General features: G+C 41.0%; 5 protein-coding genes across 6 annotated transcripts; 4 read left to right on the top strand and 1 right to left on the bottom strand.

Annotated features, from left to right (window-relative positions):
- Positions 1–15657: 15657 nt before the first annotated feature.
- On the top strand, positions 15658–18668 carry LOC124125178. The gene is made up of 2 exons (XM_046488453.2): positions 15658–15700; positions 17781–18668. Exons 1-2 carry the CDS (start codon positions 15685–15687, stop codon positions 18161–18163), a joined length of 399 nt encoding a protein of 132 aa, XP_046344409.2. The 5' UTR covers positions 15658–15684; the 3' UTR covers positions 18164–18668.
- Positions 18669–28748: 10080 nt separating this feature from the next.
- Positions 28749–38965, top strand: LOC124125172. Of its 2 annotated transcripts, XM_048402272.1 has the most exons (5): positions 28749–28854; positions 29024–29398; positions 35267–35300; positions 35846–35941; positions 37709–38965. In XM_048402272.1, the coding sequence occupies exons 2-5, from the start codon at positions 29027–29029 to the stop codon at positions 38095–38097; spliced, it is 891 nt and encodes a 296-aa protein (XP_048258229.1). In that variant the 5' UTR covers positions 28749–28854; positions 29024–29026; the 3' UTR covers positions 38098–38965. The 2 variants fall into 2 exon arrangements, with proteins under 2 accessions (XP_048258229.1, XP_048258230.1); XM_048402273.1 differs by lacking the exon at positions 35846–35941 and having other exon boundaries at positions 28750–28854.
- A 4004-nt stretch (positions 38966–42969) lies between these two features.
- LOC125383639 lies at positions 42970–46673 on the top strand. The gene is made up of 3 exons (XM_048402271.1): positions 42970–43572; positions 45579–45672; positions 46063–46673. Exons 1-3 carry the CDS (start codon positions 43114–43116, stop codon positions 46458–46460), a joined length of 951 nt encoding a protein of 316 aa, XP_048258228.1. The 5' UTR covers positions 42970–43113; the 3' UTR covers positions 46461–46673.
- A 5978-nt stretch (positions 46674–52651) lies between these two features.
- On the top strand, positions 52652–58983 carry LOC124125173 (serpin B6-like). The gene is made up of 3 exons (XM_048402270.1): positions 52652–52921; positions 54985–56286; positions 57106–58983. Exons 1-3 carry the CDS (start codon positions 52870–52872, stop codon positions 57228–57230), a joined length of 1479 nt encoding a protein of 492 aa, XP_048258227.1. The 5' UTR covers positions 52652–52869; the 3' UTR covers positions 57231–58983.
- Positions 58984–62803: 3820 nt separating this feature from the next.
- On the bottom strand, positions 62804–69858 carry LOC125383605. The gene is made up of 7 exons (XM_048402190.1): positions 69735–69858; positions 67278–67397; positions 65609–65692; positions 64593–64706; positions 63677–63898; positions 63020–63247; positions 62804–62873 (listed from the first exon to the last, which is right to left on the bottom strand). The coding sequence occupies exons 1-7, from the start codon at positions 69856–69858 to the stop codon at positions 62869–62871; spliced, it is 897 nt and encodes a 298-aa protein (XP_048258147.1). The 3' UTR covers positions 62804–62868.
- Between the last annotated feature and the right edge of the window lie 2231 nt (positions 69859–72089).

Genomic DNA, 72089 nt, shown 5'->3' with positions numbered 1-72089 from the left:
CACATTTGACAGTGGTAACAACTCATCAGCGCACCTTGGCTTAAGATGGGACTTTATTGCAAAGAACCCTTGGTGCAGAGGATACAGAGGATTTATCACTACGCCCAGTCAGAGCCTTAAGATTATACCTACAAAAGTCTAAACCTAGAAGACAAGGTTTTAAGAGACTATTTATTCCTTTATTAAGGAATACACACACAGAGGTATCCAGAACAACTATCTCATTTTGGATGAGAGCTGTTATTCTCAGAGCATACAGAGCAGCTGGATTGGACCCCCCTTCAGCCTCCAACCCGCACGAAGTAAGAGCCTTAGCCTCAACTTTGGCACTTCACGGCAACTGCTCCATAACAACTATTATGGAAGGCTGTTTCTGGAAATCAGATACAGTTTTCGCCAATCACTACCTCAGAGACCTGGCTACAGAAGACTTAGCTGGTATTCACCAATTCGGACCATTAGTTGTGGCACAACAACTCACGAATCCTACCAGACGACATTAGAAGATCACACTCACCCAATATCACGTAGACTTGTTGACGTCAGGTTACAGTTCCATAACCAACGACTGAGAGTCCATGCCCCCTGTTTTACTATGTAATTCAGCACATGAGTGAGAAATGATTGTGTTAAGATTATTGCTCTTCTCTTAACACCCTAATCGTTTAAGGTGAACAAGATTTATCTTATAAACCTTATAAATCCACAAATCTATATGATTTACTTCCATTTTGCTGCTCACAAAAAAGGAAGGTGGTCCCCAATTAAGAATTTACACAGAAGATTAACAACGTTCCTATGGGGTTTATAGAACAGATCGAAGTTTATCACACATACAGGTGAAACCCACCACCTACTGTGAGATTCAAGCAATAAGTATGAGTCAGGATAAGATAAAATATGTTTTTTTTAGAGTAAAAATATCATTTATACTTATCCTGACTCATACGAATGAGTACCCTCCCGGCCTTCCCCTCTTTCCACTGATGTGTTTCGACCATTAAGTAGGAAATAAGAGAGAGTGATGAGTTACTGGGCTTGGTCACATGGTTACGGTGCGCATGCGCAGAGTGAGGGTGCGTTTGGGTGAGCTGTTTTCTCTGTTCTCTGGGAACAGCACAGGACGTTTCCACTACCTATTCGGAAGAGAGAGAGATAAGCAATAAGTATGAGTCAGGATAAGTATAAATGATATTTTTACTCTAAAAAATACATATTTTTATCCTCCCCGACATATAATGTAGCCATCAGTATGTCTGTCTGGCCGTCTGTAATCATTGTTTGTCCGGAGCATATTTCCTAAACCTAGCTTCAGAAAACTTGGTACACTTACCAATCAGGCTCAGTAGTAGTGCCTTTTTCTATTTAGAGATTTTTAGAATTTTATATTTTTGTCGTTTCCATGGAAATATGATGAACTTAGGAAATTTGAGAGTAGTGCTCTTGTCCGGACCATATCTCCCGAAACATACAACTTAGCTACTCGAAAGTGTTTACACCTATCAAGCAGGTTATGTAGTGGTGCCTTTGCTATTAACAGATTTTTTCTTTTCTTTTTCTTTTACTCTATATGATGTGAGCTACATAACCTAGTACATTCTCTTTATGCCTTTTGTGTCATGAGGCTACTACAGAGCTATTCATGTGCGAATTTGCGAAGTTATTGTTATTACAATTTCATGAGGTCATCAGAAAGTGAGCTACATGAACCAATATTTAATAACCTTCATTATATTTCTGGGCGGTCGGGTAGCCTAGTGGTTGAAGCGTTCGCTCGTCATGCCGAAGACCCGGGTTCGATTCCCGACATGGGTACAATGTGTGAAGCCCATTTCTGGTGTCCCCCGCCGTGATATTGCTGGAATATTGCTAGAAGCGGCGTAAAACCATACTCACTCACTCACTCATTATATTTCTGGTTTGGGCATCAATCTAAATTCATTTGAAGGTACACACAGTTTATCGACATGCCATGTCGGGGGGATATGTCATCTTGGATGACTCTTGTTTATAATACTTATCCTATCCCACACTATGCAATTCTCATCCTTCTTTTGAAAATGTACCAAAACAAAGGTTTCTAGCAGTTGACCTGAACACCTGGAGCATCACAATGGTCATGCATGCCTCTCTTGCTGGGTGACCCACATTGTTGTGGATATCATTGTTTCTGGGCCATGTGCAGTGAACCTGACAACCAATATACTCCAATATGTCCAGATAAAAATGTGTCATGTTATTACTGCAGAAATAACACTAACATTTGTTTAATGCTCACAAATTTCATGGTTTCATTAACTCTAACTGGTTGTCCGGTTCTGGCTATTACTTTTCATTATTTAACCTCTGGTGAGTCGAATCAGATGTGTTGAATTCTGGGTTGTCTCAAGATCAATTTGAGGTCCCAAATGACTATTTCAAGTACATGTTTACTCTGATAAGTCAAAATGTGCAAAAAAAATCATGCCTACCCATGTTTTTGAGCTGATGCAACATATGTACAAACCTTTGCAATAAAAGCACCAGAAATCAGCACAATATCTTTGTAGTACATGTCATACGTTGTATTACTGTTTGTTGTCAGTTAGGGTAACAACATGTCGGAGCAATGTTTTAAGACTTTCTATGCATTGGTAAACCAAATGTGTTAGAATACAGTTTACATTTTTTGTTGTTTTATCTATGATAAATATTACATGAATGTGCATATATGCATCATGAAAAATGTAGTTGCGTAATTAGTTTGAGTAACATCTGTCTTGAACACATCTGAGTGTTGACTGTTGCAGCAAGAATTCGTCGTGATTGATCCGTTTCCTTCCCTGAAGAACTATTCATACCATACATATTTCTGAGAATCCACAACAGGACAATGGAAATAAGTACATGTTTTCTTGAGAAATCGCTGCTTTGCTACGCATCTGAACAAGCTTGTCCAGTGACTTTACCACATCTTCTGTAAGGATGACTAGAACAGTTCTGCCTCGTTTCCCTCTTATTTTCATCAAGTCCAACCTGCAACAAATGCAAGCATTTTCCATCCTGGTTGTTTGATATTAATTATTTCATTTCTGTTGAAGTTCTATGTAGTCAGTTGCCAATATTCTTGCAACTTCACCAGATCTTCTTTTGTTGAAAACCATGATTCTGCACATTGTGACCTTCGCCAGAGATTGGTAAGCTTATGGAAGGTTTTCCTCACTTATGGAATCTAGTTCATCACACTGGACTGAGACTTCTTTCTTCAAGAAGGACTGGAATTTGACAATGTCACTCATTAACGGTAGCCGTTCAGGTTTGCTCTGACGAGAACAGTGTAGTGAATTTAGTGCTATTGAGCTCACTTTCATAGAGTACTCTATGCTGAGAAGTTTCAGAAAATATACTGCTTCTTTTTCACCCGTGTCATCTGATTTTTTGACACAGAGGGCTTGCTTGATGTTTGCACATTTCCTCAGAGTATGCCCAATCATGAGTGCTAGTGATGGAATATTCATGGTAGGAGGACGTCCTGTGTTTTTGCAGCTGAACTTACGCATATTTTGCACCGCTTGTATGACAGTGTCAAACATTTCTGGCCTCAGTACATCGTTCATAGATATATTGTTCAGTTTTTCATCCTGTTTTCGGATTGTTATCAAGAGTCTGCCCATATCCCGCATTCTGTTTCTGATGTATGCTGTTTGAATAGCACCTTTGTATTTGATCATGTCTAATGCCATTTTGGAAACAAGGTCATCATTTCTGGAAACGACTGCAATATCATCCAACTTCATGTTAGCGAACAGGACACCTCTCATTGTGTCCGTGTGCCCTGTTGAGCTGATAGATGCCTGTAGCTGGCGGCTTGATTTGAGACCTGGGGCAAATGTAGGCTTCAAATCATTAGCAGCTTCTTGATCGCCACAAAACTTACATTCTCTGTAGTGTCTCCAAATGTCAACAGCAAGATAGTATCCTTTGCAAAAGATGCAGGGAACAAATTCATGTACTGAGAATGTGCCGACTGGTGGTCTTCTCGCAACCAACAATTCCCCACAACCCACCTCCCAAGATTTTGGCATTATGAGAATAGTCTCCCAAATGTCGTAGTTTTTCTATTTCCTTCAATCTTGATTTTGATATTTTTTTTTTGTCAAAAGCCAGTGCCCACTGTACCTGTAACTAGATTTCCACAGAAGCTACATGAATTCCTTTTATCCCAAACCAGTTTTCCATTTTTCACACATTATATCCCTTACACCATAAATTAAATGTCATGTTTTCCCAAATTATTGGATTTCTTTCAATAAAAAAATAGTTATACCAGGGTTTATTATATTCCAATCTGATAATGCTCAGAGGGTTATTGGGCAATGCATTGTGGGTGATGCACTGAATGAGGGGTAATACATTGCATGCTGGGTAAATTTAATGGTGGTGCAGTGTAAGAATGGGTTTGTGCTGTGCAGCTCAGAAAGATGGAAACAAAAGAAATGATGAACGAATTGATCAGTTCGGAACTGAACTTGCCTTACATGAAAGAGATATAGACAGACTGTTTTCATCTGTTGAATGTCCTCAACATTGCATGTTTGAAGATAGATTACACACAGTTGAAATGGAAATAAGGAGAATGAGAAGAGACTTGCAGAAATGTAAGGAGGCTTATCTGAGCTCCCTTACTGCACAAGACAGTCCTCCATCATACCCAGCACCTCGGCTACCTCACAGAAAAATGAAAACACCTTTAACTCCAGGAAGAGATAAAGTACCACCTTTACTTCCGAGAAAAATGAAAACACCTTTGACTCAACCAAGAGATAAAGTACCACCTTTACTTCCGAGAAAAATGGAAACACCTTTAACTCAACCAAGAGATGAAATGCCACCTCCTTTACCTCTCAGAAGATGTGCTTCTTATTTGGACATGAGACAATTTCATTAACTGTTTGTTTATGCCAATGCAGGGATAATCCTGGTTTGTAAAATGCAGGAGAGAATCTCTCAAACGAAAAAATAAAATATAATGAGATTTTGGCTTGTCCATCAAAGTTCCTAAATGTCTGAATCTGTTTAATTACAGTAATCTACTACATAGATAAATTTTTAATGAGATCTTGCTTATGTAAATGTAATGAGAAATAATTTGAAATAATGGTAGAATATTTCTGTATCACCCCAAGATTATCCCTGCCAGCAATGTATGTTTCAGAGTATTTGAGCAGAATCTTAACTTTTCGGCATGTTGTGGTTTGGAATGATGTACATTAAGAAATAGAGACCGAACTATGTCCAATATGATGTTATTGGATGCTTTGTCAAAACTGGTATTGGATGTGGACGATTAAGATGTTTAACACACAATCTATATGTGACTAGGTTTCACACTATCAAAGTGCCCTTTTGGAAATAATCCATAATCAGTAACTGAGTGTACACAACCAAATGCAGTACAATTTGTTTTTTTGAAAAGCCCTATGTCAGGGTAATGTCAGCATCTGTTCTTTGTTATTTTATTTTTATTTTTTTCAATCATTGAACTCCCAGGACTACTGAGCTGTTTTGGAAGTTTTTAGCTCACCTGGACCAAAGGTCTGGTCAGCTAATGTCATGGGCCACTTGTCTGCCATTGTCATTGTTCGTAAACAACTCCGAAGAAACCATGCACTGGATGAAGCTAAAAGTTGACATTCATATTCCTACCAATGATGACACCCAGATTTGTAAAGTCATTCTGACATTCTGATCTGGCGGGGGGGGGGGGGGGGGGGGGGGGGTGGGGGGGGGGGGGTAGCTATGGTATGTCAGTCTCTTGTCTGTCTGTAATCATTTCATTTCAAAACTCAAAAACCATTCATTATATTTATTCAAGATTTGGCAGAGTTTTTTACTTTTCTCGATTTCCATGGAAACATTTTTGGACTTGGTCTCAAAAGGGGGGAGGGGGGTGGGGGGTGGGGGGTGGGGGATGCATTTTGTGTTCGGAGCACAACTTGAAAACTTTGCTATTTAGGAAGTTTCAAACTTTGCCTTTCACCTCTTTCCATGGAAACAAGTTTGACTAGTTGAAACAGAGGAAGGTGTCGTTTCCACAGCAGATTTTGGAAACTATTCAACATTTTTCATCCAAATTGGTGCATATATTTAATCAGGGCATGGGTTGAAGCGGTGTTTTTGCTAATTTGGAGTTTATAAAATGTTTTTTGCTGTTTCCATTGCAACAAGTTTGACTTTCACTCTGTTCATTGTGGTGTTTTGTCCAGACTTTATAACTAATAGGTATTCTTTCATGACAAAAACCAGGTTGTCAGCTGGTACCTTTCACTCCTAAGGGGTCTTTAGAATTTTTATTTTTTCTGTTTCCATGGCAATAGGTTTAATTTTGACTCATAGCTGAGTGTTTGTTTGGACCATGGCTCTAAAACTAATAGGTACTGGGCGGTGGGGTAGCCCAGTGGTTAAAGCGTTCACTCGTCACATCAAAGAACTGGGTTCGATCCCCCTAATGGGTACAATGTGTGAAGCATATTACTGGTGTCCCCTGCTGTGATATGGCTGCAATATTGCTAAAAGCAGCATAAAACCATACAATGACTAATAGGTACTTTCTTGAAACTGCACACTCAGATTGTCAACTGCTTGATATTTTAACTCTTTCTATGTTGGGTACTCACCAATATGAACTAAGTTTCGAATCCAAATTCCTTTGTATTGATTTGATAGCTCAATAACTACTCTTGTGTACAGACAGATTAGATAGTCATTCTCTCATCAAATTGGACTTAAAGTAACAGTCAGATGATATGTTCTTTCAATTGTGTGGGGACAGGGAGGATTTGTCATCTTCTGATGATTCTTGTAAATTCAATTTGTGGCTATTAAACTGCATTTTTTGCAGATAAATATGGGTTTCATTCTGGAGCACAATTTGAAAAGTGTGAAAGACTTAATCTAAACCATATACATCTATTAGCCAATGGCTGAAGTGGTGTCTTTTGCTTTTTAGGAATTTTTCGAAATTAGACTTTTTGCCGTTTCAATTGAACCAAGTTAGACTTAGCTTAAACGGAGGTCAGTGTAAAAAACTATTTTACATTTTTCGTCCAAACTTGGGACATGTATTAATAAATGGCTGAAGTGGTGCCTTTCGCTATTTAGGAATGTTAATACAAATTATTATTCCTGTTTCCATGGTAACAAGTTTGAATTTGACTCTACACAGTAGTGTGTTTGTACGGGCCGTATATCTAACACTAATAAGTATTCTTTTCATACACTTTGCACACACAAAGAACAGCTTTTTTTAATGGTTCCTTTTTACTACTTAGGGATATTTAGAGTTTATGTATGTTCTGTTTCCATGGCAACAAGTTATATTTTGACTGTTCATAGTGTTATTTACCTGACATAGAAATAAAAAGTTTTGAATCCCAATTCCATGGTATTGTTTTGATAGCTCAACTATAACTACTCTTCTATATGGAGAGACATATAAGATAGACATTTTGTCATCAAGTTGGACTAAAATTTGAGTCAGATGATTTGTTCTTTTGAATTTGTTGGGGCCTGGGATTTTGTCATCCTTCGATGACTCTTGTTTGGTACCTGGATAGTTTGTACTGAAAAGCAACATGTATCAGACGGGGGGCGGTCGGGTAGCCTAGTGGTTAAAGCATTCCTTCGTCACGCAGAAGACCCGGGTTCGATTCCCGACATGGGTACAGTGTGTGAAGCCCATTTCTGGTGTCCCCCGCCCAGATATTGCTGGAATATTGCTAAAAGCGGCGTAAAACCGTATTCACTCACTCACTGTATCAGACGGTGTTTGCTGTATTTTGAATTTTGACCTACATTTGACCTTTGCACATTAGACATGCTCTTAAAATCATCAATATGGCAGTTTGGTTACAATTTGCTAAATTTATGCAACTGAAACCATGCAAAAACATTTGATCTTCGCTGAAGTTTTTGTTACGGTTGGGTAATTTAAAGTGGTTGCCATAGCTACCATATTGAAGAATCTATTTGTGGGATAACACTGCTATTTTGGCAGATAATTATATTCACTAGATTGCTTAGCTTGTAGTGAAAAGCAACATATATCCGATTGTGTTTGTTTTGTGCTGAAAGATCATCATTTGAATTTTTCACTTGGTAATGCCATCAAAATCAGTTAAAAAGCAATATATAGCAATTATATATTTAAGGCAGGTGAGCGAGATACAGTGCTGTGGCACTATTTTTATCCCCGCCGCTAAAAATTAAAAAGTAGAATTTTGTAGTAAGATTCTTGTTCCGTACACCCTAGGTGCATGAAACTTTATACACTTATCAAACAATTTGAGTACGTCTGCCTTTTGCTATTTTTCAACTTCCTGAAGTTCTTACTTTTTGCAATTTCCATGGAAATAAGATAATCATAAAAAAGGTGGGGGTTAGGTTAGTGTCCTGAACATATCTCCAAAACTGCACAAGTTAGCTTTTAGACGTGAGAAGTTTCCTGCAACTGAAAGAATTCCCACTTTTTGCTTTCATTTCAAAACATTCTTGGATTGGTCTGAACACTGCAAATCAGACATCTTTTTGTCACAGAGAGTAGTTAATTTGCCTGTTTCCTCAATTTCTGCTTGAGACCAATCTCATGTCAGAGGTTCATGAAACAGCAGATATGAAGCTGAATCTGTTTGTTACTATCAACAGTGAAACAAAAACATGTTTGGGAAATTGATTAAATGTGAAAGTATGGCTGGCCATTGGTGGACATATTGAAAATGCAAGTTGAGTTTAATTGCCCAGAGTCCAAGCATATGTGGACATCTAGACCTATATGTATTCCAGGTTAGCAATGCCTATGTCACTATTTTTACCTTTTCCATGATGTTAGTTCAAAAGTATCATTTTAGTTCTTTGCTAAACTTTGCAGACAAACTTACCAAGTTGTCAACAGTTGCCCTGTGTTCCTTGTGAAATCATAAATCTTTTCATGGAAGTTAAAAATATGGATGATTAATCATTTCAGGATCAAATGTCAAAAACGGTTTAATATTATTTCATGAAATAATGGCTGCCATCTTATTTATCCCTTTGTGGACTGATGATTTCTGCTATGAGAGATTTCTTGAGGATTTTTTAAGTGATTTGCCTGCAAAGAGAAGGTAATGTTCATTTCATATGCAGAACTGAATATTTAATATTTCTTTTAAAATTAGTCAAGTAACAAAGGTGTACATGCTACTTGAGAAAATTGTTTAGGATGTTGTTATTATCTCGCAAATATCTGATAATTTAATTTTTTTATCTTTTATTTCTAATCAACATTTTAATCGACTTTAAACATGCCAAGCAAATATCTAGCGGAAAGTTAAAAAAGTTGTACTTTTGATGGCAGGAATTCATAGCAACCTATGTCACTGCATGACAAGATGTCCGACATGACAACTGTAAATCATCCTGAAATGGTTAACATGAAACCAAAGCATTTTTATGTAATTTCCACCTGTGAAACTCGCCCCTTTTGGGGGGTTATTTCACAAGTTCAGTTAATAACAGCTTGCTAGTTTTGACCGTACTTTCTTAAAGGTCAGTTTTAAAAAAAATGTTAAACTTTAGTATCAAACATTGACATACAGCCATTGATTTATAACTGAAATGGTGAGAGAAATATTTAGAGTACATTACTTTTCATATGATATGAGGTGGATATACTGCAGATTGTTTTACTTAGGTTCTGTGTTGTCAAACTTGAATATGTTCTGGCCCCTGTTGTCAAAGTGGTATTTATTACCAGGAACTACTGAAAGGGTATATCTTTTTAACTGAAACCTGCAGGAGATAAATCATTCCTGGAGAGCACCATTGTCAGTTGATTGTATTATTGTATGCTGTACTTAAGGGTTACCTCTACTGGCAAATGTTTGCTGTATTGTTGTCATAATTTGTTTGTGTTGCACTAAGGTTCAAATACAGGTATCTTGGCATATTGGATAATTGTTGTTTTGTTCTGTGAAAACAAATTAGTTATTATGCCTCGACTTGTGCCACGCCTTGGGGCGTAGAATATTGGAGTATTGAAGTCTTTCATTTGTCATGGGCAAAGTGATTGACATCTGGAAGTGGAGTGGCATTCTATACATATCAATTTTGGGATGCACCAATCTGAAATTCATCAATAAGGCGACAAAATAGTGATGATAGCAAATGTTCGCAAAAAGTTAAGCGAAACCTGTCCAGCCATTGTCATCCATCGCAAACACATGCAAAGGCAAGCGAAGTGTTCACCTTATAAAACACAGGAACCTATGGCACAAGTCAAAATAAGGTATTGCATCGGAATAGTAAGGCTGCATTATGCTGCCTAAAAAGACATAACTTAATGTACTAATAAAGCAGCAAACCCCTTTCCATAGCCAATGGAAATCCGACTACAAATATCATGAGCATGTGTTTATGAATCACTATAAAATAGTAATGATACCAGATCAGGTGTTGGCGAAAAGGTGAACATATCGTGCTCCATAAGTGGACCCGTCACAAACACACGCAAAGGCTAGTCAGTTGTACACCAGACAAACACATGGTACAAGTCATAATCAGGAATTGCATCCGACATCATTTTTGTCACTGATTAGTCAAATTTGGAAATCGCCTCCACATGTCTACCATTAAACCTTTTCAAAGCCTTACTGAGGCCTTGCATGTTGTAACCTTGATCAAACAACTTGAGCAAGAGTCGTATGACGCTCTTTGAAATCATGGCAGAAAGAGCAGACTTGATTGTATGTCAAAAGTTGCGAAAAAGTGAACACCAAAGGCTGGAGCTGCTGAAATATTGCTCGACAAAATGAAGGGAAAGTTGAAGTCATCCCTCTTGTCATGCATCTTATTGAGAAAGTTGTCACGCTAAATCTTTATGCATAGATCTAAATATGCAACAGACGAGGCGGTCTCACTGGTCTCTTTCATTTCTAGTTCAGGTGGGTAAATCAGTGGAAGGGAATTGGCTATTCGATTGTTATTGAAGATATAAGATTATCAATATAGCTGAAGCTTAAGTTCTTGGCAAAAATTGCCTTGTTTTGACTTTGCCAAATCGAACAAATTCCGATTCATATGCATGACGAAACATCTAGACGAAGGGAAGCACCATTGCTCAAAGGTGAATTTTGTGGGTTTTTTTTTTTCGAAAACACTTTTTTCAATAAAAGTACCAGAATGGAGGAGTGCAAATAACCTGCAACTTATTTTTGGAGGGAAATGTTGACTTATGGAAACGAGTCATCATAAGATAACAATCCCTCCTGACAACAATTCTTGAATACCAAAAGGCACCTCTTCAGCCCTTGTTTAAAACATGTTTGATTAAGTCTTTTACAGTCCAAATTGTTTCCATGGAAATGGAGAAAAATAAAAAAAATGCCAAAAATCCACAAACAGAAAAAGGCACCACCTCAGGTTCTGTTTGCTACAGCTGCCAATAATCGTTGAAACATATACAGTTATCCGACGTTTGGTACGAAATGACGGACAGACATACGACTCGTACACTATCTCCCTCTGCATTATATTATAACAAGAAGAAAGACCGATAAAACGACTAAGGGTGTAACTGTTGTGTAACGAAAGAGTACCACTTGATAACCATCCTCTAAATTTAAGACAAGCGTTTCTCAATACCATACATGTTAATAATCACAGTAAACCCCGCTTCTTGGGATTTCCAGTGATCTAATTCATGTACATGTACTTCAGGATAGGATTTTGTCAGCATACATTAGAGTGAAGTAGTATAGAGACGGTTGTGCTTGTCCATTCTTACAATAAACAGGATTCATGGGCTTTCTTGTATAAAAAGGAGGCATTAGTAATCTATTTGGTGAATTGTATTATCAAAGAAATTGAAGGAATGTCCTCAAGACATGTCTTTCTTCTAACAGTTGTTTGGTCTTAAAAATAGGGGACGACACATAAAAAGAGTCACAGTTGTTATTCTCAGCCATATCAGTTGGAGATGCTGTACATAATTTGCAAGAAGATAGAACTCAGCCTTGTTACATTAAAGGTGTAACAACACAACACTCAAACATGTAATTACAGATGTAAAAGTAAGGACATAGAAAGGATCTCAGAATGTTACACAGACGGACCCCAGAATGTCACACACAAAGGGTGGTTCTCACAACGAAGTAAAATGTCAAGTGACATTATATCTACTGCAGATGGTTTGTGGTGATATTTCAGTGATGACTGTATTCCAAGTTGGCAAGAGAATCTTGTATCCAGTTCCTATACCTCTCATAGCATTCCTTCTGGTGGTTCTCATAACGTAGTCCTGCGTCAAGGAGGCGTGAAGGATTTGACAAGTAGGTATATGTACGTGTGTGTGTGTGTGTGTGTGTGTGTGTTTGTGTGTGTTTGTGTGTGTGTGTGTGTGTACACAATGATGTAGTTAAACATGGATGCACCATTCAGTATACTGTTTCAGTGTACCACCTCTAAACGCCTTTACTAGGACAGACGCTCCATCCGCTAGATCACGTAGGCAGTAAATAACGATTAGTTTTTAAATAAATGTAACTTGCAATATGAGGCAAAGTTCACTCTAAACCTAAAGCGTCAACACCTTGACGAGTAGCCACGAAGCAGTAAATGCAGTCAGCATTTAGTTAACATATACGGAAACAAGGAAATCCTATACTATTCGAACTACACTATGAACAATAATACACATTAGGTCAGGTGACGACGATATGAATAAACACGTGTCACTGTTTGATGACACATTTAAGCCTAAAAGTTAGTAGCCATCTCAAACTCGCTTAATTTTTAATGATGTAACTGCTATTTTTATCTTTGCCGAATGAAGGCAATTGTAGAACATTGTAGCATTTTAATCTGGTTTAATTATTTTTGTCTCACAAAATAAACTGAATGTTTTTTAGATTTATAACACGTATACTAGCCAAATGTCAATGTTAACGTACAGATGTGAGATGTAAATATATGCGGCATGGCATCTCCGTGGACTGTCACAATGAACCCGGAAGTAGTCCTGACTAGTACAAGCACAGTCTCTGTCTCTCTCTCCCTCTCTCTCTCTCTCTCCCTCTCTCTCTCCCTCTCTCTCTCCCTCTCTCTCTCTCTCTCTCTCTCTCTCTCTCTCTCTCTCTCTCTCTCTCCCTCTCTCTCTCCCTCTCTCTCTCTCTCTCTCCCTCTCTCTCTCTCTCTCTCTCTCTCTCTCTCTCTCTCTCTCCCTCTCTCTCTCTCTCTCTTCTTTAGCCGCCTCAGTTTCGACTGAAAGTGTGATCCACAAACAATACGTTTTCTTCCGCATATGGACCTTGACCTTGTGATTGATATATCTTGGCCTTGGGTCGTTTTGACAGGTTTGGGCGTTGTCCTTCACTACGACATTGCGTTGCTCTATATCCTCGTTGCCGTCTCACTGATCTTCAATGTTGTTTTATCTGTCACCTTCGGCATCCACACGCTGAAGCCAAGATTGTCTCACCAAAGGAACACGGACGCATATTCTGTTCAGCCTGACCATGTGGGGTCAAATGCTGATGTGTGTTTTACTTGTGGTCAGCTGGGTCCACTGGTCGAATCTCAGGACACTCCCTATGACGTCATTCGAACCTCTGCGCATCATTTATGCTGTCAAAGAAAGACGTCACAGAAATGTTCAAGAAGGTAATTCTATAAATACTTATACCGTCTTATTACACTCTTTGCTGGTTGTATGTTTATTGATAATATCAGTTAGTGGAGAATAGTCGAGTTGATATATTTAATGTTCCCCTTTGAGGGAAGGCGGGTGGTCATCAGCATCTCTCATCTTATTTAATTTGTACAAAAACATGTTTTCCAATCTTCCATCAACAGTAAATTCATTGATCAATCAATCCTTTCTGATATAACTGGTTCTATTTATCAGCGAAGTGTGCTATTTTTGTAACAAACATACATGTTCTTCCTTCCGTGTTTAAATTGAGAATTTCAAGGAAGCGTAACTGAGGAAATCAATAACTTACTTATCTCGAAAGTATTCCTTGTCTGTCCCACTTTTGTGGTTGTTATTTTGTTTTTTAACGCCGCACTCAACAATACGAGTGTTCCGGTCTGTAAATAATCGAGTCTACACTAGATAACCCAGTGACTGACATCAAGAGCATCGATCTATACAATTGGGATAGGATAACATGCACCAACCGAGTCAGCTAGTCTGACCACCACATTCCCGTTAGTCGCCTGTTACGTTAATCATGGATTTGCTGAAATCTCTCTCTCTCCCTCTCTCTGTCTCTCTCTCTCTCTCTGTCTCTCTGTCTCTCTGTCTCTGTCTGTCTGTCTCTCTCTCATTCTCTGTCTCTGTCTCTCTCCCTCTCCCTCTCTCTCTATCCCCCTCTCTCTCTCTCTCTCTCTCATGGTATCTGCCAATGGAAACTGTTTCGTCGGACGATACAGCATGGTTATTGTCTGGCTTTAAGGTTTTATATTAAATAGTGAATTGCAGTACACTATATTTCCGATGATCGTAGACGAGTTCTCCAGACGAACATCAGGTTTGTAAAATTAATACATCAACCCTGTTAATTGTAGCTATGTCAAGTCGTCATGTCATATTCCAATGTGTCTTAGTGTAGTTTTCAAGACACTAAGCGACCTTTATAAATTTAGTACCATACATTTAAATATTCCTTCCCCAGTACATTCTAATGAGAGTGTGATAATCAATTCCCCGTCTCTTGTTATTTCTGCTGAATTGAATCTTTGACATCAATTCGTGATAATTAAAATAAATAATAAAATAACCATGAAGGTGAGTGAGTGAGTGAGTATGGTTTTACGCCACTTGTAGCACTTAAAAGCAGTATCACGGCGGGGGACACCAGAAATGGGCTTCACACATTGTACCCATGCCGGGAATCGAACCCGGGATGTCGAACGCTTTAACTACTGGGCTACCCACCGCCCAATACCCATGATAAGTAGCATGTGCCTGTGCCGTGATTAAATCACAGTATGATGGCGTCACGCTATTGTTGCTGCAGACCCGTGAAGATCCGGGTTAGAATAGGTCTTCAGCAACCGATGCTTGCTGCAAAAGGCGACTATGCTTGTCGTAAGAGGCGACTAACGGGATCGGGTGGTCAGGCTCGCGGATTTGGTTGATGCATGTCATCGTATCCCAATTACGGGGATCGATGTTCATTATGTCAATCACTGGATTGTCTGGTCCAGACTCGATTATTTACAGACCGCCGTCATATAGCTGGAATATTGCTAAGTGCAGCATCAAACAGTAAACAAACAAACAAACACATTGTTGCTGCAGTTGATTCTGGGCCAGCTATTCACTTGCAATCAGAACATGCATTTTTAAAAAGGAAAACTGACTTAACATGCCATTTACGCAAAATTATAGAGAAAGTAAATATTCTTCTTAAAATAAATTACATAACACCCGCCTTCGTCATATGACTATAGTTAGTTTGTCATGTGTGGTGGGATGTTGGTGTTCTTTAAGATATTTTGAGAAGTATATCAGCCATAAATATTATGTTTTGCGTTATCAACTCGAAAACTGTTGGATATATTTTTTGATGGGTTCTGTTATCAGGGTCGGACCAATTGGACCCTCATGCCATAAAGACGGGCAACCGTGATGTCATTCACTCAGGATCCACAGGGGCACATCTAGTCATGGTTCCAATCAAAGGTACAGTCATACCGCCTTTCTAGGGGGGCACGTGTTGCCCGCTCATCCTAGGTACAGTCATACCTCTTGTCTAGAGGGGCACGTGTTGCCTTCTTATACTAGGTACAGTCATACCGCTTGTCTAGAGGGGCACGTGTTGCCCGCTCATCCTAGGTACAGCCATACCGCTTGTCTAGAGGGGGCACGTGTTGCCCGCCCATCCTAGGTACAGTCATACCGCTTGTCTAGAGGGGGCACGTGTTGCCCGCTCATCCTAGGTACAGTCATACCGCTTGTCTAGAGGGGGCACGTGCTGCCCGCCCATCCTAGGTACAGTCATACCGCTTGTCTAGAGGGGGCACGTGTTGCCCGCCCATCCTAGGTACAGTCATACCTCTTGTCTAGAGGGGCACGTGTTGCCCGCCCATCCTAGGTACTGTCATACCGCTTGTCTAGAGGGGGCACGTGTTGCCCGCCCATCCTAGGTACAGTCATACCTCTTGTCTAGAGGGGCACGTGTTGCCCGCTCATCCTAGGTACAGTAATACTGTTTGTCTAGAGGGGCACGTGTTGCCCGCTCATCCTAGATACAGTCATATAGCTTGTCTTGAGAGGCACGTGTTGCCCGCTCATCCTAGGTACAGTCATACCTCTTGTCTAGAGGGGGCACGTGTTGCCCGCTCATCCTAGGTACAGTCATACAGCTTGTCTAGAGGGGCACGTGTTGCGCGCTCATCCTATGTACAGTCATACCGCTTGTCTTGAGGGGCACGTGTTGCCCGCTCATCATAGGTACAGTCATACCGCTTGTCTAGAGGGGCACGTGTTGCGCGCTCATCCTATGTACAGTCATACCGCTTGTCTAGAGGGGCACGTGTTGCCCGCTCATTCTAGGTACAGTCATACCGCTTGTCTAGAGGGGCACGTGTTGCCCGCTCATCCTAGGTACAGTCATACCGCTTGTCTTGAGGGGCACGTGTTGCCCGCTCATCCTAGGTACAATCATGCCGTTTAACTAGAGGGGCACGTGTTGCCCGCTCATACCAGGTACAGTCATACAGCTTGTCCAGAGGGGCACGTGTTGCGCGCTCATCCTAGGTACAATCATGCCGCTTGTCTAGAGGGGCACGTGTTGCCCGCTCATCATAGGTACAGTCATACCTCTTGTCTAGAGGGGCACGTGTTGCCCGCTGACCCTAGGTACAGTCATACCGCTTGTCTAAAGGGGCACGTGTTGCCCGCTCATCCTAGCTACAGTCATACCTCTTGTCTAGAGGGGCACGTGTTGCCCGCTCATCCTAGGTACAGTCATACCGCTTGTCTAGAGGTGCACGTGTTGCCCGCTCATCCTAGGTACAGTCATACCGCTTGTCTAGAGGTGCACGTGTTGCCCGCACATCCTAGGTATAGTCATACCGCTTGTCTAGAGGGCACGTGTTGCGGGCTCATCCTAGGTATAGTCATACCGCTTGTCTAGAGGGGCACGTGTTGCCCGCTCATACTAGGAACAGTCATACCGCTTGCCTAGAGAAGCACGTGTTGCCGCTCATCTGAGGCGCCACAATTCGTCGGTAGAATTGCGTCCCTAAGACATGCCAAACATCTGTGATCGTAGGTTCGAATCCCGGTTCGTCCAGATTATAGGTTTCTAGGTTTGTCTGCGCCATACCAGTGCTAGCTGGTTTCACCAAAGTGGTAAACGTCTTAGACCTGCTTGACTTCGGGCTTTCCTTTCACTTTCAGCTGACACGTCGTGATAAAACTGGAATATTGTTCATAGCAGCGTTAAACCCAACTTCTCAACCAGTCGTGTCTATTTGTAGTCTTATTCACTTGCCGCACGTTAAGCCCTTAGAGGAGTAGCCATCATTCAAGTAAGAATTTGTAAATATATATTTCAGACCATGTATTCAATGTTGATCGCGATTGAATAACGTAAGGAGATGCATGTGTATCTGTTATGTTTGACATCGGTAATACAACCTAAAATCCTGCTGACTCACGTTAATGCCTTCACTACGAGCATTCATTTAACGCCTGTAACAAGGACAAATCTAACCACTTTGTCAAAGACTATTCTAACGTATTTGTCCTTTCCCAGGGTCGCCGCCAGCATGGACAGCCCACGATGACTACCACATGACCTTCTGTGCCAATGTCGCATGCGATAACGGAACGATCTGGGTACGAGACGCTGGGATCTACCTCGTGTACTCGCACATCACACTTAACGTGACACGTGGCTCCACATACACCATCTTCACACACAGAATGCAACTTACCAGACGGAACATGCCTCCTAAGCAGCTTCTGATGAGTAAGACCTCATTCACACGAACAGCATCTCCACAGCGAAACTCTTTTCTCTCCGCCGTTTTGAAACTCGAAGAACGCGATTCCATCGGCGTCCACATACCTGATCAAAACACTGATCTGGTCGAGAAGGGTGGGTTTTCAAACTACATTGGTATATTCAAATTGTGAGGTGAGGTGGGGATATGAGGAATAAAGACTATTATTGCACTTTTATAGCAACGTGAGAATGTTCAACATGGATGTCTTGCCATCCTGACACAGGTATAGCTTTGTTGTTGTTTTTCAATGGATACATTTTGTATGTATTTAAGATTGCATGTGAACTATATTCTGTAAACTTATTGATTGTGTACTCCAAAAAGAAATAACATAACCCACAAAAAACATTAAGTGGTACACATTGGACATATCTTTTCTTAACGTACATACTTCTCTATATGTTGCTACAAATGGTTCGCATTTATTTTCTTCCATACATATATATACTGCCATCAAAGAATCAATGTTAGACTATGAAGTAAAAAACATGTTTGCAGCTGCAACAATATGCGAAATTCAAGGTATAAAACTGCTCACACACACACACACACACACACACACACACACACACACACACTATGCTTTACCTTTTCTTCTTCTAGTATAGCTTGGGGCGGTCGGGTAGCCTAGCGGTTTAAGCATTATCACGCCGAAGACCCGGGTTCGATTGCCGACATGGGTACAATGCGTCGAGCCGACCAGTCCTTGTTTTAGCCCCTTAATGCCGAGCGCCAGACAGGGTAACAACAAGTACCATCTTTTAACGTCTTTTGGTATGACGCGGCCGGGGATCGAACCCCGGACCTTCCGCTCTCCGGGCGGACGCTCTACCACAGGTCCACGGAGGCGGTCCAGTACAGTACAGAATTACCTCACATTTTAAAGATGGAGTAAGAGGAGAAATTCCGAAAAAACATTGACAAGAGCTATTGTTTGTTAGGTCTATCCTATGTTTGATGTAGCATTGTTTTGATTACAGTGAAGACTAATTGTTAAGTTAAGTGAAAGGTATTTGTTATCATGTCAAATAAATTTGTCTCCTTATAAATAATTTGGCTTTTTTATATCAAATTTGACTATGTAAGAACCTCAAAAGTAATTTCAGGGAATGTGTCTAAAAAACTTGATGTCAAATCAGGGAATATGTGTAATACCTGAAAATTGTAGGGATTATGTATATTCCCTGAGTGAATCAGACATTAAATATATTCCCTGAAAATTTCAGGGATTATACATATTCCCTGATTATACATATTCCCTGTAACATATATACATACATGTGGACATGTACGTATATATGTGTCTGTGTGTGTGGTATGTGTGTGCCTTCTGGTCCGGACGTATGCCTGTTTTATAGTGCTAGACCATGGAGATATCGTTCCGCAGTTTGACATCTCTACTTAGGCATAATATGCTGAACCCGTGGATCTCACCACCGGAGGCTGTCTTCAGATTGTGAGTGAGCGAGTGAGTATGGTTTTACGCCGCTTTTAGCAATATTCCAGCAACATCACGGCGGGGGACACCAGAAATGGGTTTCACACATTGTACCAATGTCGGGAATCGAACCCGGGTCTTCGGCGTGACGAGCGAACGCTTTAACCACGTGCACTAGGCTACCCGACCGCCCTTCAGATTGTGAATGTGATGAATAGGCATGCCAATGAATGAAGTTATTTTGTATATGTTTCTTATGGGTACATAAATAACTATATGTTACGACTGTAGTGCCGACAAATGTTTCAATCACAGTCTGACGGTAAATCGTGGTTTTGTACAGCCAAGTTATTATTGTTATTCTTTAGCCTCTATATGTTTTGAGTGATCATGATAATTTGAATATCCACATTGTTAACAACCAGGGAATATTACTCCCAAATGTAATGTGTCATTGAACAAAATTTCAATACAATGTAATTTTAACTGATGGTTTGCTTTCTGAACCCGTCGACGTAGGGTTAAACGTCCACAGCGTCCACAGGTTTTCCACACAGACCCGGATTAGTGAGTGAGTGAGTGAGTGAGTGGGGTTTTACGACGCTTTTAGCAATATTCCAGCAATATCACGGCGGGGGACACCAGAAATGGGCTTCACACATTGTACCCATGTCGGGAATCGAACCCGGGTCTTCGGCGTGACGAGCGAACGCTTTAACCACTAGGCTACCCGACCGCCCCCCCGGATTAGTGAGTGAGTGAGTGATGTTTTATTCCGCTTTTAGCAATATTCCAGCCATATCACGGCGGGGGACACCACAAATGGGCTTCACATATCAACCACTAGGCTACCCGACCGCCCCGGGACTCGGATTAGATACGAATAGTTCCAAGAATAGAATAGGTCCAATTGTGGCTTGGCGACTTGGTTGAGGCTTCAAATGACATCAATCACAGGTTCGTCTGGCCCAGATTCGGTTATTTACAGAACGCTGCGATAGATAGCTCGAAAATGGCCGCAGCGGTAGACAGCAATCAAACAAATCAATCATAATAACTGGAGTAACTAATATCAACATTGTAGATAACCCCACTCTCAGGGAGGCGTGACATCACAAAGGATCAACCCTTTTAGCAAGAGTACCAAACTGCAGTGCTACAACATGTAGCACAAACTACCGTCCAACAGGTATACCATACGGACAGGTAGCAATAATACCATCCCCATGCACATTACACCAACATATGGCCATACCAGCCCCCAGACACATACCACTGACCAGTGACACCACCATACAGTGTTATCCCACTGACAGTCAGTTGTGCCATCCTACAGTGTTATCCCACTGACAGTCAGTTGTGCCATCCTAGTGTTATCCCACGGACAGTCAGTTGTACCATCCTACAGTGTTATCCCACGGACAGTCAGTTGTGCCATCCTACAGTGTTATCCCACTGACAGTCAGTTGTGCCATCCTACAGTGTTATCCCACGGACAGTCAGTTGTGCCATCCTACAGTGTTTTCCCACTGACAGTCAGTTGTGCCATCCTACAGTGTTATCCCACGGACAGTCAGTTGTGCCATCCTACAGTGTTATCCCACTGACAGTCAGTTGTGCCATCCTACAGTGTTATCCCACGGACAGTCAGTTGTGCCATCCTACAGTGTTATCCCACGGACAGTCAGTTGTGCCATCCTAGTGTTATCCCACTGACAGTCAGTTGTGCCATCCTAGTGTTATCCCACGGACAGTCAGTTGTGCCATCCTACAGTGTTATCCCACTGACAGTCAGTTGTGCCATCCTACAGTGTTATCCCACTGACAGTCAGTTGTACCATCCTACAGTGTTATCCCACTGACAGTCAGTTGTGCCATCCTACAGTGTTATCCCACGGACAGTCAGTTGTGCCATCCTACAGTGTTATCCCACTGACAGTCAGTTGTACCATCCTACAGTGTTATCCCACGGACAGTCAGTTGTGCCATCCTACAGTGTTATCCCACGGACAGTCAGTTGTGCCATCCTACAGTGTTATCCCACGGACAGTCAGTTGTACCATCCTACAGTGTTATCCCACTGACAGTCAGTTGTACCATCCTACAGTGTTATCCCACTGACAGTCAGTTGTGCCATCCTACAGTGTTATCTCACTGACAGTCAGTTGTACCATCCTAGTGTTATCCCACTGACAGTCAGTTGTACCATCCTACAGTGTTATCCCACGGACAGTCAGTTGTACCATCCTACAGTGTTATCCCACTGACAGTCAGTTGTACCATCCTACAGTGTTATCCCACGGACAGTCAGTTGTGCCATCCTACAGTGTTATCCCACGGACAGTCAGTTGTGCCATCCTACAGTGTTATCCCACGGACAGTCAGTTGTACCATCCTACAGTGTTATCCCACGGACAGTCAGTTGTGCCATCCTACAGTGTTATCCCACGGACAGTCAGTTGTACCATCCTACTGTGTTATCTCACTGACAGTCAGTTGTGCCATCCTACAGTGTTATCTCACTGACAGTCAGTTGTGCCATCCTACAGTGTTATCCCCCTGACAGTCAGTTGTGCCATCCTACAGTGTTATCTCACTGACAGTCAGTTGTACCATCCTAGTGTTATCCCACTGACAGTCAGTTGTACCATCCTACAGTGTTATCCCACTGACAGTCAGTTGTACCATCCTACAGTGTTATCCCACGGACAGTCAGTTGTACCATCCTACAGTGTTATCCCACGGACAGTCAGTTGTGCCATCCTACAGTGTTATCTCACTGACAGTCAGTTGTACCATCCTAGTGTTATCCCACTGACAGTCAGTTGTACCATCCTACAGTGTTATCCCACTGACAGTCAGTTGTGCCATCCTACAGTGTTATCCCACTGACAGTCAGTTGTACCATCCTACAGTGTTATCCCACGGACAGTCAGTTGTGCCATCCTACAGTGTTATCTCACTGACAGTCAGTTGTACCATCCTAGTGTTATCCCACTGACAGTCAGTTGTACCATCCTACAGTGTTATCCCACTGACAGTCAGTTGTGCCATCCTACAGTGTTATCCCACGGACAGTCAGTTGTACCATCCTACAGTGTTATCCCACGGACAGTCAGTTGTGCCATCCTACAGTGTTTTCCCACGGACAGTCAGTCCTACAATTTCACAATGTTTGTTGTTGTGCGCCGCACTCAGCAATATTCCAGCTCTATGACGGCGGTCCGCACTTAATCGAGTCTTGACCAGACAATCCAGTTATTGATGTCATAAGCATCGATCAAAGCAATTGGGATCGATGACATGCATCAATCAAGTCAGCGAGCCTGTTTCATGTTTCCTGAACAACTACCAGATATTCATAGCGTGTGAATTGTGTTTGACAAGGACAAAGGAACGCGAATGTCACCTATTTATAAACTATCCTACTTCCTTAAAATAGTCCTTCCTTCCTGATTCAGATCATTGTCATTCATGATTGTGACGTGTCCAAAACACATTGTTTCAGTTAGTCATGTTAGTACCAAAGTACATATCTAACAGCCTGTCTCTCATCCATGTTGGAACAAAGCCAATTCTTTATTCTATATGGTCGGTATATCTCCTCACTGTATCAACTCTTACCAACGAAAGAGGAGATGACGTCGAATAAATATTTCAGCTAGTGTGAATGCGACACAATACATCGCCATTCGAATATGGTCAAATGTTATGCAGTGTATTTTCAAATTAATGTCTCGTGTTCACAGAGTTGAAAACCCGTTATTGATCTATGTGTATTTGCAAAGGCTGTGGTTACGAAACAAGCCATCTTCATGTACTTTCTGTTTGCCTCAAATTCTAAGAAATGCAAACGAAAAATATGCCAGAAAGCACTGTGCCACAGACGTGTATAGAGAATTTATATTTTCTTACATTTCTTGCAACACTGCTAGCATAGCTGTCTAGGTTTAAAGTCATCTGTGGTGAGGACCATGGTACCCGGTCTTACGTAAGCACTACAAGAGGCATAATATGTGTTCGATAAAAGCAATTACTATTAATGTGGTACCACACATGGTTGAATAACAGATTGACAAAATGTATTGAGGATTTTGGAATCCAATATTTATGCTGAAAGGCACAGTATACAACATGAACTGGTAAGGTGAGGTGAAATGGGGTTTAACGTCGCGTCCAAGATTATTGCACTTATATAGCGACGTGCATGTACGTGTGTGTGTTTGTGTGGCTGCTTGTACTAGTCCGGACTGATGCCGATTTATAGTGCTAGCTCACTGAGATGCCATGCCGCAGTTTAACATGAATACCCCACTCAGACACAGTATATATACTGACTCCGAGCAGACCAGTCCTTGTTTTAGCCCCTTAATGCAGAGCGCCAGACAGGGTAACAACAAGTACCATCTTTTAACGTCTTTGGTATGACGCGGCCGGGGATGGAACCCCGGACCTTCCGCTCTCCGGGCGGACGCTCTACCAGTAGACCACGGAGGCGGTCTATAAATATATGTCTGTAGATATCACCTTCCTCTACACAACAACACAAAGAAGTGTCCCGGAATGGGAATGAAATGAAGATGGTCAGCAATTACACTTGACGCTGCTTTTAGCAATATCACGGAGGGAAACCCCAAATTGGGCTTAAAATGTTGTGTTTTCACCCAAGCTTGATACCGGTGTAAGAAACTACATAAAAAATGCTAAATGCAATAAAACCAGAAGTTATTATTCATAAAGTTGTATTTTTATTCATTTTACAACTTCTTGAATGCATGATTGATTTGTTTTGCATGCCGAGTTCCAAAGTTTGTTATATTGGTGATTTCAAAGGCTTCTTAATAATGGAATATTGTTAGATAACATCTCACATGGACTATTGATAAAATAATCACACTATCAATTCCATGTGGAAAAGTAATCATAACGGGACTTTCGAGTATTTTCTTCGTGTGCATGTACATTAAATCACGACTGAGGTTATGTCAAAGTATTGTTTTCTTAACAATGGGAAAGTGTCTGATAACATCTCACATGGTATTTGGTTGAATGCGTCACAGTGTCAATTGCATGTAAAAAGTAATTAGAACGGGTGTTTTTTATCAATCTAAGTAAAATGTCTTTCAAGTGCATGTGTGCTTGTAAATTAAATCAGGACTGAGGTCACGATGAACATTAACAATAACCAATAGTACTACGGCCCTGAAACCCATCTGGATATAGTGTACAGTAATAACGTAAACGTCAACAAAGACAGGCATTTAACAAAAAAATGGTGCTAGCGTTGCTATTTTAATATTCCCTGCATGAATCCTCTGAAAAAAACACTGTAATGTCTGATGATTGGAGTAAAATAAAATATCAGGTCTTTGAAAGGCATTTAGAAGTGATTCACATAAGGAAGAGAATATATGGATGTCCACTTCTTTATTATGAGGAACACAACGTTTCGGAGTCTATGCTTACTCCTTCATCAGGTGAAGACATCAAACGTGTTCCTCATGATAAAGAAGTTGACATCCATAAATTATCTTCCTTAAAATATAATATCACCGCGGAGAGTATGTCTGTCTGGAAATGTCAGATCGGAAGAAACATGAATTTTGAGAGCATCTAAAAGCATGGCTAAAAACAAGGTAAAATATTAGTAATAAATAAAACCGGAAAATGGCTCTTGACTCCAACTACACAACAATGAGCATTCAATTTTGAGTCAGATTCGAGCCTCATGGAGAAATACAGATGTCATAATTGATGGAAACAAACAAGTGAGGTTTAAGCTTCATTGGTCCAGTTGTGTGGGGGAACCTACAATGGTTGATGCATGTCATCGTATCCCAATTGCATGGATCGATGCTCATGATGCCAATCACTGGATTTTCCGGTCCAGACTCGATTATTTACAGATACCCGTCATATAGCTGGAATATTGCTGGGTGCGGCGTTAAACTACAAACAAAAACTTAAACTACAGGAATACGGCTAAACTTAGTTTTGGCCTGAATAGAGACTACTGTGCTCATTTGTTGATCAAATTCGGAATGTTTAAGGGTAATCGCATAGTAGTCAAAAACATGGTTTAAGATGTAAAGCAGGAAACAATATTATTAATCATGTCTAAATATGCCAGTGTTTACGGAAATTATTGAATTGATATTTAATCTGATGAACAAAGTGTTTGTCGCCGTGATGATACAATGTAACAGAAGTATTCTTGTTATATTTTGAAAGAAACGGATGAGAAAGGTTGGTTGGTTTGTTGTTTAACGCCGCACTCAGCAATATTCCAGCTATATGACGGCGGTCTGTAAATAGTCCAGTCTGGACCAGATAATCCAGTGATTAATTTCATGAGCATCGATCCACGCAATTGGGATCGATGACATGGATCAACCAAGTCAGCGAGCCTGACCACCCGATCCCTTTAGTCGCCTTTTACGACAAGCATAGTCACCTTTTACGGCAAGCATGGGTTGTTGAAGACCTATTCTACCCCGGAATCTTGACGGGTAGGTTGAGAAAGGGACAAAATGGCTTCATTTGAGGTCTCCAGACAGCACAATGCCATCTTGATCTACCCGAATTAAAGCACCTTGTGATATTTATGAAGAAAAACATGTTTAAATCTGTATCACAATGCATATAATCAATAACCAGTTTCACAACTGTTATAGTCTTCGTTAAGACGTTTACCTGGGATAGTGTGGATGACTTTCAACTTTCTCACTCATGATATATTTCTGTCTGAGTTTGGTTTGTACAGCACATTAAAAGCGCACCCATCGACTTCTTTCCCCAGTAACCCGTAGGGATTCCAGGAAAGTCTGTACGTCTATGCATGTCAGTGCCCATCTATCTGCCAAACATCTGTTCTAACCGTAATTGATCTGATGGTCATGCTAAGTCACATGGTTGATTACAAGGGATCGTATTGCTCTGATCGATTCTCATAATGGTTTTATTGGGCTGTCTTATCCTGAGTTAGTTATTTACAGATCACCTTTATTTAGCTGGAATATTGCTAAGAGTGACGTAAAACAAGCAACCAACAAGTCTTAAGGTGGGGATCCCATGGGCATGTGTTCCATGTGTTGTATTTTTGTGAGAGTGAAGCACAATTTTATTAAAGTTTTATTAACAATTTCATAAACTATAATAATATTAATATTAAAATTCATCATCACTTGCCAAGTTTATGAAAATGTCCCCATTTTGGAGATGTCACATATAAACAAGGATTCGAACTAAGTTTGATCGTCTTTGACACTGAGGTTTATCCCCACTTTGCCAGCAAACTGCGGAAGATTAACAGTGAGTGAGTGAGCATCGTTTCTATGTTTATACAAGAAAAGATGTTATGCCAAAACGCTCACAGTAGTTACTGAGTAAACTCACGACCTGTCATGACCTGGTTGAGTGACTTCCTCCAATCAACGTGAAAGGATTACCCACAGAGAAAGAAAGGATTAAAGTCACCCATAAATCTTATCCTAACGTAGTACTCCAACTTCTAAATGCCTCGCAAAGAAGGATTAAAATCCTAAAGATATCCTATCTACGTGGTATAGGTACTCACAACCTCTAATAATAAACTGTTACGTTTGGTATCCCCAGCAATACTCACTATGGTCATTGGGCAAATGTAAAAATCACAAACCCTAACGATTCTGTCTACATGGTCACACCCGGTGATTGTGAAGATCTCAAATTCTATCAACAGTCAGACAGCATGGCTGTAAGGTTTGTAACAGACTGACTGTTGCAGTTCCCTTCGCCCCTCGGCCTGATTTGCAGCTCCTACGCGTATTCACACAATTTGCACATTGTTGTATCGATTCATACTTCAATGAACCGAAAAAGGTCCATTGTCAATTTTAAAGTAAAATGGACCTGTTCGGTGCCAACTTCAGACACATCAGGAGGAAGACAAAAACATTAACGGTGCAAACGTTAGACCTCACATAGTGAGTGAGTGAGTGAGTGAGTTTGATTTTAAGCCACTTTTAGCAATATTCACGGCAGGGGACACCAGAAATGGGCGACACATTGTACCCAATCGAACCCGGGTCTTCGGCGTGACGAGCGAACGCTTTAACCACTAGGCTACACAACCGCCCCAGACATCACACAGACATATTTGTCTGAACGTTGCACAACCATCCAATGTGAAAGGGGTGGTCAGGTAGCCTAGTGGTTAAAGCGTTAGCTCGTCGCGTCGAAGACCCGGGTTCGATTCCCGACATGGGTACAATGTGTGAAGCCCATTTCTGGTGTCCCCCGCCGTGATATTGCTGGAATATTGCTAAAAGCGGCGTAAAACCATACTCACTCACTCACTCACTACATGTGAAACATCGTATATGAGATGTAAGAGTAAGACTGAACAGTGCAAATCAGTGCGTGTCACACATGCCTGCATAATATTCAAAACCATGCGTGTATGTCTGACTTATTAAAGACATGCATCTCTGGTCAGCCAGGCATGACATGAGCTTGGCTTACAAGTCTCTCAATACACTGATATATTTATTGCAGTAAAATCGCAGTGATGTATCATGTATATTCTGATGACTCACTGAACTGGTTCACCGAGCGAATTGTAAGATGTAATGTGAATAAGGATTACATGCCCCAGGGTAAGTGTTTTCACAGACCATGCGAGATGGTTGAGCTAACACAGGTATTGAGAAATACGTAAGGAATAAATATGTTTGTTTCAGAGATATGTGATTCAGACAAGAAAATAAAGAAGAAGAGTGCCATTCAATAAATACAGTAGACTACGGTTATAGCTAACTCGAGTGGACTCCAATTTTGGTTTGTAATAACCGTAGTTCGTTATAGGCATACATACAGCATATATACAATAAATGGTCGTGACTTAAATAAGTTCCTTATATCCGTCAGTTCGTTATAAGCGTGTTCTTTATAAACGTAGTTTACTTTACTTATATTAATGACCGAAATTGCGGCATCGAGGTTGTCGCCATGCAGGTTGTTACATATCTGAATGTGTATGCATTAGGACAATGACACAAGAGACTACTCCCAATAAAAGATAGCCAAGGGACAGGTGAAGAAGGAATTTCAGCCAGCACACCAGAGTAGTGAAAACCGCTGTCATGAGTAGTGAAATCGGGTTATTTAAAAACGTGAATCGACGTATAACTCATATGTCTCCTTTTCTGCAGTCGTGTAAAGAAACAGAAAGTAGGTCGGTGAGAAAACGCTTTGGCCTCGTCGCTTCTTGGAAATAGAGAGGCGCCGTAAGCGAAACGCAGTACCTGGTCTTGCGAGCTGTTAGTCTGCAGAGTGGGTAATGTCAACACTGCAGCTGTGTTCGAATCATTGATTTTGGGAGCCAGTCAGTGAAATATCTCGACGTACGTAACGTCCCTGTTGTGACATATGCAATCAACATACATTCATTGTGATTAATTCCTGGAGTTATGAGAATATACGACACTTTGGGATACAATGTAATCATCAATATAAGCTTACATGCAGATGTAGATTAGAAATATGCTCACAATGGACACATGTGATCCCCAGACAATGAGTGAACCAGAATCAACGTTGCTGCCTTTGGACACAACGTCACCGTCATCCCCGTCACGTCAACGACGCCGCCCGGGAGTTTTATTCTATACTGTCATCACTGTGTCCCTTACTGCAAACGTTCTTCTTGTTGTCGCGGTCACCGTCAAGACAATGATGGCGTCACGTGACTCGCACAAGGTGAGTGGAGAGGGATTCTTAAATTCGCTTAGTCACGTGGACACCGCCGCTCAAGTCTGTTTCACCTGTGACCACCTGGGCCCGCTGATCGAATCCAAGGACACTCTCTATGACGTCATACGACTCTCTTCTGGTCACACGTTTTGTTGTCAGAGACAGAATAATGACGTCACCAAGCTTTTCAGAAAGGTAATTATCTTTAACTAGAAATCTGTTTACAATGTTTAATAGCATTGCGTTTAAATATTTAGAGCAAATGCACAAAGCATGTCATGTGTGTAGAACTCATTGACTCCTGAAATTGAATAATTATGGGATACAATGACTGCAGGTTAACATATATGGTATAGTTGTCTCTCTGTTTATTTATTGTTTAACGACGCACTCAGCAATATTCCAGCTATATGACGTCGGTCTGTAAATGATCGAGTCTGGAACAGACAATCTTGTGCATCAACCAAGTCAGCGAGCCTGTCCACCCGATCCCGAATTCGAAGACTCACCTCTTTCGACAAGCATAGTCGCCTTTTACGGCAAGCAGGGATGCTGGAGACTCAAGCCACTCTCGGATCCATTTATGTTATAAGAAAGGCGACAAAGCGAGTTCATTGTACGATTCCGAGTGTACAATGATCATTGGTTTAGGAATCACAACTGCACAGTGATGGTACCATGTGTTCGCGAAAAGATAAGGGTGTCCTACTCCACCGATGGCAACATGTTATTTTATCTGAACAAAATGTACTTTAATGTACTTTAAATTAGCCTGCTTTATTGTTGTGGTGATGAGAATAATGCTTTGTTTGCATCTGTGATATATTGACAATGTCTACACGATGTGTGGAGCTAAGTAAGCAATGCTGTCGTGTGTCTTCATATTCACGTGGGGCGGTCGGGTAGCCTAGTGGTTAAAGCGTTCGCTCGTCACGCCGAAGACCCGAGTTCGAGTCCCGACATGGGTACGATTGTGAAGCCCATTTCTGGTGTCCCCCGCCGTGATATTGCTGGAATATTGCTAAAAGCGGCGTAAAACCATACTCACTCACTCATATTCATGTGCGACTGCTGCCAATAACGGACCTGGGTTCCTGGAAATCTTATTCATGTCTGTTCCCCGAACACAGCAATAATTTTACACCACGTGATTGCACAGCTTGGATGGATCAATGTTATTGAGCAACGCGAGACACACAAGCGAATGCCTCACTCACGTGTGTCTGTGTGGACACATTTATATCATTTTGGAAAATGGGTGTTTTTGTCTGTTTCTTGAACAATGCCATGCTGATTAAGGGAGGGGTATGGGTGGGGCATTGTTGTAATCGAACCCATGTTTTCGGCGAACAACGAATCCGCGAAATTGCCTATCACCCGCGAACAGCAGTGGTGCTGTGGTAGTCGTAGTAGTAGTATAGCTGTAGCTAAAGCAGTAGTAGAAGTAGTTGTAGTAGTTATTAATAGTAGTAGTTGTAGTAGTATTAGTATTAGTAGTATTATAGGTAGTAGTAGTATAGTAGTAGATAAAGCAGTAGCAGTAGTGGTAGTAGTAGTAGAAGAAGTAGTAGTAGTAGTAGTTGTTCTAGTAGTAGTATAGCAGTAGATAAAGCAGTGGTAGAAGTGGTAGAAGTAGTAATTTTTAGAGTAGTAGTAGTAGTAGTAGTAATAGTAGTAGTTGTTGTAGTAGTAGTATAGCAGTAGATAAAGCAGTGGTAGTAATAGTAGTATTGGTAGTAGTAGTAGTATTGGTAGTAGTAGTAGTAACGGTAGTAGTATTTAGAGTAGTAGTAGTATTGGTAGTAGTAGTAGCAACGGTCGTAGTATTTAGAGGAGTAGTAGTAGTAATAATAATAGTAGTAGTAGTTGTTGTAGTAGTAGCTGTTGAAGTAGTAGTATTATTAGTAATGGTGGAAGTTGTAGTAGCAGTAGTTTAATCATCAGTAGTAGTTGAAGTAGAAGTAGGAGTATTATAAGTACTAGTAGTAGCTGTAATAGCAGTAGTTACAGTAGTAGTAGCGGTAGCTAAATCAGCAGTTGTAGTAGTTGAAGGAGAAGTAGTAGTAGTTGAAGTAGTAGCAGTATTATTAGTAGTAGCTGTAATAGCAGTAGTTACAGTGGTAGCAGTAGTAGTTGAAGTAGTAGTAGTTGAAAAAGTAATAGAAGTAGTAATAGTAGTAGTAGTAATAGTAGTGGTAGTAGCAGTGATAGCAGTAGTAATAATAGTAGCAGTAGTAGTAGTAGAAGTAGTAGTAGCTGTAGTAACAGTCGTAGTAGTTACAGTAGTAACAGTAGCAGTTGTGGTAATAATAATAATAGTAGTAGTAGTAGTAGCTGTAGTAGCAGTAGTTACAGTAGTAACACTAGTAGTAGTAGTTGTTGTAGTAATAGTAGTTATAGTTGTAGTAGTAGTAGTAGCTGTAGTAGTAGTAGTAGCTGTAGTAGTAGTAGTAGTAGTAGTAGTAGTAGTAGTAGTAGTAGTAGTTGTAGTAGTAGCAGTAGTAGTCGTTGTGGTAGTTGTAGTAGTAGTAGTAGTTGTAGTAGTAGTAGTAGTAGTAGCAGTAGTAGTCGTTGTGGTAGTAGCAGGTGTAATACATCGAGTAAAGTCAATTCTATAACAATTTCAAATCTAACTGTGACCCAGTTTCATTTTTTTTCACGTGATGTTTGTAAACACACACAGTGACACACTTTGACTCGAATTCAGAAACATCAGCCGCGTATCACATGGGGCCTTAACAAAGCAAGGCTGTGTTTACACTCTACCTAAACATCTGTGTCAAGGCCAGGTGACCTGGTCGTCAGTCAGCTTCAAATATATACGCGCTACTTCCAGATCCCTCTTATCAAACTACTGCCAACATTACGCATCAGAGCATGATACATGTGCACAGACACTGTAGTGCGAACAAGGTGTTAATGATTATTGAGTAACATGCGCCATGACCCAGTTGTGATGTAAGCAGGTAGTTTTATCTTGATATCTTTTTCAGGTCACACTGCGTTGACTGACACTTAAAAGTACTCATGGAAATGAAAAAAAACTGTTTAGCTGGATTTGATAATCGACACAAAGCATTACGTAGATGTAAATACGAAATAACAAAACAACTGGAAGAGTACTAGTCTAAATTTGCTAGTTTTATCTCAGTGCTCAATACAAAAGGTACTTTACAGGAGGTAATGTGTGGGCACTTTCAACATTCAAAAATAAAACTAAGTCCAAATTGACATGGCAGAAACAGGCTATAGGCATTATGCAAATTAGCCTGGAAAAAAGTTATCAAAACAACAATAAAAATAACAGCTATGTTTATGTACATAATAATAATGACATGTAATTTGTTGTTTGAGAAGAGAATATGTTACTTTTACGTTCTGATATTTTGACGATAATTCACTATCCCACAATGCCACTCACAAACACTAACCACTGACAAATCACATGCACGTGGGTTTCAAGCCCCTGTTTTCACCTGTCGTCAAGGTCATGGACATTCACCTTGATCTACTAACACCTGGTTATGCTCAGTTTCACAATAGTCTGTTTTGTTAATATTTTTACACACTTTTACGTGTAAAAAGACATAAAAACCTTTGATCCGCTGTATTTGTGCCAAGACCAAATTAGTACTAATTGAGTTGTTTGAATATTTATATATTTTGTATATTAATAGCATTTATTTCAAATCTGAGATCGAAAAAACATCTTTTTTTCATTTCCGTGAGTACTTTACTAACTTACATTCAATGTTCGCGTTCCCCCTTATCGTGACATAAAGTATCGGTCGACATGGCAGACAGTGTATACATCCATGTCACAGCAGGCTAGAGCTAATGTTGGGCACGCTGATTAGTGTTACATATTCCCCTTCACAATGGACCTTCCAGCTAGGTACGTCCTCTATATGACATGCGAGTTTTACCAACATTGCATCAGTCGCAACCATTTAAGAGGGGTGGTAGAATGTCCTTCACACAATCGACCAATATGAGGAAGCGGACCCGTGTCTTGACGTGATGAGAGAATGGTTAAACGACCAGGCTATCTACAATCAGTTGTAGTAGTAGTAGTAGCAGTAGTAATATTTGTAGTCGTAGTAGTAGTCGCAGTAGTAGTAGTAGTTGTTGTTGCTGGTGTTGTTATATAGGCAACAGTAAAAGTAGTTGCAGCAGTAGTTATACTAGTAGTCGTAGTAGTTGTCGAAGTAGTAGTTATTCAAGTAGTCGTAGTAGTAGTGGCTGTAGTAGTGGTAGTAGTTGCAGTAGTAGTAAAAGTAGTTACAGTAGTAGTAATACTAGTAGTCGTAGTAGTAATGGAAGTAGTACTTTTACTAGTAGTCGTAGTAATAGTGGCAGTGGTAGTGATACTAGTTGCCGTAGTAGTGGCAGTAGTAGTTATACTAGAAATCGTAGTAGTAGTCGCAGTTGCAGGAATAGTAGTTGAATAAGTAGTAGCGGTAGCAGCAGTAGTAGGAGTAGTAGCAGTAGCAGCAGTAGTAGGAGTAGTAGCAGTAGCAGCAGTAGTAGGAGTAGTAGCAGAACTACGATGAGGTAGTAATTTTATTGTTTGTAAACATACGTAGGCTTTGACTCATATACAGAAATAGCAGAGGTGTCTCGCATATTATCTATTCATTCCTAGCGCTGCAATGTTTACAAATAAACAAACATGCCAAGGCCACGTTCGGAGATCAACAAGGCATGCATCAAGTGATATCTTTATGCATGGGCATTACAGCGTACTCACTGAAGGCAACTCAAACACCGACAGTCGAAACAGGATGATTATTTACTGTTGTATGACAAGCACATACACTCGTTTCGGTACAAGGACCCGTACTATTAACTCATTCTGTTGACACTCCTGGCTTTTCTATTACTCAGAGTGAGTGAGTGAGTGAGTGAGGCTTCACGCCGCTTTTAGCAATATTCCAGCAATATCATGGCGTGGACACCAGAAATGGGCTTCACACATTGTACCCACGTCGGGAATCGAACCCGGGTCTTCGGAGTGACGAGCTAACTCTTTAACCACTAGGCTACCCGACCGCCCCTATCACACAGACCATGACCATGTGTTTGCATCAAATGACTAACAGGGAAAGGGTTAATGGATTGTTTTCAATATATTTATATAAGCACAGCACACTGTGTAGCTGGCAGTGACAAAACAATCAATAATCATAAGTCATCTCTACTAAAAGAGGAGTATACGATTCCAACTTACATCGTAACAAATAGCACAAATCCAAACAGGGAATTGCATCAAATATCATGTTGTTCAGTGAAGCGTCACATTTTTAGTTGACGCATCTGCGACCTAGATATCGTGTTCCGGACGCTGTTTACATGTGCTGCTTTAGGCTGATTGCTTGAGTTGGTATAGATCCGTAAGATATAACATATGACAATTTGTTAAGCAAGTATCATGCGTGTTCTGCAATGAGCGCTTGTGCTAGTTAAGATCAATTAGGGCTCTTGTAACATGTATATAGGATTCAGTGATTTGTTCAATACACACTGTATGTTTGTTGTTTAACGCCGTTCTCACCAATATTCCAGCTAAACGACGGTGGTCTGTAAATGATCGAGTTTGGACCAGACAATCCAGTGAATGACATCATGAGCATCGATCTACACAATTGGGATACGATGACATGCATCAACCAAGTCACCGAGCCTGATCTTGTTAGTCGCCTTTCATGACAAGCATGGGTTGCTGAAGACCAATTCTGAAGACCCAGGTCATCACGGGTATCAATGCAAACAATGCGCATTTCAGATGGAACATTCACTAAAAGATAATAGCTTTGGAAACATGAATGTTATCTTTGGTTAGGGTAATTTACCTTTTCATACCATCAACGTAATACGGAGTACATAAACAAGAATCCATTGGATCTTGGGGTAGCCTAATAGTCAAGCGTTCGCTCGTTACGAGGAAGGCCCGGGTTCGATTCCTGACTTGGGTACAATGTGTGAAGCCCTATTCTTGTGGTCCCCGCCATGATATTGCTGAATATGATATGTTTCACAAGCTCTAAATTATCTTACTTTCAGATCGTATCGGACGAATATCTGAGGCGATTGACAGGTAAGTTGTAGGAAACAGTATCCTACATACAAATGTTAAACTGAAATATGTGATGTGATGCTATCTGGTGTTTTAATTTGCGCACCTGAAATTTTGTTCATGTTGTCATATCAAATATATCTTTAACACTGAAGCTCAAATGCTTCAGAAGTTTAATGTTTATGATTATAATAAAGCCCCTTAGGCGTATCACAAACCTGTGATCGTGGGTTCGAACCCCATATTTACCCTGATTATGTTTCTAGGTTTGTCAGCACCCTTGTCGTCCTCTTGGGTTTTACCAAGGTGGTAAATATCACTTCGGGCTTTCCCCCCACATTAAGCCAACGTATATATATAACTGAAACTTAGTTCCATGCGGCATGAAATCACACCCCCTTACTCACTCAATATAGCAAAGACAGAGACATGACTCACTCACTCAACGAATCCTTTTGGTTGTCAGCAGATTCTCAAATATCATAGATGTACATTTAACCTGTATTATTTGAAACAGGTATGTTTAGTATATCTTGAAAGCGGCTATACCACTTGGTCTATTCCAGGACGCGAACCACCCACGTCAGATAGGGATAGGAGACACGGGCTGAATATCAACAAAGGGTCAACAGGAGCTCATCTTTATATGGTCCCTCAAGCAGGTAACGTATGACCGAAGAACGGCCTCCCAGAGTGTTGCGTTCCCAGTGAAGTCGGCGGAAATGTCATTACAGATTAACGTATAACGTGAACGTAGAAATAGAGAATCTCACCCTCGTGTCTTTTGATATCAAATATATCAACACGAGTTGATAAAAGTGCGAAAACACCGATGCTTGCCGAGGATTTTTTCCACTTTTATCAACGAGTGTTGATATATTTGATATCAAAAGACACGAGGGTGAGATTTTATTTATCATCCAACATCCTTCTTCCAACTTTTTCAGTTTGTAGACAGTAATAAGCAGTGTCTAAAGTGTAAAAAGTACTGCTAACAGCTTCAGTAGCAGAGCCATTAGTGATGTTATTTGATTGTGACGCCATGTTAACCAATGACGTCACAATGGTATGCAAAGCATTGTGATGCAATTTCATTGCAGCGATATCTACAGTGTAGATATCGTTTGATCTCACCCAAGAGATATCTCCTGTGGGAACCAGTTTTGGATGATAAATACGCTTTTGAAAATATACCGACGTACAACATATATAATAAAGGGGTGTCCAAACGGGTAAGGGGTGCTCCCGGGTGTGAGAGACCGATGTTCCCACTCGGGTAGAGGAGTGTCTCTGTGTGTGTAAGACCGACGTCTCACTCGGATAGAGGAGTGTCCCTGTGTGGGTGAGACCGACGTCTCACTCGGGTAGAGGAGTGTCCATGTGTGTGTGAGACCGACGTCTCACTCGGGTAGAGGAGCGTCCCTGTGTGTGTGAGACCAACGTCTCACTCTGGTAGAGGAGTGTCCCTGTGTGTGTGAGACCGACGTCTCACTCGGGTAGAGGAGCGTCCCTGTGTGTGTGAGACCGACGTTCCCACTCGGGTAGAGGAGTGTCCCTGTGTGTGTGAGACCGACGTTCCCATATGGGTTGAAGAGCGTCCCTGTGTGTGTGAGATTGACGTTCCCACTCGGGTAGAGGAGTGTCCCTGTGTTTGTGAGACCGACGTTCCAACTTGGGTAGAGGAGAGTCCCTGTGTATGTGAGACCGACGTTCCCACTTGGGTAGAGGAGTGTCCCTGTGTATGTGTGACCGACGTTCCCACTCGGGTAGAGGAGTGTCCCTGTGTGTGTGAGACCGACGTTCCCACTTGGGTAGAGGAGTGTCCCTGTGTGTGTGAGATTGACGTTCTCACTCGGGTAGAAGAGCGTCCCTGTGTGCGTGATATTGACGTTCTCACTCGGGTAGAGGAGTGTCCCTGTGTGTGTGAGATCGACGTTCCCATATGGGTAGAAGAGCCTCCCTGTGTGCGTGATATTGACGTTCTCACTCGGATAGAGGAGAGTCCCTGTGTATGTGAGACCGACGTTCCCACTCGGGTAGAGGAGTGTCCCTGTGTGTGTGAGACCGACGTTCCCACTCGGGTAGAAGAGCGTCCCTGTGTGTGTGAGATTGACGTTCCCACTCGGGTAGAGGAGCATAAAGCTACATGACGGCGGTCTGTAAATAATCGAGTCTGAGCCAGATAATCCAGTGATTGACATCATGAGCATCGATCCACGCAAGTGGGATACGATGACATGCATCAACCAAGTCAGCGAGTCTGACCACCCAATCCCGTTAGTCACCTTTTACGACAAGCATGGGTTGCTAAAGATCTATTCTACCCCGGATCTTCACGGGTCCATTCTATATCAGAAAGTATTATCTTCAGATGTAGTTTTTCGGTTTGATTTGTAACGAAACTTGCAAACAGTGACTTCTCTTTGCAGATTCGCCGCCATCATGGACATCAAGCGACATCTACAACACCTCCTTCTGCTTCAACGTGGTGTGTGGTGATGGGGGTATTGTCGTTCCAGCGGCCGGCATTTACCTGGTGTACTCTCATCTCACGTTCACCACACAGCCAGCCTCTGAAGATACATTCATACACGTCATACAACGACGGAACCGGAACTTGCCTGGTCTGGGCCAGAAACCCGTCCTGTTCAGTAAAACCTCGTTGACATGGACTGCACCTGCGCAGCAAACGTCTTTTCTGTCCGCCGTTGTGAAACTACGCAGAGAAGACATTATCCGGGTTACCATGTCTGAAAACTATAATGATCTGGTTGAGATGAGGAAGCTTTCAAATTATTTTGGTGTGATCAAAATGTAAATTATGATCCAATATCGTTGTGGCGGGTGGGGGCTGGGGTCACGGGACGTGGGGGGTGTTTTGTGTGTGAGTGTGCCTCTCAGAAAGATCCAAGACCTTGACTACTGATGTGCGACCAAGACTCCCCCGGTTCTTACCCATAACACAAGGGATGCACGAATGTTGGTTGGTTGGTTTGTTGTTTTACGCCGCATCCAAATGGATGCACAGATTTGGCTTACGTTGTGGATGAAATATGCTGTTTGTTTGTTTGTTTGTTGTTTAACGCCGCACTCACAATATTCCAGCTAAATGACGGCGGTTTGTAAATAATCGAGTCTGGACCAAACAATTGCGATACGATGACATGCATCATCAACCAAGTCAGCGAGCCTGACAACGGGTCAGAAGAAATATGCAACCGATTCTCCATTGGTCATGTTCTAAATATGACCCTGTGATATCACGGGATGTTTATATACAATTTGGTAACCGGAGACAAACGGGAAATTACTTTCTTTGTTTGTTGTTTAACGCCGCACTAAGCAATATTCCAAAAGATATATGACTGCGGCCTGTAAATAATCGAATGTGTCCCAGACAATCCAGCGATTGATATCATGAGCATCGGTCCACGCAATTGGGATACGATGACATGCTTCAACCAAGTCAGCGAGCCTGACTCCCGATCCCGCAAGTCGCCTCAAGCGAATGGTGTTAAATTTGACTAAATGTATCTAGGAAAATTGGTATTCGCAACAAAATCGTAATCATTATATATATATATCACTATATATACTATATATACTCACTGCCAAAAGAAACGCGAACCATAGAAACATATAGAGAAGAATGTAGGTTAAGAAGAGATGTTTCCAATGCGTACAACTTAATGACAAAACTAACAATCAGTAAAGTGTTACCACGAAGTGTCTTTATTCTTATCATGATCTGCTGCACGTGATTTCCAAACTTTACGCGCTCATCCTGCACGAGACAAAAGGTGCATCTCGAGTCCTGCATTTATGACGTCACATGTGATGCGTTCATGAGCGTCGGTTCACACAACATACCAGTATGTTCGTTTCTGCATCGAACTAATCTAATATCCCTTGAATATGAGAAAATCTTCAAAAATTAACCAGCATGCATCATAATGGTATTCGCGTTTCTATTGTGGGTGAGTATATAGGAATCATTTCTAAAACTAACCGAGGTGTAAATAGTGATTGAATAACAAGCAGCTGTGAAGTTGTGTCAACATATTTACTTTCCTCTACTGAAACTCAAACAGCTCAATTCTTAAGTTAAGATATGTATATGCATGGAAGGTCACTGGATATTTTGTTATACATTATGGAAATAAAATCATAATCCGATACTCTATTTGTCCCCTTTAGCGAGGGTTTATTGCACACAAATGCTGAAATGATATTGAGGTGGAGATTGATGACGGAAATAACAGGGAAAAGGACAGACATAACATTAAGTCACATAAGCACTGTCACAGCTATATATAGCGATGAGAACAAATAACAAACATATCAACAATTAAGATACAAATTAACAAAGGAATGAAAGAAGCTGAAATCATAGTCGATTGGAGGTAGAACTCAATGACCTTTACTTGCTAACTTCTACTTTAGATTTACATTAGTGTCACACCCATGATCAAGTTAGTATATGCACGAAAATGGATGCAAATATTTGGCTTACGTTGTAGATGAAATATGCTGTTTGTTTCTTTGTTGTTTAACGCCGCACTCAGCAATATTCCAGCGATATGAGGGGCGGTCGGGTAGCCTAGTGGTTAAAGCGTTCGCTCGTCACGCCGAAGACCCGGGTTCGATTCCCGACATGGGTACAATGTGTGAAGCCCATTTCTGGTGTCCCCCGCCGTGATATTGCTGGAATATTGCTAAAAGCGGCGTAAAACCACACTCACTCACTCACTCCAGCTATATGACGGCGGTTTGTAAATAATCGAGTCTGGACCAAACAATTGCGATACGATGACATGCATCATCATCCAAGTCAGCGAGCCTGACCACCCGATCCCGTTAGTCGCCCCTTACGACAAGCATACTCGCCTTTTGCGGCAAGCATGAATTGCTGAAGACCTTTTCTAACCCGGATCTCCACGGGTCAAATGAAATATTCAATTTATTCTCCAGTGATCATATTCTAAATATGACCCTGTGATATCACCGGATGTTTATATACAATTTGGTAACCCGAGACAAACGGGAAATTACTTTGTAACCAGGTAATATTCATTCCCGAGGAATTGGACTATATATAACAACGTGAGAAGCCAAATGTACACAGTACACCGTGGGGCCAAGTCAATATAGTCACGATTCCCCAGGAAAAGCCTTACATCTGTGGTGAGGCAACATGTACCGTTATATCGGGCAGGAATTGAGGCGGTTAGAGCAGTCGTTGGGGCTTGATTGGCCGAACATTGTAACGACACGACCCTCATATATCCGCGTCATGTCCGGCTTTCCTTCCACTGAAATACTGTTCGAAGAATCTCCGGGATCGATTCCCCGAATGAGTACAATGAAAAGTCCTTTTCTGTTGTCCAAAGCACTGTATTGCTGGAGTATTGATAATAGTGTGGTATAAAATCATACTCACTCACATCCTGGTTTTCTGGGTCGGATTCCAGCCTCGCGAAGATGGTTCCTGACAGTCTGGTCCCATATACTCCCCAAACCAAGGATGCGTCCTGTAGTCTCCGTAGCTGTGGCATTGCGATGACGAAGGTGGAACAGTCGAATGCAGCGATCGAAGGCTGCAGTGGAATTGAACTGTGTGTATCGGTCGCAAAGGCGGCAAATGGTGCTGTGGTGGACGTTGACAATTGAATGACAAATTATTGGCTTATGCTTGCAACTACCACGAGTTACGAATGCCATAACTTGCGCGTGCATTTTGCTTTACTGTTTTACTCCATGCCAATTTTTAACAAGTGTAAAATCAATGCACTTTAAGACATTGCAAATCGAGAATGGCTGCGTTCTGACCCACCGGTTGTCGAATATCAGGCCACCAACAATGTCCAATGACATATATCCAATTTATATAGCGGATTTTTTTTTGTAGTCAAGTTCAACAACATATTACCTGTACGTTTCTTTTTTTGAAGAGTGTATTACAGGGTACATCGAGCATGGCAGGATAGTCTTGGGACAAGCAGGTCCTAGACATTTACCATCTGGTTACTTCATGATAATCTACGCTTTAAAAAAAGTCATCTATACTACGGAATAAAACCCTGCTAAGATCAGAAAAGACATTGCGAAGACATATTATATTATGAGGCAATGTTGTGGCACAATGTATTGTAATCATATTGTGGACATTTCAGTCTGTTGACGTCACCACTGTACATAGTTACAGTGAGTAAGTGAGTTGGGTTTAACGCCGCTTTTAACAGTATTCCAGTTATATATGTCAACTTAATGTGGGAGGAAAGCCCGAAGTGATGCAGGTTTCAGACGTTTACCACTTCGGTGAAACCAACGAGCACGGGTATGGTGCTGACAAACCTAGAAACATAATCGGGGCGAACCGAAGTTCGAAACCACAATCATAGGTTTCTGGCGTGCCCAAGGGACGCAACTCTGCACAGCGAATCGCGGCGCCTCAGACGACTGGGCCACCCTAGCCACTCCAGAGTTACAGTGAACACTATAACATAGCAGAAGTCGTGCCTCCGGTGCGGTTGCTTTTGATTGTTTGTTGTTTTACGCCGCAGTCATGAATATGTTACAGCGCCCTGTACATAAATGAATCTTATGAATGCAAACAAGTGGTTCAGATCATGAGCAACGTCTCATAACATCGGTATAAAACACAGCAGTCAAATCACCGAACCTGACCACAAGGTCCAATTGCGTATCCTCTTAGGCCATGCAATAGATAGCTGGAAAGTTGTTCCATCTCCCTATTCTTCTCTGTCGTCTATCAAGCCGATGGGGAGCCGTGTTGTTAAACGCTGAAAGCCCGAGTTCGATTCCCTTTGTAGGTACAATGTGTGAAACATGCACGTGTGTGTGTATATGTACGGGTGTGCGTGTGAGAGGGTGTTTGTGTTTGTGTGTTCTCTGGATAGATGCTCCGTCCACTAGACAAGGAGGGGGTCCGAATATATATGATTCGAATAAATATATTACTCTTAACGAGGCCAATATGCGAAAACAAGAACCGAGGCCCCGACCCATGAGGTGGCCGACCGGACATTATGAAAAGTTTTAACTGCCCTCGTTTCATTATAGTAACCGGCGAACCGTGAAACGTTACGACCAGACGCCATCTTGTTTTCTAGAAGGCGAGAGTCAATATTTATTACGTGACAGGTCAATAAAAGAAAAATAATCACGTGTTATCAAAGGCGAATCTGGTATTTCAAACCAACCAGCAGTGAGTCCTGGCACGAACAGCCATACATGTGTTATTTTGTTCGTATTTTTGCACAAGCGTGTCTCCATAGTTCCAGGGTGCAGTGTATGCTTTCTTTCCTTTGTTAATATTTCATAGTAATACTGACAATAAAGAGTGAGTGAGTGAGTGAGTTGGGTTTTACGCCGCTTTTAACATTATTCCAGTTATATCACGGCGTGTCAGCTTAATGTGGGAGGTAAGCCCGAAGTGATGCAGGTCTCAGACGTTACCTTTTCGGTGAAACCAACGAGCACGGGTATGGTGCTGACAAACCTAGAAACATAATCGGGGCGAACCGGGATTCGAACCCACAATCATAGGTTTCTGGCGTGCCCAAGGGACGCAACTCTGCACAGCGAATCGCGGCGCCTTAGATGACTGGGCCACCCGTGCCTCCCATACCAGGAAGAAGATAGCGTCGCCCAATTACAATGGCGGTCCCGACAATCGGATTGTACCCAAGCACAATGCGCGAGTGCGCCTGTCGCCTTCATGTCGGCTCAATCAGCAAGCTTGGTTGACCTTTCACCTACATTTCCAGGAAAGCGTCGCTTACCAGGAAGAAGATAGCCTTGCAAGATTAAAATGGCGGTTCTGACCGTGCACACTGAACCTCGCAAGGCAAAATACAAGCTGTGTGATGATGCATCTGGTACGTTGGAAAACTCGGGGACCAGTTGCTGTGTTGTGGAACACCGTCCACACCAAAGGGACGCTACTGCAGGACACTGCGACGGAGACTCACGCAGGGCGAAGCTGTACTTCGGTGTAGCTCTGCTGTTTGTGTCACTGGCGGTCAATATCATGGGCGTAGTGTACTTCTGGAGAGCTGTTCGGCGCGACACGGATGACAGCCCGCGAGCAGAGGCTCTTGTGTCGCTGTTGCACGATGAGGGCACGGTTTGCACGGACTGCGGGTCACTGGGTGTTCAGCCGGGCACTTACAAGTCTGACTTGCACGGGCTTTACGTGCGTCGTGTGACGGGATTATCCTATTTGTGTTGTTTACAAAATGCAGAAGGATTATGGAGACTCGCGTCAGTGGTGAGTAGTGAGTGAGTGAGTATGCTTCTACGCCGCTTTTAGCAATATTCCAGCATTATCACGGCGGGGAACACCAGAAATGGGCTTCACACATTGTACCCATGTCGGGAATCGAACCCGGGTCTTCGGCGTGACGAGCCAACGCTTAACCACTAGGCTACCCGACCGCCCCGTCAGTGGTGAGTGAACACAATCAAGAAAGACTGTGAACGATTCGGGGTGTGTATTTGAAACAGACATATTGCAAGAATGTAATTGGTACGGTTCTATATATTTTTGTTTATATTTGATTGTTTTTGCAAAATGAAAACCTTCAGGAATTTGGAGCGAGACCAGCAATCACGTTTTGTTTACCGGATGTTGCTACACTGGCCTGTAAAAGTTTGAAAATATGTTGAAGTCTGAATTTTGTTTCAATATTGTAAAGTAGTGTAAAGTTTCATGCAAGATCGGAGGGACGGGTGGGCCACTGGTCTGAGGGTCCGGAATTCGCTGTGCAAAGTTGCGTCCCTCGGACACGCCAGAAACCTATGATTGTGGGTTCGAATCCCGGTTCTCCCTGAATACCTTTCAAGGCTTGTCAGCACCATACCCGTGCTGGTGAGTTTCAACGAACTGGTAAATACATAAGACCTGCACCACTTCGGGCTTTCCTCCCACATTAATCTGACACGCCGTGATGAAACTGGAGTACTGTTAAAAGCGGCGTTAAACCTTACTCACTCACTTACTCATAAAACATCATATTTATGAAAAATATATTTTTGTCGTAAGAATCAATAACTATCTATATTAACTACTCTGTTTTAAATATATATACATTTGGGTTAATTTTGTATACCAGTAACAATTGTATCATATTGAAGTATTGGTAAGGGTGTCAGAAATAAATGAATACAGAAATGTAGTATGGCGATAAGTTCCTGTATCTTTGGGAGTTGGTATCTTTTCAGTGCGATTAATTACCAACACTAAGAGAAGATTATTTCTGCCTCGTTTTAAAATTATATTACTGTAATGACAACCCAATGTCGGGTAATTCTGACGGTATCCTCTGCTTAAATTCTTGAGGCAAAATAAAGCTACACATATTGGACAGCTAATCTAAAGGTGAGTGAGTGAGTAAGTATGGTTTTACACCGCTTTCAGCGTTTTTCAGCAATATCACGGCAGTATGCACCAGAAATGGAGGCGAACCCGGGCCTTTGGCGTGACAAGCGAACGCTTTAAACATTAGGCTATATCAGCGTCTCAAATATTATTGAACAAATAGACATTGCATCGTTGTATGGAGAATATTAAAGTAGTTCTTACTTAGTGTGGCATCCATTCAGAAATTACCAGATCGTGATGACAAATTTACGTATCCAGTTATCACATCGATATCACAACCCACTTTTAATGGGTTTCCAAGATCTGAGAAACATGCACATGTGGTGGAAGCAATAGTTTATTTGTCAGTGAAATTACGTTTAATTGTATAATAAAGCTATTATTGCCATCGTCCTCTCTATAAACTGGAAAAATACATTTTTTGTTACTTATAATTGATATTTATGATTCAGAAACTATGATATAAATTTGCGTTTGTAGTGAGTCAGTGAGTATGGTTTTACCCTGCTTTTAGCATTATTCCAGCAATATCAAGCGGGGGACACCAGAAATGGGCTTCATACATTGTGCCCATGTCAGGAATCGAACCCGGGTCTTCGGCGTGACGAGCGAACGCTTTAACCACTAGCCTACCCCACCGCCCCTTGCGTTTGTAAAACAGGTAAACGTCTTCTTGCGTCATAGTTACACGTATAAACACAGAGACGTCACTAATGACTTTTATTATTAATATGCATGTTATGGACAATGACTGTGTCTTAATATACATATGTAAATAGGTTTAAGATAATGAACTTGGACTTGGACTAGATTTTAAACGTGTGCGGAAACACGGAACACATTTCCGTAATCGGCCAACTGCAACCAATTATTGAGAATTTGTATCGGTTTAGTTCACGAACAGGCTGTACAAGCACAAACAACCAGGAATTGACGAAGGCACTGGAGCCCATCTTTACCTGGGCAGCGATGCCCTGAAGTCTGATTGTACGTACGTTAACATGTTTGGATATCCGTGAATTAGATGATAAACTACCATGTTCAGTTCAGACTATACCCGTTGCCTGTAAATCAAATGCAATACTGATAGGGGGTTTGAAATTGTCCACCTATCGGGAGTGTAAAATAAAGTCCAATTTATAATTAGACTCAGTACAAGTTCCGTTTGTTAACTCTTACGACAATCAAGGGTTGATGAAGACCAATTCTAACCCGTATCTTTACAGGTATTCACCACAAGTAAATCTCGGAAGAGCACAATAGTAATTTAGTATAACGTTTTAACTCTTCAGATCGAGTACAATCCAAATTTCATATAAGTCATGTGTATAAGTAGCACATGTTATATTCAATTTCCGTCACTCATTTCATTTGCAGCGCCGTCCTTACAATGGAATCAGGACTACGGCTATGGCTCAGCTTACAAAGGCATCGACATCAAAAGTGATGGACAGAATCTTCACATTACAAAACCTGGCCTATATCACGTCTACTCCTTCTTCACGTTCAAAACTCACCAACCACGTCAACATCCTGATAACGTCTTACATACAATCAGAAGAGACAACGCCCATCTGCCGAATTTGGGGCGCACTGTTCTTCTCATGGTCAGGAAGACCTTACCGGAAGTCAGCGAGAGGTTCGTCACGAGTTATCTGTCCGCTACAGTCAGACTGAGGCAGGATGATCACGTGTCTGTCACTGTCAGCAACATGTCATATGTCTATCGATATCCGCCATCAAATTTCTTTGGCTTGTACCACGCAGGGGAGTGAACTGCCAGCGGCACTTTAGATTAGGGTGTCAAGTATTTGTAGATGGGCATCTATGATAGTCCTGATTCTGGGTCGCATCTCAGCGCAGCTAATTAGGAAATAAACTTACTGTGTTTTTCAATGTAGGGCTTGGTTACCCGCAGTGTAACCGCGCTAAATTCAATCTCATTAAAATCAGATCTTAGTTCTCGCTGCCGCTAAATAAAGATCTGAGGACATCCCATTACGGGTCACGTCAGACCGACCTTTCGCAAACTCTGACTGACCAATGGAATTACTGACAAGAAGTCGACATTAGCCAATCAGAAGGCAGCTTTCTCGTGCTTTACGGCACAAATGTCAAATTGGCGACTACGCTTCGAAACATATTGTGACAAATTCTCGCTTACAAATTTGAAACCTGAACAAAAGAAAGTTCTAGAATGGCTAATATATGGTCTAGATTGTATAGATTATGTCGTTAAGCCCGTAACTGTCGTTCGGAATACCCTGTTTTAACGTTTTCGAGGCTGCATGATTAGAAATCACATTCCGACCGTCACTTTGATCTAGTAAGCGACGCTCTGATTGGTCGGATGAAAGGTCGTTCTGACGTGAACCCTAATGGGATGTCCCCAGATCTTTGTTTAGCGGTAGCGAGAACTAAGATCTGATTTTAATGAGATTGCGCTAAATTAAATTTGGAACCGGTATGTTTATCTCCACTCTGCCATGACTAAATAAAAAGCAAACTCTTTGGTGTTAGCAAATATATTGAGTGAAGCGGCATAGGGCAAGTGCTTGAGTGGGTTGTTGATCTGAATTACGGAATCGACGACAACAGCTTGTAAGCAAAATGTGGCGCTGTATATGCTCAAGCAGTTTGTTTACACCGTAATACTTCACTCGAACATATGACAGTCATTGAAAGCATATAAGCACGGCAACTTGGTAAGCTAACACGAGGTGGGCATCCCCAAAGAAAACTAAGCAAGCTTTCCAAGACGTTTCTTCTACACCGCACGTCACCATTATGACGTAAAGACGATCATTATGACGCAAAGGAAATGACGTCACAGTCGTATGTAGAAAGGCGCCAAATTCCAAGCCCTCTGTTGTCTCCAAAACGTAAATACATTCTCTTTGTAGATTTCTATCGTCTAAATGTATTGTCACACATCCTTTGAATATTGGAGTAACCGAAACAGTGCTTTTTCTACGACTTTCCCTTTCCCACGTTTACAACAACTTTATGATCTTAAAGGAACTTTTCTCTACTATAACCGTATGTATTTTAATATTCCAAGAGGTTGGAGACAAAATATTGATACAAATCTACATTCCTCCTCTAACGTCACAGTATCTCCTTGGATTTATGATCTTTCACGTTCTATTAAAGGAACAAAAGGGTTTTTTTTATAATAAACTGATAGGGAATTCCCTCCCTCTCCCTAAATCTTGTTTGACATGGGAAAATCAGCTAGGATGTTCTTTTCCATGGAAACAAATATTCAGGGTATATTGCCATAGGTTAAGGGACACAAAACTCAGGGATTTTTAGTTTAGATTTATTCATAAAGTAATATTTACTAAACGTGATTTATTAAGAATGAAACTTATTGATAACGATGAGTGTTCTATGTGTCATACTCACAAAGAAAATGTTTTTCATGTTTATATCGAATGTCATGTTGTTAAGAATTTTTGGGCAGATTTCTGTATTTACTTGACTCATATTTTGCATAGAAAAATCCGTATTACTGACAACGAGCTCCTCTTTGGTACCTCTGATGTATTAAATAACCATTTGATTGAAGCTGCTAAAATATTTATCTTTGTCCAGTGTATAAGGTTGAAAATGTTGACTTTGTCGCTTTTAAGAACACAATAAGAAGTATCTATGACGTTGAATATCATATTGCACGTAGAAGTAACTACTTCTCTGCCTTTAATAGAAAATGGGCTTTGTTTACTCAAACTACAAAATAACTTATTCATTTGATGCTTGCAACATAATACCATAAATACCGCATCTTCTTAATTGTATACATAAATATGCCTTCATCTGTACCATGCTGTGGATTATGCCTTAGGCCTCCTCCGTACCACATCCTTTTGCGAATTACCTTTATACATGAATCTGTACTGTTTTTCGAATACATCTGTATCCTGTGTATATGACTGAACAAAATCATTTTCTAACCTGTAATTGTAAATATAATTATTTAGACATGTCTACCGACAATGACTGAAAAAAGTACTATTCTATTAATATTAGCTTCCGCGGTGATGCGGCCGCCATACCAGTTGTTTCAATCGGAGAGGGTTTATTGTGATTTAATAGCCTCTGAGTGACCAATCAGAATCGAGAAATATCCCAGTTCATGGGGGAATACACGCTTTTTAGATCACTGAGCAGCCTGTGTCCAATATATAATTGAGGTTCTTACAACTGCATGTTTGTGAAACAGCTTAAAGCTTTTGATCGGAGATTATATATTCTGGAAAATATCTGAAATGTCTATTACAAATAGTCATGTCACTATATCTACAACTGCTTGTGCAGGACATTAATCAAGTGTTCACGTTTACCTAGGGTACAACCGCCAGTGTAGGTAGTGATGTGATGTGTGCAGTAGGTCACGACCATACGAAGAGCCTTGTGCTAAACTTTGCTAAAGGATGGCTTTTTGTACTGACACTTTTTTCAAAAGCAGGTGACAAGGCAACATTGCCATAAATACCCAAAGGATTGCAGCTGACTTGTTTGAGGTGGTCTAGTTTCAGAGTGTGGTGAGGTGAAATGGGGTATAACGTCGCGTCCAAGAATATTGCACTTATATTGCGACGTGCATGCACGTGTATGTGTGTGTGTGTGTGGCTGCTTGTACTAGTCCGGACTGATGCCGAGTTATAGTGCTAGCTCACTGAGATACCATGCCGCAGTTTAACATGAATACCCCACTCAGACACAGTATACTGACTCCGAGCCGACCAGACCTTGTTTTAGCGCCAGACAGAAGTAACAACAAGTACCATCTTTTAACGTCTCATAAGGTCGGGGAAGTTTAAAGAACTAGACATTGCCTGTTGATGCCATTCAACTGCAGCTGACCACGTGGCTGCACGTGGTACCGTGTCCAGCGCCGAGTTTGTTTGTTTGTTTATTTAACGCTGCACTCAGCAATAGTCCAGCTATATGACGGCGGTATGTAAATAATCGAGTCTGGACCGTACAATCCAGTGATTGGCAACATGAACCTCGATCCACGCAATTGGGGTCGATGACACCAGCGCTGAGTAACACACCAGGTCCGTTAATATAGCAAGGCTGTTCGCGGAGATTAGCTGGATTGTGACTGGATTGTGTTTCTTGGTCATCGGCTTGGTTACTGGTGGTCTATGACCCGTGTTTTAAAACTCTATGTGTAATATTGTCATGCTCAAATATTGCTCATAAATTGTTTCACAACTTGTTGTTTAACAACATTTTGCATAACAAAAATAAATTGTAAATATATTAACTTGGTCTCGTCGCTACATGGCTGAAATAATGCCGATGCGACGTTAAATTTTAACTCACTCACTCACTCTTGGTCTTTGGTCCTGCCCTCAATGAAGCACACGTAGCAATCAGTGTCTCCAAGCAGTGAATGTCCGTGGAATAAGATGGTAATGTCACTGATAACCGTCCAGGGACTCACAGGCAACATGGGTTGTTTTCACTCCATGGAGCCGAGAATGACTATCGAGCGCCCACAGATTGACTGACCGTAATAATCAAGAACACCTGGAGCATTCACTTGGGGAATGAAATCGACCACAATATAAATGGACATATTATCAGTAGTTGTAGTATGAGGAGTTGCAGTCAGAGGAGTGTTTAGAAAGAAGATAGATCTGAATGGGCAAGGAACACAAAATTACAAACTCACTCACATACAAGAAAAATACGCTCACATGGACTATAACTTTTGTTTTACAGTAACACTGCACGGTTTTGGAACTCTTGCCACCAAGAATATTATCTGTGGCATCTTGGCCACTCTTACCACTCTTACTAATATTTGACCGATTTATACATGAGTATAATGCCAATAATTGTTCTTGAAGTAAAAGTTCATATTTAACACCAACATATTTTATAACCTAACATTATGGCGGTTAAAACAGCCTTGTGTATGTGACAAAAGTATCGTTCGTCTTATGTGACATCAGTTGTCTATACTGTGCAGAAGGTATACAGGTGGTAGTGTTTTGCCGTTGCAGTTGTTGTGATTTATGTTGGCACTCTGATGCTTATATCAATAAAGGTATCATTTGAAACTTTTTTCCCTGTTATATTCCAAACAACAGTCACTGAAGTAATATTGGTATTATAAGGTCACCTCTATGGAACATCACAAAATAGACACAATTGATGGATGACACCTTCTTTGTTTACCGTAAAGGGGAGATAATGGTATTATGATCTATACCGAAACGTCGCCTTTACCTTAAATAAAAAAGTAGTTATCCATATATTGTGTCTACTTTTTCATCCGCCAACTTATAAGTACTGCCTATCAAACAATGCTGTGGAACGACTGTTTGATATCCTACATTCATTTCATCATGGGGGCGGTGGGGTAGCCTAGTGGTTAAAGCGTTCGCTCTTCACGCTGAAGACCCGGGTTCGATTCCCGGCATGGGTACAATGTGTAAAGCCCATTTATGGTGTCCCCTGCCGTGATATTGCTGGAATATTGCTAAACGCGGCGTAAAACCATACTCCCTCACTCACTCATTTCATCGTGGGGCCCCTGCTCTCTGTGCTTATGATGATCAGGTGGTAGTGACTGATTAGACAACATGCTGACCCAGAGAGATTTTATCTGGTATCAGAGATATAGCCTTAAAATATCATTCATTCGTTTCCAGTATGATCTTGTCTTTCACCGTCCTCGATTACCGAGGAAATTATCCCTCTTGACCCAAACGCCATCAGGGGCGGTGGGGTAGTCTAGTGGTTAAAGCATTCGCTCGTTACGCCGAAAACCCATGTTCGATTCCCCACATGGGTACAATATGTGAACACTCAATTTCAGTAATATTCTAGCAATATCACCACAAAATATCAATATCACCTTTGTATATAAAAGGAAATATCAAACGTAATGATGTCACTGCTACTTTCAAAACTCGCTGGTATTTTCGAGGAATGAATGCTTGATTTATTGTGTCGGCGTGCACCAGGTGCTAGTGAGATTGTATCAACTGTTTCATTCTTCGGGAATGAAGGTTATCCGGGTCAGGTGGACATGACACTCTTATACATTCGTTGATTGAAGTTTGTTGTTGAACGCTGCACTCAGTAATCTTCCACCCGTACATCGTTATAATACATACTAAACGTACTACTGAGATGGCACATAAGAGCGATATTGAAAGACAGAATTAGATAAGAAAATATTTACATAAACACATGTTCGCCTTTGTACTAATCATCAGAGCAGAAAACAGAGTAAACGTTGCAGATAGTGCATCCGCATAACATTAATGTTATAACAGACTGATACATGATTATTGACATATCATTAACAGTGTCACATCCACGTTAAGTAATGATGAAGTAAACATACACATAGACGTTCTCTTTAAGCACTCTGTTTGTGATCATATCGTAACATGTATCAGATGACATCACGAGAATGGTTCAAGTGACAAGACTGCCCTCGTGAGACATGACATTCGATCTCCCTCTACACACCAGAACTATCACAAGACACATGACCCTCTCTCACTCCCTGGCTGATATCTTGGAACGTATCTCGTGATGCTGAACAAAGTGGTGTGTTTTCGCGAGCCATGTTTAAGGTTCCCCGACAAGTTGTGCGTTCCTTTTGTCTTTCACTTAATTGGTAATATTTACGGCGTGTCCCCGTCCTCATTTATTCACTGGGCATGGTATATTACCGCATCAGATGGGTTTCTTTTCCTAGCCTAGTGGTTAAAGCGTTGGCTCGTCACGCCGGAGACCCGGGTTCGAATCCCGACATGGGTACAATGTGTGAAGCCCATTTCTGGTGTCCCCCGCCGTGATATTGCTGGGATATTGCTAAAAGCGGAGTAAAACCATACTCACTCACTCACTAGCTTCGGTTTTTAAATCAGCATCATTGATTACAATATCAATCGCTGGTCTGAAAGGGCTTCATGTACTTACAGGCCGCTGTCATATATTTGGAATACTGTGATCCGAATATAGCTGTGTTCGGCCTCAAACAACAAGCAAAAACCAAACCCCGTTCGAAACAAGCAAGTCTGCTAGTGACAAACTCATTGTACCGGTTACATTCGCACAAACACTGCAGTGGAGCAGGGGAACATAGGAGCATCCCTTCAAGTGACAGTGCCACTCCTCCGTGCAAGAAACAACATACACGACAGAATGACGTCTGGTTCCATGTTTATCATATGCTCTTGTGCCCTGCTGTTAGCTGGTAAGATACCCTTTATTGCGTGTGTATGTATGTTATATATGTGTATATATGTTTCACTGACTTTGTTATATGTGTTGGATGAAACGTTTCCAAGTACTATTGATGAGTTGTTATATGTGTAGGATGAAACATTTCCAAGTACTGTTGATGAGTTGTTATATGTGTAGGATGAAACATTTCCAAGTACTATTGATGAGTTGTTATATGTGTAGGAGTGAGTGAGTGAGTTAAGATTTAACGTCACATCTGTAATATTTCAGCCAAATCGTGACGAGAAGTATATTAATAATACATATTTTAGACAATATAAAAAGCTGTCAACGATGGACAGTAAAATAACTAGAATATCACAGATTAGATTTAAAACTAGTTGATAATATATAACAGTCACGAGTATTAGTGAACAACACAATATAAAAATGGGCTCGAGATCGTCAGTAACTAAAGGGAGATCACCATACCAGGGACCATGGTCTTACTTACGGTGCCTTTGCTTCCTGTGTGGACCCCAGCAGGATTTATATCATCCCTTCAGTCACTGGCGACAGTGTACCAATTAAGCCAAAGATTAAAAAGACGAATATTCTACGCTTAAAAGCCTGGCATGCAGAAAAATACTTCAAATGTTATTGGACTTACATACCCTCTTAGGGGGGACAATAATTTTACGCTACTGCAACCCCCCTCGAGGGTACAGCCACAAACAATCTAAGTTATGAATTTTGCTCTACCAAAGTTTAAAACAATACAGTAAATACATCAACATTCATGAATAAGGTCTATTTCCTTTAAAAAACATAGTATTAAATGAGAATGAACTTTACTAAAAAGGTCCTTCACGGTTTTTACACTGAAATATTTATCCCTTGTGATGGAAAAAATCAATATCATATATATATGATGAGTTGATATATGTGTTGGATGAAACATTTCCAAGTACTATTGATGAGTTGTTATATGTGTAGGATGAAACATTTCCAAGTACTATTGATGAGTTGTTATATGTATAGGATGAAACATTTCCAAGTACTATTGATGAGTTGTTATATGTGTAGGATGAAACATTTCCAAGTACCATTGATGAGAGTAAGAACCATCATCCGAGGGGCGTTACCCCGACGTATTTCCCGAGGATCGGGGGTTTTAATCTCATGAAACCTCGAGAGGAAGTGTTTTGTTTTACTTATAAACTAAAATAAAATCTAAAGCAACAATTGCATCTTTCAAACACTCTTTCCATGAACCTTAGGACACGGACGTAAAATATCTCTTGCTGGCAAATGTGTACTTGAAAACGAGATTCTTCAAACATATTGGGCCGTGAAGATCCGGGGTAGAATAGGTCTTCAGCAACCCATGCTTGCCGTAAAAAGTGACTATGCTTGTCGTAAGAGGCGACTAACGGGATCGGGTGGTCAGGCTTGCTGACTTGGTTGATGCATGTCATCGATCCCAATTGCATCGATCGATGCTCATGATATCAATCACTGGATTGTCTGGTCCAGACTCGGTTATTTACAGACCGTCGTGATATAGCTGGAATATTGTTGAGTGCGACGTTAAACAACAAACAAACAAAACAAACAAATGAAACATAGTGTGGTTTATCAGGATATTGTTCGATCACTAGACCACAGATACGCAGGTTGTTGGGAGCCTGACAATTGTGCACAATATGTATGAGGGATTGTCTATCTTGAAAACAATCAATATTCTCTCAGGCGAGTGAGTGAGTGAGTATGGTTTTACGCCGCTTTTAGCAATATTCCAGCAATATCACGCCGACGGACATCAGATATGGGCTATATACATTGTATCCATGTCGGGATTCGAACCCGGGTCTCCGGCGTGACGAGCGGACGTTTTAACCATTAGGCAACCCGACCGCCCCTCTCTCAGGCGAAAGAAACTTTGCAACGATGTACATTGTCGTAGATAAGCATTCATTAGATATTAATTATTTCGACTTGATTGTGATTTTGTACACTATTAATATATAATGTAGACATTGTCGGGATAATGTTTGTTTACTTCACTGAAATATTTTACCAAACATATTACAGTGGTGTATGCTACACTTGAGGCCAATGGCAACCCCGACAGCGAGGCGGCTAAGGAGATGATTAGAGAGAAACGAGGGCTAAGAGGGAACCGTCACCATCGCCACAGGGGACATAGAGGAGGTGAGGATGACGAAAGCAGTGATAGAGATTACAACCTTCAGCATGGTAGGGGAAGACGTCCCGGGCGCAGGGGCAGGCCTGGACGAGGCCGTCGACCTGGTGGGAGACCCGGGAGAAGAGGTCAATGTCGTAGGGTAGGAAGTGCTACAGATTTATCCGACATGCCTCAAAGAACACAGCGACTCATCACAGCGTTGGTTGGTGCGCAGAACAGTTTCACAGTCAACCTCCACAGGGAAATAGGCCAACCTGTTACAGACGTTGTGTACTCTCCGTTTAGCATCCATCAAGCGTTGACCATGACCTACATGGGGGCTAATGGTGATACTGCATATGAAATGAAGAGAACACTCGCTTTACAGGGACTAGGAAGACGTACAGCCCGGGCAGCGAAGAAACTGAACGAAGTCATCAGACAATCTGGCAATGCTACGCTAAAGACGGCGAATGGCATATATGTGAAAGCTGGATTGAACATTGTGGATGATTTCTCAGATAGACTGGATGTATTCTACCAAGCTAATATCTCCTTGTTTGACTGGGAACACCCAGATGGCCCAGAAGGTCCAATTAATGAATGGGTCTCTGCACAGACGAACAATCTCATCCCAGACCTACTGGCCCCTGACACCATCACAGATTTGACAGCTCTGATTCTAGTCAACGCAATTTACTTCAAGGCAACGTGGAAGACACCATTTCCACTACACCTCACAACTCAGCAGATGTTCAGAAAGTCACGTACTGAGCAGGTGCCCGTTCAGATGATGCAAGTAGAAGGGATGTTCAAGGTAGGTACTGTCCCTGGTCAGGGTGCGAGAATATTAGAGTTGGCATACGAAGATGACCGCTTCAGTATGCTCGTGTTGCTTCCTGATGACGTCGACAACCTACCCACATTGGAGAACAGTCTGTCGGCAGATATTCTAACCAGCAGGCTGGACACAGTCGTAGCCTCAACCATAAAGGTATTTCTTCCCAGATTCAAACTGGAAACATCAGTGTCGGTAAAACAATCTTTACAAAACATGGGGATGACCAAGCCATTCATGGAAGGGACAGCAGACTTCACCGGCATCGTCAGCACTGGCCAACTTTACATCTCTGATGTCATTCACAAAGCTGTTGTTGACGTCAACGAAATAGGCAGTGAGGCGGCAGGAGCCACGGCAGTTATTGTTAGTAAGTATTTAATGCAATAAGAGCGACAAACCCACGTGTAAATGGTCACACAAATTTAAAAGCAGAGTCCATTTTACGACTCTGTTTAAAATATAAGTATGTGCTGATTATATAATTTAGTTGCCTTTGCATTTGTTTATGATGATACTATCGGTGGAACGAACTCTTGGCATCATTACTATTGAAGAATGACCTTATTCGGTGAAAATCATTCCAGTGTATCCTGATGTATCTTAATCTCGTGTACTGTATCATAGGCTTAAACATAGCTTTACCATGTTACCACCTTCAGATTTCACGGCTCCAGTACGTCAGTGCTTTACGAGACATGCAGAGCAATATTCACAATTTCACTCTTGTACAGGTTTAACTATATTCCTACACCATCCATTTGTGACGTTCTGCTCGAAAATATTTGTATGTTCTCTACTCAGTTGGTTAAGGCGTCACAAATATCACTAACACCATACATGTGGGTCTGATCCCAGATTCGCCCAAGTTATTGTTGGTTCGTCATAAGGCCCAGTACAGTCACCGAAACACGGCAAACTTAAGAAACACAACTATGATACGCGTATCAAAAAACACCGAAAATAATTTCGTGTTAGGCCACCATCAAACATGGGTAAATACTTTCTTTTGCTCAAATGTTTAGTTGCCGCTAATCACCGCTCACTTGTTATTCCAAAAAAGTGTATGGATTTTGTTGGAGACAGAATATTTTTCATGAACTGTCTTAAGACATGCTTTTCATTTCAGTGACATGTCGTGCCGAAAGCATCAGTTAGAAAGTCTACCATTTTTAATTATTTACTCTAGATATCGAATCCGCCAGTCTCCACCCACCACCTGAGATTCGCTGTGATCATCCGTTCCTGTTCATCATCAGAGACAACGTCTCCAAAGCCAACCTCTTCATCGGCAAGTTCTCCGGTGGAGCTTAGGCGTGCAATATTCCATGTCTCCTGAACTGATGTTGAACGACTCATTAGACTGGCCTATCAAAGAAACCCGCAGAGACTCTGGACTCATTCAAACTCTGGAATGTGTACACACACATAAAAAAATGTATACATTGTCAACGGTACCAAAACAGTAAATCATTCCATTCAAAAGGTACCGGGTTTTAATCATGATGATGTGTATTTTATTGAGATTGTGTCTTGTGTGTCATTTGAGTAGACACTTCTATTTGATGGGTGTACATATTCCACAGTTTGGTTTCTCTCTGCTGTTTTCTTTGGCAGACCTCTTCGAATCACACTTCAACTGGGGAAGTACAGGGAGTCCAATTCGAAGATTGTGTCGTACATCAGACTACCTATTGGAAGTTACATTTTTTGTTTTACTTGAACTCCTGAAGTTACAAATTAAAAATATCTGAATATATACTCTTCAAAAAAAGAAACGCAAAGCCAGATGTGTATGAGGTATTTATACGATGAACCGTACAAGGTATTGAGCCAAAATGTTGTGGAGAGAACGCTTGGTGATTGTAGTCATCTCTGTTATCGGTGCTTAGGAAAAAGTCCAAGGTGAAGGCCAGCTACCATCAATAACGCGTAATTCCCCTGCCTGCAAGCAGCCTATGATGTGGTTTCTTTGCACTTCTGTTAATATCGGGATGTTGTTTGAACCGCCACTGTTCGATTGACGCAGAAGCCAGGCAATCACAAACCCTGCACTTTAATCCCTTTTATAATGCCGATGCACGTGCAGCTCCATGGCCCTTTTGTTGATGCCCGGGTGCGTTTTTCCGAATCGTACGTGTTTCCCGACTAATGGTTTGAATGTCCTTGTAATCATTTTGATCCGGGAAATTTGTCACTGATACTATAACACATTCAACTACTTCATTACGAACCTCATCGTCAGCTAAGTGTGGCGTCAAACAACAAACAAACAAAGAAAACAAATATTACCCGTCCAACTCAAAATTGACGCAAGCTTCGCTGAAACGATCTCCTGGACAGCGATAGGCCCTTGCTGGACCAAACAAGACGTACCTGACGGTTATGTGGAAGCAAAACTGGGCATATCACTGGATGTTGTGCTCTCTTGTTGCCTACAGTTCTTCCACTAAATCGCCTGAAGCCAGGTATTGCCTATGCTGTTAATGTGGTAAATTTGTATTGCTTCTGCAGATGAACCAACCGAATATGCTTGTCTTGTTCATGATCAGGTGGTGACATATGTGGGCGAAAGGTCCGTGGCAAGTCATGAGTGTTGCTGTAGATAACGTCTCGGAAGAGATAATATTGTGTCACATTATATTTTACATAAAGGGGATACTGTCATATAGAGGTGAGGTGAAATTGGGTTTAACGTCACGTCCAAGATTTTTGCACTTATATAGCGAAGTGCATGTACGTGTCTGGGTGTGGCTGCTGGTGCTGGTCGGGACTGAAGCCGATTTATAGTGCTAGCCCACTGAGATACCATGCCATACCCCACACAGACACAGTATACTGACTCCGAGCCGACCAGTCCTTGTTGAGCCCTTAATGCCGAGCGCCAGGGTAAAAACAAGTACCATCTTTTAACGTCTTTTGGTATGACACGGCCGGCGATCGAACCCCGGACCTTCCGCCCTACCCGATTGATAGAGGAAAAGTAACAAATTTCTGGAATAGATTATTTCATACCTCTGTAAATGTTGAACCACGCCTAAGTGAACAATAAAATAATTATACATGATATGACTGGTATCCATTCATTTCGTCCATATCGTTTCCTAGACAGCAAGGGGACACATATGCAAGTGAAGACTACATGCGCCTTAAAGACCCGTGAAGTTCAGCAACCCATGCTTGCCGTAAAGGGCAACTATGCTTGTCGTAAGAAGTGACAAACGGATCGGGTGGTAAGGATTGCTGACTTGGTTGATGTATGTCATTGTTTCCCAATTGCACACGTGGGTGCCGTGAAGATCCGGGATAGAATAGGTCTTCAGCAACCCATGCTTGCCGTAAAAGGCCACTATGCTTGTCGTAAGAGGCGACTAACGGATCGGGTGGTCAGGCTCGCTGACTTGTCATTTACTGGCTTGTCTGGTCGAGACACGACTATATACAGACAGCCGTCATAAACATGTATCTTAAACCTACAGGTAATGTGATGTTGTCCCATACTGCATTGTCTCGAGGAGACATTTTGGGACATCACTATTAAACGGCAACACGAAAGTACGTCACATACCGAAAACACGATCTCAAATGTTGTACTGTCTATGCCTACTTTGTTGTTGTTAAGGGGCAAAGTTAAAGTTGCGTCCCTTCGGCACGCCAGAAACCTATGATTGTGGGTTCGAATCCCGGTTCGCTCCGATTATGTTTCTAGGTTTGTCAGCACCATACCCGTGCTCGTTGGTTTCACCGAAGTGGTAAACGTCTGAAACCTGCATCACTTCGGGCTTTCATCCCACATTAAGCTGACACGCCGTGATATAACTTGAATAATGTTAAAAGCGGCGTACAACCCAACTCACTCACTCACTTGTTGTTAAATATAACGTTGTATTCATGAACAAACTGTATATGTATCAACTTGGTCTTGTCGTCGCTTTATGGCTGAAATAATGACAATGCGACGTTAAATTTAACCCACTCACTTACTGTTGTGACTGCCTCCACGGTCTAGAGGTAGAGCGCCCGCCCAGTGACCCGAACCTCCGGGGTTCGATACCCGGCCGCGTCATACCAATTGACGTTAAAAGACTTGTTACTCGCCTTGCGCTCGGAATTATTAGGCTCAAACAAGGTCTGGTCAGCTCGGAGTCAGTATACTGTGTAAACGTGCAATAACCTTGGAGGCAAGGTTAAACCCAATTTCAATCACGTGTTTCAAAAGATAAAATCTATTCTAAGTAATTTGTACATATATACACATATTTGCGGTTTACCGTAACAGTGGGGATATTGGATTGAGTGAATTAAGAACATTTGATAAGAATGGAGAGAATGAGAGAGGAGAAGGAAGAAGAAGAAGAAGAAGAAGAAGAAGAAGTACGCAGCTACTTCCAGACATTCCTTGACATCCAGTAACTGTTACAATCTAAAACTACCATCAAACGAAAGCGTGAAAAGGAATCATGAATATATTTGAACTGATGCTTGCTCATGTAAATTTATCTGTTAAGCCCATGCCGACTGCATTAAAAACTAGTGTTTTTGAGCGAGTGAGCAATTTGGTGTCCACCAACACGAGATAAGAGCCACGAGTGAGTGTGTGAGTAAGTATGGTTTTACACCTCCATTTGCAATATTCCATCAATATCACGACGGCGACGCCCGGGCCTTCGACAGGAGGAGCGAATTCTTTGACCAATTTGATACCCAACCTACAGTTAAGAAACATTTTTCTTACATTTAAGAAAAGGGAAAAGTTCTTAACCAATGATTAATATGAACACGTATTAAGAGGAAACCACATGTATTTGGGTTGATACTCACTACATATTTAATAATGGCTTTCAGTAATGCAGTCCCCAGTGGTCGGGTGAAATAGACGCTTTGTAAACAAGAACTGATGCTTCTTGTAGGATTTACTTTTCTGCTCTACTTTTCAAACTGTATTGCTCATATATACACTGTTAACAGAATTGATGTACCTATCTCCTGTGACAAACTCTTTTGTACTTTAAGTACTGATACTTTCCAAAGCTTCATTGTTTATTTATGCACTGTAAACAATTCCATATAAAGTAATCGGTTGGGACAAACCCCTGTGGACAAGAAATGATCTTTTTAGTATGATCTGCTCTATATTTTTACTATTGTTAGTTTTATATACTCTGTTATCATCTGGTGCTCTATCGTTACAATGGATACCGATTAATGAATAATGTAAAATGGGCCGGTGGCCCCCTTACGAAATAAAGTCATTCATTCATTCGTTAAGAAACAAGTAACAGAAACAAAACGTTTACACATTAGTTTTTGTCTTCCTTTGCACTCCATTTCATGGATATTTTCAATATCTCAAGATATACAGATGCAGAATTTGTTACGTCACTGTAGCACATCTCGAAATTAAGTCAACAGTTAAAAATGTCTACAAAAACATCCACTTCTCCTCAGGGGCTGACAGTTTGATATTAGGCAATGGAAACGGCCTGAGATTTATTAATGAAAACTTGGAGTTTAAATATAACTAGTTTTAAGAACACCTTGCAGCAATGGCATCATTTTTACAGACAAGTTCTTTATATTTCAGCTGCCTGAAGCATAACTGTTTTTTCAAGCATTTTCTGAAATAATAGTTTATGGTCAGATAGAAAAAAAATGAACTGTTATATATGGAACAAGCAATACCATTTCAACCAAATGCAGTAATGTATTAATCAATGTAGTATGTCATATTGTAAAACAATCAAACACACTGTTCAATTCACACAAGGTTTCAACTATATGGTGTTGACCTTCCATAGTTAGGTGCCTTTCTAAAACTAAAACTTCTATGTCCTCAGTTACATGTCCTTAGTTACATGTCCTTAGTTGCATATGTCCTTAGTTACATATGTCCTTAGTTATCGTCCACAGCAATGAAGTTGTATGCGCCATCATGATGCCTAGAAGAAAAGAAAATGTGCCATTTCCTATTATGTATCACATGCCATTTCACTGCAGTTGAGACCGCCTCCGTGGTCTGGTGGTAAAGCGTCCGCCCCAAGTGCGGAGGTTCCGAGGTTCGATCCCCGACCGCATCATACCAAAAGACGTAAAAAATAGTACTTATTGTTACCCTGTCTGGCGCTCGGCATTAAGGGGCTAAAGCAAGGACTGGTCGGCTCGGAGTCAGTATACTGGGGGTATTCATGTTAAACTGCGGCATGGTATCTCAGTGAGCTAGCACTATAAATCGGCATCAGTCCCGACTAGTACAGGCAGCCAAACAAGCACACACATGTACATGCACGTCGCTTTATAAGTGCAATAATCTTGGACACGACGTTAAACCCCACTCACCTCACCTCACCTCATTGCGGTTGATGAAATATGTTTCTTGCAAATGTTCACAATATAAACTAAATAGAATATATACCCATGTGACCTAGATGATGATGTTTAGGCAACGAGCAATCACTTGATCGGATGACGTGACTCTGATTCTGAGTTGGAGATGTCACGTTCCTAGAGACGAAGATTGGCGAATGTAATTATAAGGGCATGGTCACAATATCAAACGTCACTATTCTAAATATCACCAAAGAACAGAACATGAATGTTGCGAGGCACATGGACATTCATGTGGGAACAAGATGATAAATTTTAGTTTCAATTACAAGGTAACGTTTGAGTTGAAAATGTTTGAGGACGATGGGCGACGAAAAACGAGACAAAGGCACTTTTAGTCAGGTCATCAAGAACTGCGTTCAGAGAAACTGAATAGAAAATATGTTAACTATTAACAGTTCTTGCTAGTTTCCTACTTGGTACGGCTGATGAAACAATAATATCCACTGGTCACACAACCTAACCATTCGTTCCTTGAATAATGGAATAACAGGACACAGGACCTCAATAGACTTTTTATTACATCAGATTATGTGACACTTTTTTGAATGTCGCCACAGCTTGGTAGTTAACCTGAAAGGAAACAAGTTTGGATGATATGTATTTCTGATATCACATCAATATACATTTACAGCACAGCTTTGTGTGTGGCCTCATTTACATGATTCAAATGTTTGTACAAAGAACAATATAAGTGACGGGTTGTTTACAATTCCTACCTTTGGCGAGCTTTCCACGGACCTCAACTTCGCAGACTGTGAAAATTTCCTCTCTTGGTGGAATGTAACGCAACAACACAAATCGACCCGTTGTCGAAGGTTTGCAGGTCAGAACTTCAGGTCTTGATAGTTTCCCTTTCTTTTGTGCACATGTCATCGGCTGAGAACTTTTGTTCTCCATGGGGTTTTCTTTATAAACTAGTATTTCCAGGTCACGGAATCTGTAAACTGATATAAAAATACAATACAATATCATATCATTATCAATATCAGGAACTAATACATAAAGGCCAAAACAAGATCGTGTACCCTCGTGGTTAACTCGTTCGCTCGTCACGCCGAAGACCTGGGTTCGATTCCCGACATGGGTACAATGTGTGAAGCCCATTTCCCGCAGTGGTATTGCTGGAATATTGCTAAAGGCAACGTAAAACCATACTCACTCACTCAAAACAAGATCAAAGTTCACTATTGCACGAAAAGAAACGAAAAGTGTGTTGCATCCGACTACTAATTGATAATTAATAGGCTTTCGAATAATAGCAGTTCTGGCGGACATATTGAAAATCAGATTTAAACCACTTGATTTATTCTGCATGTATCGTTTCCTATAGCATGTTACATAAATATAAAAAGGTGTTTATTTCAAGCACATACTGCAACCGTCCGTCCGTCTGTAAAGGGTGACGTTATGTACATCATAGATATCCTGCAAGTCAACCATCCACCAAGGTCTCAACACAGATTGAGCAGAAGTAAAACAGTGACCTCCTCTGCGATTGCCGCCCTTGTCACCATCAACCACGTGGTTAGGATCTGAATACTTGTCATAGTTTGTACATCCGTATGCTGGTTTTCTTAAGGCCAGATTGCCTAAGTCTTTGTGACAAAATACATAATATATAATTAAAACAGTGCTTACATGAGGCATGACATCTTACAAAAACAAAGTTTACATGCAAGTTGTTTCAGTTTGACCGAGTGGGTTTTGCTTGACGTGCCTGTAAACATTATTACAGTGTTACACAGGGTATCAGTTTGACTTGGGTTGAATGTAATGCATGGTGTATGTCTTAGACAATTACCGCAGGGGTGAAACCCATGAGCAGCCATACGTTGCCGATAAACAGGGTACATAATCAGGCCGAGTATGGAATCCAACCTCATGATCTACAGTCTGCGGTACGCCTATAATCGCAGACCCGTGAAGATCCGGCGTAGAATAGGTATTCAGCAACCGGTGCTTGCCGTAAAGGCGACTTTGCTTGTCATAAGAGGCGACTAAAGAGATTGGGTGGTCGGGCTCGCTGACTTGCTTGAAGCATTTCATCGATCCCAATTACGTGAATCGTGCTCATGATATTAATCACTGGACTGTCTGGTTCAGACTCGATTATTTACAGACCGCCGCCATATAGCTGGAATATTGCTGAGTCCAGCGTAAAACAACAAACCAACCAACCTAAAATCACAAGGTAACTGCCTCTCTCTCTACACACAAACGCAAACACACACTCACAGATACAAGAAATGTTTTCTTTCAGAGCAATCAGCTTCAGCAAACGAATTTTACCTATTTTCAGAGCCCTCATGGCTCTGTCGACCTTAGAGGAGATGTCTTGAAGCTTTGTCTCTGTTTCTTTTTGTCGCAACCCAAAGGACGTCAGCTCTGACTTTATCTCTGAGACTGAAGGTCAATATATGCTATGAGTTTATGCACCACGTTCAAATGTGAAACATAATGTTGATTCTGTCCTGCTATGTTCAGTAAAGTTATTACGTATTTTAGATTTAAGCCTGTCAAAACAATACGCCATAACTTTGAGCCGTGGATAACTGAGCATTTTTATTGACATAAACATTAGTAGATATAAACTTTAATGCATATACAGTTGACATATTCCAGAATGAAAGATGGGACATGTTTCTACACATAAAGAACAGAGAAGAATGTAAACAGCATTTAGAAAAAAAACACATGCATATTGTTATTTTTAAAAATAATGTCATTGATTCTTTTTGCAGAACTTTAAGCCAAATAGAATTGACGGATAATCAAGACTTGTATTCTCTTGCATTGACATTTTATTCTGTATACCCTAATAAATTCTTCCAAAATGGAAGGTTGTTCTTATCAACTATGATACATGAGAAGATATTGAAAATCTCATCTTTCTTTCTACATGAAATATATCAACACGAGTTGATAAAAAATTGTAATCGATTGGTGTTGATAAATTTCATATCAAAAGAAACATGTCAGATCATCCACAAATCATTCTTCAAACTATTTAGTTTGTAAAATAAAACAACCACAACTTCAGTGGCAGAGAGATCAAAATGGTAGCTTACGTCACAATAGTCTCAAAACAGTGTGATGCATTTTCATTGTAGCAATAACAACGTTTTGGGGACATTGAGTTCGAAAGTGGACTGATTACACTCCTAAACACATTTCATCCACATTTCACAGTTACAAAAATAGGCGAAGTAAGAAACATTGGCATAATATGGTCGACAAAAAAGGACGAAAATAGGTATTTTGTGATCTGTAGTTCTGTTGTAAGGTTGCATGATCAACATCCTTACCTGCTTTTCCTCCACTATTTCCTTCCATGAGATGTATTTTCTCCATGAGCTTGTTGACTGTTTTTTGTACCGCCTCCACTTTACCTCACATGGCAACGATATGAATACAACTGTTAATATGATCTGCATTGGACAGCCCAAAAGTATAAAAGTGACACAAACACTGAATCGACATTAATTTCATCTTTGTGGTTCAAAACATTAAACAGATTCAGGATAAACATTTATTCATTTTTCTGTGTATCTCAGTGAATGATACAGTAGGGGACTCCATAGGGAGTCGCGACACGTGAACCTTGATTCGCAAATCAGAGTGGCGGCTTCTAAATTCTCAAATACGAACCAGCAAAACAGATTATGTCGTAAACACGTCAAAGCGTGGAGAATATATTACAACGGAATAACACCCGAGCGTTTCTCTGCAACAAAAATGTTATTTACTCTGTTTGTTTTGTTGGGGTTTCTTCTTCTTTAGATCTCAATTCCAAAAACGAACCCCACGCATCCTTCAAAATTTAAAATTAGAGTAACAGCTTTACTTGCAAAGACCGGTGAGAAATATTTTCAAATAGTCAATGCTACCAGAGAATTGTAAATGACAAGGAAACATTAAGTCCTGAGAAATGATTCCTGTAAAAGCAAAACCAAATGTAAAAAAATATAATAGGGGACAGGGTGGCTAATTCGTCTAAGATGCCAGATTAACTTGATTTGTTTGTTTGTTCTTTAACGCTGCACTCAGCAAATTACAACTCTATGACGCGGGTCTGTAAATAATCAAGGAAATAATCAGACAATCGAGTGATTGATATCATGAGCATTGATTCACTCAATCGGGATACGATGACATGTATCAACCAAGTCAGCAAGCCTTACCATCCGATCCCCTTAGCCGCCTCTTACGACAAGCATAGTCGCCTTTTATGGCAAGCATGGGTTGCTGATGACCTTTTCTATCCCGGATCTTCACGGGTCGATGTACGCATGAAGAGATATGGCATTTAAGGAACCTATTGTCATAAATTCTAGGATTAACCCTGATCATCATCCTCTTGATTGTCAGTACTATACCATTGCTCGTGGATTTTACAAAAACGAAATACTTAAGTATTCCTACTATAAAAATGGCAATGCTTTCATATTGCTGACATATTTTACTGTGCAAAGTGGTGTCAACCCCAATTAATTCCTCTGCTCCGACTTCGAATTCGAATACACGTGGCTCGGATACGTTATGCATACAGACAAAAACGCAACGGCGAGTATGGGTTGCCAAAGACCAATTATACCCCGGAATCTTAACGGGTCCTTGATCACTGAATCGCAATCAGATAGTTTTTATGTATGTTCGTTATCACGGTTTTCCACTTCGATGTAAACGGGTTCCAACGTTATTTACGTGTATTGAAAACAAATCGAATTTATATTTTGGACACTTATTTGGTCCAGTTAAAGAAACTTCAGGTGAACCCTGAGCGAACGTCAACCGCCACATCTAAGTGAATGATATGTGGGTTCAGGAGTCAATAGGCAGCCAGGCTTATGAAACGATTTAGCTGCAATCCTTTACCACCGTGATTCGGAAATGTCGGTACAGATTCAAGGGTTACACTGAACCACATAATATGCTGTTCTGGTCTTGTCTTCGTTGCGAGAATTACGTGTGTACCTTCCTCTCCCTTGGTACCGGATTTAATACTTTGCATCTGCTCCAGGATCTTGTCAAACTTCTCATCAGTTTCTTCTTGTCGGGATTTCACAGAAGCAAGGTCTGACTTGACCTCGGAAACTGGAAACACAGATTCCGTGCAGCTTATCATGTTATCCATAACCAGACATATTATTCAATGCTATATTGTACAGATGGGTTATCCGATAGTTGAAATGTCTGTTGAGCCTGACCACCCGATCCTGTTAGTCGCCTCTTAGACAAGCATAGTCGGCCTACTAAGGACACTTAATATGGTAAGGTGTTATTGCAACAAATGGGGCTCAGACGTTAACCTAGATAAGTCATGCATTGTTTTCAAATATGGTGGATAGCTAGATGCGTCAAGCATTGTTTTCAAATATGTTGGATACCTAGAGAGGTTATGCACTGTTTTCAAATATGGCGGATACCTTAGAAAAGGTGGTGGGTGGTTTGTTGTTTAACGCTGTACTCAGCAATATTCCAGCTATATGACGGCGAGTTACGACGTAAATTGTAATTAAAAGGTAAATTGTAATACTTGCAGCAAATTGTAATAATTTTGACGTAAATTGTAAAATTACAATTTACGTTGTCATTAAAATTTACGTAAAAATTATTACAATTTGCTGCAAGTTTAACAATTTACTGTTTTATTACAATTTACGTCATAACACGCCGGTCTGTAAATAATCGAGTCTGGACTAGACAATCCAAGTCAGCGAGCCTGACCACCCGATCCCGTTAGTCACCTTTTACGACAAGCATAGTCACCTTTTACGGCAAGCATGGTTTGCTAAAGACCTATTCTACCCCGGAATCTTCACGGGTCCCTTAGAAAAGGTACAGACAAATGGACTTATAATGGTTAATATATGAAAGTAGTATTTCACTACAAAATATTGAAGTATTGCCTTGACATCAAGATGATGTCCACAAGCGTGTGAGCAGGGGAGGCCCCCACGACTATATTTTAAAGATTATTCATAGATTTCTCTCAAAGTAGGATACACACAATGCCATTTAGAAAGTGGTCAAATGAAACACATGTTATATTTGGGATAACACTTTCTGAGTAAAGTACAGATTCTCGTACTTTGTTTAAGTTGAGTCCCGTCCGGGATTCGAACCCACACTGCCAGGGTAAGGCACCTATGCTAGGACACTAAGGAGCACATAAAGTATGTGATCTAAACTACCAGTTGCGTCAGTGGCTGAGTGGGTTAGATCGCTGACTTTGAGTTAAGCCAATTTTTGGATTCATGTGATGCCATGGGAATCACAGGTTAAAGTGGAGCTCGTCTTTAAGAAACTAACCCTTGAACGACACTTATAAACAGGAATTAGTTTCACATTTATTGCTCTTCCAGGAGCTGTGTGGTGTTATGTCACAAACAAAGCTAAAATTAGGTAATATATATTTAAAATACAGATTACTCAGATCATACATGTATAGACGAGTAACAATGTTTGGTGTCATTGCCATATAATTCTGAAACAGTGTTTCAATAAGCATTCTCGGTCAATGGAATGGGTCCGATATGCATCCACCAGCTTCACAAGTTCACGTGACTGACAAATTACACAACACAACATATCGATATTCGGAACACTTGTCTTAGCGAGTGAGTCGCTTTAGCAAAATCTTACCCATAAAGGTCCAAGACAAATATACTTTAAAAAATATGTTAATTTGTTTTGAGATGGGATTGGAGTAGTGCTCATGGTGTCACTTATATTTATATAGCGACGTGCAATAAACGAATGCTGTTTCACACATAACTGCAGGTTTCGTCAAAGGACCAATTACTTCGCGATATTGTAAATGTATGTGCTCGCAACCTTTGGTAAAAGATCATACAGAATTGCTTCGTCATTATAACATTCCATTTGCATCTGCAAAGTGCACAATAATGCCAAAGATTATTGACGATATACCACGCATTCAGGAAGTGCACGCTCCTCAGTTTAAAACTGACTGACTGACTGACTGAGTATGGTTTTACGCCGCTTTGAGCAATATTCCAGCAATATCACGGCGGGGGACACCAGAAATGGGCTTCACACATTGTACCCATGTCAGGAATCGAACCCGGGTCTTCGGCGTGACGAGCGAACGCTTTAACCACTAGGCTACCCGACCGCCCCCCTCAGTTTAAAAGCAAATGTTTAGGAGTTTGTTTATAATTAATTTGCAATTTGATACTGTTCTTCAATGTTACTCAAATTCAAATTGCAGTCCTGATTGTAAAACTGGTTGTACGAACTATACTGAAATTGCTTGCTCGGTTTTCACTTTAGAAAGAATAACCCTAACATCTAATGTTCAATATATATATACGGAGGGATTGTTCGGAATGCGGTTAATAGTACAATCGTTGCTGTCCGAAAGTAACGGGAAAAGGCGAGTATACACGAAGGTAAGGGATTTGTTACCTTCTTTGTTAGAGTTGATTCCACCGGGTGAGGAGAATGAAGGCACAACGAAGCTTGAAGCTGATTTTCCTATTTCAAACCCAGAAGCCACAGAAATGGCCCTTAGAATAAAAATACTGATCATTGTTGCCAATTACCTCCGAAGTATGAAGTCAGGTCATGCGTTATCTCAAACTATATACGTGAAATACCGATCGTAATCTGAATACTTTTCCACACAACAACGTCAGTGTACAAAGAATTAATGCACTGAAAGACAATGTTATCCTTTTCTCTCGTGAGAAGTTTCACTTAAGAATGTGAACTTAATTCTGAACACAATCAAAGGCAACACAAATGAAACACATTGTTGTTGAAGGGTACAACCAAAACAGAACACATACCGTTGTTTTTCATATTTAGCTCACCTTACTCATGTCCGTCTTTTTCGTCTGCATACATCTTTCGACTCAGAAACGACTGGACAAATAAAGTGCAGCGTCCTCAGGTGGACAGTTTCAAAGGATATCTTTAAATCAAACGACATCTGAAGAATATTTTAGAGAATTGTCAAAAAGAGAAAGTTTAAAAACGGAACATATGTATTAAGCCCAACCTTCTTGACATATGTCAAAAACGTTTCATGCTTCCAGATGAAGCAACTGATCATCCATACATTTAAATTAAGGAAATTTAAATGTATAGCTGACCAATAGGGCATCATCGTTTGTTCGTTGCAATGGCTGATGGTGCAGCTAAACTGCACTTGACTAATCGACATGTCCACATGTTCATCCTTTACAGTGATATTTAAACCGTAATTAAACATCACTTTCAGAATGCCATGCAATGAGGTTTGGCACCCACGTTGAGATGCTACAGATAGCGGCCTGTAAACAGACCAACAGTGACTGAAGTTATGAACAATGACCTACCCATTAGTTTGGTCTGTTGTTTTACGCCGTACTCTGCATTATTCCAGCTATAGAACGGCGGTCTGTAAATAATCGAGTCTGGACCAGACAATCCTGTGATTGACATCATGACCATCGATCCACGCAATTGGGATACCATGACATGAAACAACCAAGTCAGCAAGCCTGACCACCCTTATTCTTCCTTATGATGACATATTTTGTTAAAGACATTATTTTTTATAGTGCTGTAGTTTTGGTTCAGTATTTATGCATCCGATATTTTAATATCAACGCTAATACCTTTTTTATTAGATATTTGTTTTTACATTTATATATTTATTGATACTTCATCCAGGTGGGCTACAGTGCAATATCAGACTTCAAAGAATCTCTTTCTTTTATTATTAAAATATCCGTTCTGATTACTTTTTACATGCAATCGACACTGTGATGTATTCCATCAAATACCGTGTGAGATGCTATCAAAAAACTTTCCCATTGTTAAGAATGTTTTGAAATCAGCATGCAAAACAAATCAATGACACCTTTTATTCTAGGTATTTGATTGACATTCTAGTTGTTGGTGAGAATCTATCGAAAATGTTGTATGGTATCATTTCTATTCAAATCACCAGAGGGCCGCCATTCAAATAGGGACTATTGTAGAACGAGTTTCAAAGTTTCTGCACTATTGCAACTATTTCTCGGTGACCTGTACATATCCAAGTCTGGAATATTTAAAAAAAAATACTAATAAAAATAATTGTTCACTGGAGTTCACTGGAAAATTCTTAACGTCAAACTTCTTAACGTCAAACCCAAAGATATTTCGCATAACTACTGACAACTTATACATCGTATCTCAATATGTGTTACCAAGCCACAAATAATGATTGACAAACTGTTGGAGGAATGAGTGAGGGTTAAATATATATAATGAAATTTAACAACTACATCAAAATACGATATGGGTATACTTTCATTTGCCCCTCGGTTTAGGCCAATTGACGAGTGAGTGAGTGAGTTGTGTTTAACGCCTCGTTTAACAGTATTCCAGTATTCCGCGGCGTGTCAGCTTCATGTGGGAGGTAAGCCCGAAATGATGCAGGTCTTAGACGTTTACCTCTTTGGTCAAACCCAGGAGCACGGGTATGGTGCTGACAAACCTAGAAACATAATCGGGGCGAACCGGGATTCGAACCCACAATAATAGGTTTCTGCCGTGCCCAAGGAACGCAACTCTGCACAGCGAATAACGGCTCTTTAGAGGACTGGGCCACCCGTGCCAATAGACGAAGCATGCATACCACCAGTGGACACCTGTTCATTAATAAACGTCTCAATGGTGTAGTGGATATAACGTCTTCTCGGAGAGCAGAAGATTGGTGGTTGATCCCCTGGCCGGGCCGTACAAAAGTATGTTAACGAATGGTAGGGTCGGCTCTGAGTCCCAATAATA

This window comes from Haliotis rufescens, unplaced genomic scaffold (assembly GCF_023055435.1).
Source record: "Haliotis rufescens isolate VD_foot unplaced genomic scaffold, xgHalRufe1.0.p SCAF_25, whole genome shotgun sequence".
In the NCBI taxonomy this organism is placed as follows: domain Eukaryota; kingdom Metazoa; phylum Mollusca; class Gastropoda; order Lepetellida; family Haliotidae; genus Haliotis; species Haliotis rufescens.
Note: the sequence above shows the minus strand (reverse complement) of the source record. Positions and strands in the feature narration are given on the sequence as shown.

Coding starts and splice junctions, on each gene's coding strand:
- LOC124125172 (XM_048402272.1), top strand. CDS start 29,027: ATGAGTGAACCAGAATCAACGTTGCTGCCTTTGGACACAACGTCACCG. Junction 29,399..35,266: donor TCACCAAGCTTTTCAGAAAG/GTAATTATCTTT, acceptor TCTTACTTTCAG/ATCGTATCGGACGAATATCT. Junction 35,301..35,845: donor ATATCTGAGGCGATTGACAG/GTAAGTTGTAGG, acceptor GGTCTATTCCAG/GACGCGAACCACCCACGTCA.
- LOC125383639 (XM_048402271.1), top strand. CDS start 43,114: ATGGCGGTTCTGACCGTGCACACTGAACCTCGCAAGGCAAAATACAAG. Junction 43,573..45,578: donor TATGGAGACTCGCGTCAGTG/GTGAGTAGTGAG, acceptor GTATCGGTTTAG/TTCACGAACAGGCTGTACAA. Junction 45,673..46,062: donor CGATGCCCTGAAGTCTGATT/GTACGTACGTTA, acceptor TTTCATTTGCAG/CGCCGTCCTTACAATGGAAT.
- LOC124125173 (XM_048402270.1), top strand. CDS start 52,870: ATGACGTCTGGTTCCATGTTTATCATATGCTCTTGTGCCCTGCTGTTA. Junction 52,922..54,984: donor TTGTGCCCTGCTGTTAGCTG/GTAAGATACCCT, acceptor AACATATTACAG/TGGTGTATGCTACACTTGAG. Junction 56,287..57,105: donor AGCCACGGCAGTTATTGTTA/GTAAGTATTTAA, acceptor TATTTACTCTAG/ATATCGAATCCGCCAGTCTC.
- LOC125383605 (XM_048402190.1), bottom strand. CDS start 69,858: ATGATCAGTATTTTTATTCTAAGGGCCATTTCTGTGGCTTCTGGGTTT. Junction 67,398..69,734: donor AATCAACTCTAACAAAGAAG/GTAACAAATCCC, acceptor CTGTGTTTCCAG/TTTCCGAGGTCAAGTCAGAC. Junction 63,248..63,676: donor CAGACGGACGGACGGTTGCA/GTATGTGCTTGA, acceptor TTTTTATATCAG/TTTACAGATTCCGTGACCTG.